Source organism: Gossypium arboreum, chromosome 10 (genome assembly GCF_025698485.1).
Source record: "Gossypium arboreum isolate Shixiya-1 chromosome 10, ASM2569848v2, whole genome shotgun sequence".
NCBI lineage: Eukaryota > Viridiplantae > Streptophyta > Magnoliopsida > Malvales > Malvaceae > Gossypium > Gossypium arboreum.
In genome coordinates this window covers 1,111,131-1,163,761 of record NC_069079.1, presented here as the reverse complement: position 1 = coordinate 1,163,761, position 52,631 = coordinate 1,111,131, and the positions used below count along the sequence as shown (strand labels likewise).

The 52,631-nt window shown below is 34.4% G+C and overlaps 6 protein-coding genes, 1 non-coding gene and 1 pseudogene across 10 annotated transcripts; 5 read left to right on the top strand and 3 right to left on the bottom strand.

Annotated features, from left to right (window-relative positions):
• Positions 1-4,228: 4,228 nt before the first annotated feature.
• Positions 4,229-10,650, top strand: LOC108487159 (phospholipase A I-like). The gene is made up of 18 exons (XM_053019915.1): positions 4,229-4,930; positions 5,078-5,225; positions 5,353-5,431; positions 5,522-5,675; positions 5,773-5,985; positions 6,084-6,329; positions 6,393-6,555; positions 6,644-6,904; positions 6,985-7,103; positions 7,366-7,527; positions 7,691-7,868; positions 7,959-8,095; positions 8,349-8,487; positions 8,657-8,863; positions 8,952-9,429; positions 9,513-9,729; positions 9,811-9,900; positions 10,053-10,650. The coding sequence occupies exons 1-18, from the start codon at positions 4,439-4,441 to the stop codon at positions 10,518-10,520; spliced, it is 3,951 nt and encodes a 1,316-aa protein (XP_052875875.1). The 5' UTR covers positions 4,229-4,438; the 3' UTR covers positions 10,521-10,650.
• A 2,438-nt stretch (positions 10,651-13,088) lies between these two features.
• Positions 13,089-16,118, bottom strand: LOC108487160 (probable serine/threonine-protein kinase PBL23). Its single transcript, XM_017791424.2, has 5 exons — positions 15,638-16,118; positions 14,646-14,824; positions 14,338-14,527; positions 13,866-14,257; positions 13,089-13,773 (listed from the first exon to the last, which is right to left on the bottom strand). Exons 1-5 carry the CDS (start codon positions 15,756-15,758, stop codon positions 13,489-13,491), a joined length of 1,167 nt encoding a protein of 388 aa, XP_017646913.1. The 5' UTR covers positions 15,759-16,118; the 3' UTR covers positions 13,089-13,488.
• Positions 16,119-17,947: 1,829 nt separating this feature from the next.
• LOC108489544 (pentatricopeptide repeat-containing protein At1g61870, mitochondrial-like) lies at positions 17,948-19,698 on the bottom strand. The gene has a single exon (XM_017794170.2). It carries the CDS (start codon positions 19,459-19,461, stop codon positions 18,271-18,273), a length of 1,191 nt encoding a protein of 396 aa, XP_017649659.1. The 5' UTR covers positions 19,462-19,698; the 3' UTR covers positions 17,948-18,270.
• TRNAW-CCA (transfer RNA tryptophan (anticodon CCA)) lies at positions 19,627-19,698 on the bottom strand. The gene has a single exon. It is a non-coding gene; the product is annotated as a tRNA-Trp (tRNA).
• A 928-nt stretch (positions 19,699-20,626) lies between these two features.
• LOC108489545 (tobamovirus multiplication protein 1-like) lies at positions 20,627-24,528 on the top strand. 2 transcript variants are annotated; one of them, XM_017794172.2, is made up of 11 exons: positions 20,627-21,425; positions 21,718-21,808; positions 21,903-21,955; positions 22,139-22,231; positions 22,359-22,430; positions 22,521-22,593; positions 22,708-22,753; positions 22,847-22,910; positions 23,001-23,054; positions 23,619-23,723; positions 24,071-24,528. In XM_017794172.2, exons 1-10 carry the CDS (start codon positions 21,267-21,269, stop codon positions 23,703-23,705), a joined length of 792 nt encoding a protein of 263 aa, XP_017649661.1. In that variant the 5' UTR covers positions 20,627-21,266; the 3' UTR covers positions 23,706-23,723; positions 24,071-24,528. The 2 variants fall into 2 exon arrangements, with proteins under 2 accessions (XP_017649661.1, XP_017649660.1); XM_017794171.2 differs by having other exon boundaries at positions 20,631-21,425; positions 23,619-23,696.
• Positions 24,529-26,292: 1,764 nt separating this feature from the next.
• Positions 26,293-34,526, top strand: LOC108488165 (cytochrome P450 716B2-like; annotated as a pseudogene).
• Positions 34,527-36,143: 1,617 nt separating this feature from the next.
• LOC108487076 (uncharacterized) lies at positions 36,144-47,884 on the top strand. 2 transcript variants are annotated; one of them, XM_017791304.2, is made up of 24 exons: positions 36,144-36,906; positions 37,259-37,730; positions 37,834-37,919; positions 38,098-38,211; positions 38,321-38,509; positions 38,611-38,676; positions 38,892-38,948; positions 39,115-39,231; positions 39,315-39,431; positions 39,656-39,763; positions 39,852-39,987; positions 40,359-40,496; positions 41,570-41,746; positions 41,838-42,826; positions 43,033-43,210; positions 43,326-43,567; positions 43,697-43,874; positions 43,984-44,225; positions 44,404-44,581; positions 44,696-44,937; positions 45,831-46,020; positions 46,314-46,539; positions 46,635-46,790; positions 47,479-47,884. In XM_017791304.2, exons 1-24 carry the CDS (start codon positions 36,301-36,303, stop codon positions 47,600-47,602), a joined length of 5,328 nt encoding a protein of 1,775 aa, XP_017646793.1. In that variant the 5' UTR covers positions 36,144-36,300; the 3' UTR covers positions 47,603-47,884. The 2 variants fall into 2 exon arrangements, with proteins under 2 accessions (XP_017646793.1, XP_017646792.1); XM_017791303.2 differs by having other exon boundaries at positions 41,835-42,826.
• Positions 47,885-48,576: 692 nt separating this feature from the next.
• On the top strand, positions 48,577-52,065 carry LOC108489299 (polyadenylate-binding protein RBP45-like). Of its 2 annotated transcripts, XM_017793740.2 has the most exons (6): positions 48,577-49,072; positions 49,503-49,974; positions 51,189-51,235; positions 51,313-51,443; positions 51,531-51,627; positions 51,718-52,065. In XM_017793740.2, exons 1-6 carry the CDS (start codon positions 48,755-48,757, stop codon positions 51,883-51,885), a joined length of 1,233 nt encoding a protein of 410 aa, XP_017649229.1. In that variant the 5' UTR covers positions 48,577-48,754; the 3' UTR covers positions 51,886-52,065. The 2 variants fall into 2 exon arrangements, with proteins under 2 accessions (XP_017649229.1, XP_017649230.1); XM_017793741.2 differs by lacking the exons at positions 51,531-51,627; positions 51,718-52,065 and having other exon boundaries at positions 48,628-49,072; positions 51,313-51,447.
• Positions 52,066-52,631: the final 566 nt, after the last annotated feature.

The following is a 52,631-nucleotide window of genomic DNA, read 5'->3' as shown; positions in this document are numbered from 1 at the left end:
ACTAAATTAATATTTTTAAATGGAAGAATAAAATATAATTTCACTTCTAATATAATATTTTCCATTATAATGCCTTGGAATGCGGGAAAGGGTGAACCTTTTAGCCTTAGCATTGCTGTTACAGTGTCATTGGTTCATTGCACCTAATTGATGGGAAGTTTATTATTGTGATTATACCACACACCGATCTCGCCATGTTTCTCATTACATAAACAAAAGGGAAAGGAGTTTATATGTTTCGTTCAATTTGGAACTTTAAAGACAGCGCCCACCTGTTTCAGGGCCAATAAAATCGCTACCAAGCAACTTCACTTTCTCTTAAATGCTAGTAGTAGGTGAACATTTATGGCATCGTGGGCAAACTGGCCGAGATTTATTGGCCATAACACAACGATTTTGCTTCACTAAATGATGCAAGTCATCCATCATGTGTATGTGTATTCTTTGTATGAATAATTTATTCTATGCACAGGTATTTCACAAGTGCTGTTATGCAGCAGCCTGTTTTAGTATTATGTTTTGGGTAATTAAAGTTTTAACAGGTTTAATGATTTTAAAAAAAAAAAAAAGTATCTAACTAAAATTTTCAAAAATTTAAAAGCTAAAAAACTTTTGGAGGGCTTAAGTGGAATGTTCAAAAATTTCAAATGATCTGATGAAAACATTCAGAACCATTAATATTGTTTTGGATAAACTATACCTGGAGTCATTAAATTATTAAAAAGTTTATATTTTTATCATTCAACTTTAAAAAGTTATAAACTAATGATTGAACTATTTGAAAGTTTTCGTCATTTAAGTCATTGTGTTTTTTTTAAATCCGGCTAGCGAGTTCTAAGTGAGAATTCGACGACCGGTATGGTAGATCAATATCGATAAACGAGTAGAAGGATATACCTTAAATGAGGCTCGACTCTAAAATTGTTTGAGAGTGTAGCCGCCTAGGGCCCAAGGCTGAAAGGCGCCCAAACTTTTTTTTCAGCTTTTAATGCGGAAAAATATAGCAGACTAAAATAAATTAATTAAATGCTCAAGTCTTTCAATTTTTTACCATAAATGCTATATCTCTTATGGTTTCAGAAACTTTTTAGCTTTTATTACATTATATTTTATAATTTTTTTTAAAAGCAACCTAATTTATTATTTTTCTTAGGGCCCAAAAATGTCAAGAACAGACCTACTTTAAATCCAAGTTAATTTGGGAGAATGTGTTGAAGATCAGATAATAAAGTTATTTAGATTTTTGTTCGTAGAGTTGTTTCATAAAAAAATAAATTGTAGAATAGTAGGAAAATGAGAGCTTTTGGTTAATTCAAGTAGTACAAACAAATTAAGTCATACAATAATAATTTAACAATTTAATGATTTAAATAAAAACTTTCAAATAATATAATGACTATTTTTAAATTTTTAAAATTAAATTACTAAAATATAAATTTAATATTAATTTAGTTGTAATTTATCCATTCCTTTTCTGAAATGATGCGGGTAGATGTTGGCAATAATGTTGGCACAGAATCCGACACAAAAATGTGACAATTACAAGTCTACCTATCAATGAATGCCATTGTAAAATTCAACAGCCAACTGTTAACCTCCAGCTGGTCTGTTCCAGCCACTAAATCATAGCAAATATGTACATTGTTTCTTGACCAAGAGTGGAGCTTCACATTTCCTGTTTTTGCAGTGTCTAAAGCTCAGTCCAACTAGCTTAAAACATGTGATATTAAACTTTTTTTAATGTAAAATTTAATTCGAATATTTTAAGGGTAAACTAAAAAATCTTAAGTTATTTAACTTTAAAAATTATAAAATAATTATTCGATTTATATTTTTATTTTTAAGTTTTAAAATTATTAAATACTTAACAGTTGGTTGATGTGACTGTTAAAATAATGATTTTTTAATATTTATTTTAATACACATCATTTTCATCATTTTAAATTTTTAAAATTGGGTGACCTAATAAGAAAATTTTTAATAATCAGATGATCATTTATTCAGTTTACCCATATTTTAATATAAAAAGTAAAATTTGAATCATGCTTAACTTTGTATATTTTAAAGTCATAAATTTAGCCGTAAAAGTATTATAGAGATCTTTGTATTAGGAGTTAAATTATATTTTATCCACTTACCTAAAAAATAAGCAAATTAATATTTGTTAGATTAAAGAGTAAACTGGTTATTTCTGTTAAAAATATCATCCATTTCTATTATTAAAAACTAGCATGGCTAACAAAATAACTAAAAAGTTACATGTGGCGTACCACGTGTACCTTATATTGATATATAATTACAAATTTTTAACAGTAAAAATGAATGAAATTTTTAACAGGACCAATTTGCTCATTGATCTAACGTACAATGACTAATTTGCCTATTTTTTAAGTAGATGGAGTAAAATGCAATCTAACTCTTACTATAAGGACCTCCATGGTACTTTACCTTAATTTAGCCTTTTATGTTTACATTCTTTTTGAATTTGGCTCTTATTCTTTTCTTGAGTTAAATTTGTTATCAACTTTTTAAAAAGGATTAAATTTAACAATCAACCTTTTAAAAAGAGTTGAATTTATTTTTTGTAATGAAAATAATGATTAAAGCTTTAAAATTTTAAATATGGTAGCGCCTACATAGTAATTCACATGTATTTCATGCTTATCTTTTTTAATTTTTATATTTTTTATAATATTTTTGAATTTTGAATTTTAAATATTTTTATAACTTTTAAATTATTTATTGATGTAACATGTAAGAAAAATAATATTATATTAGTATGAAGTGCATGTGAATTGCAACATGAATTTGCACTCAAGTATCATTAAAAATTAATATTTTAATCAATATTTCCATTTGAAAAACGATTTAATTTTTTTGAAAGGTTCATAACAAAATTTAGCTAGAAAATGATCAAATTAACGTTGCCCATTTTTAAGAGAAATTATTTTATAAAACCATGCTTATCACATCATCCATGGTCCCTACCAATTAAAAATAAACGCATTATATTTTTTCAACATCTTATGTACAGTTGACAACAAGAAATCATGAATGATGTGAAAAATATAATATATTTGTTTTTAATTACTGGTAACCATAAATAATATGATAAATCCATTTTTAAAGCAGGTGTGAGCCTCTAAAGTATAGGGCTTTTTTTTTTTTTTTCTTGCTGGCCATATCTAAAATTCTTGCCCCACTAGTTCATGTTATGGTTGGTTTGGAGACACTATTTTGGGCCTTTGGCATGTCAATACTATTTTATTTTCACTCTCTTTTGAACTCGAAAATTCAATTTTACTATAATTTGAATTCATTTAAAATAAATTCAAATTAATTATATTTTAAATGCACTCAAATTTAAATGATTCAAACTTAAAATTATCTTAAATGAAATAAGCTCAAAGTGATTAAAACTCGAAGTGATTCAAAACTTATAATAATCTAACCAAAAAATCTAAACATTAAATCCGAAATAATAGAATTGGCTTCAACTAAAATAAACCCTAAAATTTAAAAGTCGAATTGATCTTAATTGACAAATGTGTACCTTACAATTAGGGGTGAATATTCGATCGAGTCAAAAAAATTCGAGTTAGTAGAATTGATGAATCCTATTTTAGCAACCAAACTCAATTTGAATTTTTTTTGAATTGAGTCGAGTCAAAAAATTTCGAGTCAAGTCAAGTCGAGTCGAGTTAACAAATCATATTATTTATACTCAATGTTGCGTTTATATTGATCGATTATTTAACTAGTAGACGAAGTACAAGAACTACATAAACAATACAATTGTTTTACCTTTTAACTTAATGAGTAAACATTTATCAAAACGACGTAATTTTGTCATTTCTTATTTAGATTTTTGGATAACTCGAATTGTGTAATTCATATTCGAGTTTAACCAAAAAAACTTAGTTTTTTATTCGAATTGATTCGAATAACTTGATTAACTCAAATAACTCGAACTAGGTAATTCAAAATTTAAAATTTTTATTAAATTTTTCGAATTGAACCAGATTTTGTTTACATCTAATTATAATCACCATTGTCACTCACCATTGAAAAGAAAACTAAGCTTTGAAACGGGGTCGTTGCATCCAAATTCCAACGAACCAACCTAATTGAGCTGCGTTTCGAATTGTTCAACCAAGTAAAACGACGTCGTTCGGTATATCTCCCTTAACTATAATAACGACCCGGACAGCGGGAAATAAACAAAATGAAAAAAAAAAAAATGTCAGAGACAGAGTTCGTAGATTTCACATAATCATTATATGATAATCAGATTGTATTCCAGCTGCTATATGATAATGGGATTGAATCTCGATTAAATTTTTGAGGGAAGAAAATCAAATGTAAAATATAATAGTATTATCAACCGTTGAATCGTGATAAACAACCTTCTCCCGCGCATTTTAACCGTCGGGTCACTATGTCTTGGGGATTAGGATGGAAACGACCGTCGGAAATCTTCCGTTTATCGCTATATTATGGGTACGAAGAATCCGGGGAAGATCTTGACCGTACATCATCGCAATTGATAGGTTCATGTTCTTCCTCGTCGGCATCGTTAACTCCTCCACAAGATCAGCAAGAACCGGGGTTTAAGATTGATCTGGATTGGGTATCGGGAGATGACGTGGACCAGGTAGCGCTCCGGCTTCAATATCAGTTAATGTTGGCGCTCCCTTCGTCACAGGATACGGTGGCGATTGAATTGAAAGAGACGGAAGAGAATGTGGTGGGGGTGGAGATGTATGTTGAGAAGAGGAGGGAACCGTTACGGGCGGTTACGGTGGTTAAGGCAACCGGGTCGAGTCAGCAGAGTGATGGAGTCGGAGTTTTGCTTCGGTTGTTACGGTCGAATTTGGATGATCATTGGAAAGGCATCACTTCGCTTAGCCTTTGCGGTTGCGGTTTAACGGTAAGGCTTAGCTTAACCTAATTTTTAACCAGTAACTGATTTTTTTTTTTTAGTTAGAGAATGAAAATTTTCAAAATAAATGTTTTGAATTTCTGAACTGAGCTCAATGAAGAAACTTAGGCACTTGTAGTTTACATTTTGATACAGACACTGCCTGTTGAGTTAACTCAGTTGCCAATTCTTGAGAAATTATACCTTGATTACAACAAGCTATCACAGTTACCACCTGAGCTTGGTGATGTAAAAAACTTAAAAGTACTTAGGGCTGATTGCAACATGCTTGTTTCAGTGCCTGGTAAGAATGATCTTGTTTTTTACATCTAAATTTATGTACATATGTCGAGTGATTTTGAAGGTCAGATCATTGATGTTACTTCCCATTTGCCTATTGACTGCATTTTTTGTTGGTAATTTATGAGCAGTGGAACTGAAACAGTGTATTGGGTTGGTGGAATTATCATTAGAGCATAATAAACTTGTTCGGCTTCTTCTCGACTTCAGGTCACTTTATTGACAATGAAATCAATGTTTAAGCTTGAAAATGTATGGTACTTTTCTCCTGCCTAATGTTTTTCTCCAGTTGGATGGCAGGGCTACGATTGAGTTAGAAATTCTTAGATTGTTTGGTAATCCACTTGAATTCCTTCCTGAGATCTTGCCTTTACGCAAGCTAAGTCAGTTGTCCCTTGCAAATATCAGGATTGTGGCTGATGAAAATCTAAGATCGGTGACCGTGCAAATAGAGGTACAGGTCGACAGCTATTAGCTGTTTGTATGCTCATGCTCATGAGTTTACATGAGCATCTATGAATGAAATTGTTTTCACTTTGTTGATTTTACAGATGGAGAACAGTTCTTATTTTGGTACATCTAAACACAAGCTGAGTGCCTTTTTCTCTCTAATATTCCGTTTTTCCTCTTGTCATCACCCGTTGATAGCGTCTGCACTGACGAAGATAATAATGCAAGACCAAGGGAACTGTGCACTTATTGGTAAAGATGAGAATGCATTGCGGCAGCTCATTAGCATGATAAGTAGTGACAACCGCCATGTGGTACACTGGATACACTTTCCTTTTTATGCTGTGACATCAGACATGTTGTTTTTTTAGTTCCCCTTCCTATCGTGCACTATTGTTCTGGTTTGTGTCAGGTCAGCCAAGCCTGCTCTGCTCTATCAACTCTTGCTGGAGATGTTTCTGTGGCCATGGAATTGATGAAATGTGACATCATGCAACCCATTGAGTTTGTTATGAAGTCTATTGCCCCAGAAGAACAGGTTTCTGTGCTACAAGTTGTGGGCACTTTGGCCTTTGGATCTGATATTGTAGCTCAGAAGATGCTATCAAGGGATGTTTTGAGATCATTAAAAATACTGTGCGCCCATAAAAATCCAGAGGTAACTTTCTGATTTTAAATTATTCTTATATTGAACTGTATTTAAACCCTTATATATAATTAGGTGCAAAGGCTTGCTTTGCTAGCTGTTGGAAATTTGGCCTTCTGTCTGGAGAATCGCCGCATTCTTGTCACCTCTGAAAGCTTGAGGGAACTTCTCATGCGGCTGACTTTTACATCTGAACCACGTGTGAATAAAGCTGCAGCTCGTGCTTTGGCAATTCTTGGTATATTTCTCCCATTTGATCCTTTTAACTTTCTTTAAGAACTTTTGGAATTTGGATCATAGAGTCATCTGATAATGTTCTTTCATAGGAGAGAATGAGAACCTTCGACGTGCTATTAGAGGGAGACAGGTACCAAAACGAGGCCTACGCATACTCTCAATGGATGGAGGTGGCATGAAAGGTCTTGCAACTGTGCAAATGCTTAAAGAAATTGAGAAGGGAACTGGAAAGCGAATACATGAGTTATTTGACCTTGTATGCGGAACATCAACCGGTGGCATGCTTGCTGTTGCCCTTGGCATTAAGTTGATGACCTTGGATCAATGTGAAGAAATATACAAAAAACTTGGTCAGTATGCTGCACAAAGATTCTGTTTGACAACACTTGTAGTCCAATTTGTTTATTCTTGCTCTATATTGGCTTTGTAGGAAAACTTGTTTTCACTGAACCTGTGCCAAAGGATGAAGCTGCAACATGGAGAGAAAAGTTTGATCAGCTTTATAAAAGTTCATCACAGAGTATCAGAGTTGCTGTACATGGATCTAAAGTATGGATTTCTCTTGTATGTAGATGAATTTGTGTTTCATTCTTCATTGCTTCTAAAATTGCTTTCTCTTGTTTTCCTTGAAAATGTGTCTATGAATTTGCATGAATTTCTCTTACTTTCCTTGAATGCATGTCTTGAATGCATGAAGAGGCGTTGAACATCGTGAAAGCATAACTCGAACTAAGAAGAACCTTTTTGTGGTTCTAAAGGATATTTCCAGAGTTTTGCTTTCAACAAGACACAATAACATGTAGTGTTGCAGCACAGTGCAGATCAGTTTGAAAGGTTGCTAAAGGAAATGTGTGCTGATGAGGATGGTGACCTACTAATCGATTCTGCTGTAAGAAACATTCCAAAAGTTTTTGTTGTGTCGACATTGGTGAGCGTTATGCCAGCTCAGCCTTTTTTATTCCGCAATTATCAGGTTTGAGGTCAAGAGTTTCTTTTTCTATAATGTAATCTGAACTCTAATTGGATTTAAGTGTTACGTTGTTCATATAGATATATGTGGACTGTTTTATTATCCATTATGGTAATTTCTTTGCACCTCAATGAGTTTGTTTATAAATCTATTTCTTAATGTGCAGTACCCTGTTGGAACACCAGAGGTGCCTCTTGCAATACTTGAAGGTTCAGTAACCACTGTTCAAGGTGCTCAATTTGGCTACAAGCGAAATGCTTTTATTGGAAGTTGTAAACACCATGTATGGAAAGCTATAAGAGCATCTTCTGCTGCCCCATATTATCTTGATGACTTCTCAGATGGTATTTTTCTTCAGCTTGCTTAAATTAAGTCTTTCTTAAAGGATGTTTAAACTTCTTAACCTTTATTATATTTTATTTTACCTTATATAGATGTAAACCGCTGGCAAGATGGTGCTATAGTGGCAAATAATCCAACTTTATTTTCCATACGAGAAGCACAACTTTTATGGCCTGATACAAAAATTGACTGTTTAGTTTCAATTGGCAGTGGTTCTGTGCCTACGAAGGTAACTGCTTTGTTTTTGTGTAGTTGCAATCACCCTTTTATAAGGATATTCATGCAGAATAACAGGAAACTACATATATGTGCTTTTATTTATATTCCAAAATACCGTTTTAAGCAGTTTTGATATTTTGACTGATTGGAGAATAAAAAATCAAGAGATTTAAATCTCTATCTACCTTTTCGTTACTGATCATATTGAGATTTAATATTCATCACTTCATTCCCTGCATTCATGTGCATCTCTTTGGTTCTAGGCACGAAAAGGAGGTTGGCGTTACCTGGATACTGGACAAGTGCTGATTGAGAGTTCATGCTCTGTGGAGCGAGCTGAGGAAGCATTGAGTGCAATGTTAACCATGCTCCCTGAGATCCAATACTTTCGGTTTAATCCAGGTACTTCTTGGTTCCTTGTGGCTATCGTAGATGAGAGTTTTATGTCCTTTTTACCTTGGCTGATGTCTCCATAACTAGCATCCAACCAGTTTTTATTTTGATATCCAAATTTAATCCTTGTGCAGTAGCTGCTTAGCAAAATAACTCAATTTATATGGTTGCCTTGCAGTTGATGAACGTTGTGACATGGAGCTAGATGAGACTGATCCAACAGTTTGGCTCAAGTTGGAAGCTTCTGTAAAGGACTACATCCAAAACAATTCAGATGCCTTCAAGAATGCATGTGAAAGACTTCTTGTACCCTTTGCACATGATGAGAAGTGGACAGAAAAATTGAAATCTCAACATTTTGCTAGGGCTAAAGCATCAAATGCAGGTATTTGACCCTCGTTTTTTATAGTTTTCATAAGTTATAACTTTCAGGATGCTCTGCTGAACCTTTTATATTCTTTTCTCTTGTGTAGTACTAGATGAGAATACCCCTTCATTAGGTTGGAGGCGAAATGTACTACTTGTTGAAGCTTTGTCTAGTCCTGATTCAGGAAGAATAGTGCACCATGCTCGGGCACTCGAGTCATTTTGTGTACAAAATGGAATCAGATTAACTCTTTTGCATGACATATCTGGAGTTTCAAAGACAGTACCGACAACAACATTTCCGACACCATTTACCTCTCCTCTGCCCGCTGGAAGTTTCCCCTCAAACTCTCTTTCCTTCATTCCTGATGACCTGCAAAGGCTTGGCCAAATTGACATGATCTCACCTTTTAGCTTAGATGGATTACTATCTGGAAAGAAGACAACATCTCAGCCAAAGTCTCCTACTGGACGCAGGGAACTATCTTTACCTGTACAGTCATTACATGAAAAGTTACAGAATCTACCACAAGTTGGCATTATACATTTAGCCCTTCAAAATGACTCAGTTGGCTCAATATTAAGGTACAAAATCCTTGCTTTTCGAGGCATTACTTTTATCGTAGCTTTGCCCCAATCCTTAAATGCTAACTGCTTATTTTCTCTAGTTGGCAAAACGAGGTTTTTATTGTAGCTGAACCTGGAGAACTGGCTGATAGGTTTCTACAAAGTGTCAAGGTTAGCATGTTGTCAATGATGCGGAGCCAGGACCGTAAGGGTGCATCACCTTTTGCACAAGTAACAACTATTGCTGATTTGATTCGTTGTAGACCATACTTCCAAGTCGGAAACATTGGCCATAGATATATTGGACGCCAAACCCAAGTGTGCATGCTTTTCAAATGATTTCATTCTTTTAAAATTGTTAGTCTAATGTTATCAAAACTAATGAACTTTTTCTTGAAGGTTACGGAAGATGATCAAGAGATCGGGGCATACATGTTCCGCCGCACGGTCCCTTCTTTGCACATTACACCTGATGATGTTCGTTGGATGGTAAGCATATTACTCTCATTTGATTTTTTTTCCCATCAATGCTCAGTATACCTGATGCTGTAATCCAATGATTCGTGTTCTCCATAGATCATGAACTGCGGTGCCCCGAATTTAGCATTTAATGTGTCTGATACTTTGTTGAACAATGCTAGGTTGGAGCTTGGAGGGACAGGATCATAATCTTCACTGGAACTTATGGCCCCTCTGCAAATTTAATTAAAGCCTTCCTAGACTCTGGTGCTAAAGCTGTTTTATGCCCCACAGCTGAGCCTCAGGATGTGTTGATCAATGACTTAGGAGAGTACAACGTTTTGGGAAAGGGAAGGTTCGAGATCGGTGAGGAAGATCCAGAAGACGAAGACTCCGAAACCGAAACCGAAACTGAATCCGAACTAGAAACTATCAGTCCGTCAAGCGACTGGGATGATCATGACATGGAGAAGAACACAGACCATGGTACCAGCTTTTGGGATAAAGAAGAAGAGGAACTATCAAGGTTTGTCTGTAAATTATATGACTCAATATTTCGTGAAGGTGCAACAGTGGATGTTGCCCTAAAAAATTCTCTTGCTTGCCATAGGAAGCTGAGGTATACATGTCATCTTCCCTATCTTAAATAGCTAGTAAAATATATTAAGTGCATGAATAAGAGGCAGCATTCATTTTTGTAGCTTTATAAGTAAATATTTGTTTCCAATCATTCATTTTTTAGCTTTATAAGTAAATATATGGGAATTTAAAATTTTATAATAGTTTTTATATTATGGAACAAAAAGTGCTTTTTCCCATCTTTCAAGCTCAGTACATCATAATTTGTTTCATGATCCGATCTGTCAAGTCATGTGTCAGATCTCGAGATTATCCTTTTTATTTGAACTCAGAATGCACTCTTTTCTATATGAGGTTGTGAGTTCAATTACATAGATTAATGCACTCCTTTCTGTATGAGGTTGTGAGTTCAATTACATAGATTACTAACATTCGATTTGAAAGGTGAGGTAGAGACAGTTTAGGTAAGCTTTTGCATTTTTCTTTTTTATATAATGTAGGTCTTACTACTGCCTATAATCTTCAAAACCCTTTACATACAAAAATAATAGGTACTTAAGTCAATAATGCTTAAATTGAATTGGATTGAATTGATTAGGAGAATGACATTAAATCAGTTAAAATATCAATCTAAAGAATGACATTGAATCAACAAATTGGTGGCTAGACCTGTTCAATGTTTTGGTGTTTCTATTAGACTATAAAACCCCTTTACCCAAGCAAGGAATACTACATTTCTAGACAAATACTTTATTCTAGAACCAAATTTATTATTCAAGTTCTTCTCAACTTTTATACCTTTTTAAAGTCATTTTAGATTTTATAGACAATTTCTAGGTTTTCTTTATAGTTTTATTGCATTCAGGATTCATTCAGGACTCTTTTGGATAAATAAGAACAAGACAAAGGAAATAGAGCTAGTGTCGCTATATCATGGGGCTAGTATTGCAACACTAGATTCTCTAATGCTCATGTTGCCACATCTTATGGCTACTGTCACAACCCTAAGTCCTCTTTCCATGAAGACTAAAATTACTAGTAAATACCGTCTTTCTATTATTTAGCTGAATAATTCGAGTGATTGGTCAAAAACTAAAATTAACTAAATTAATTATTAACAAACATGACAAAGAACAAAATAGGAAAATAACCAATTAACATAATAGGAAAATTAACTAAATTAACCCTTCTCCATTAAAAATATTTATCTTTCAAGACAGATTCATATAATATTTTTGTTTGCTTCTCTTTAAAATGGACTTATTAAACTTTTAAACATATAAATTTCATCTCTTGACTATATATATATATTTTTAATTTTAATAATTATTCAAAGTCGAATAGGGAAAGCTGAAACCAATTTGTCCTTATCTCACTTAGATTTATTTAGCTTATGATCTATAATTCTATTGCTTACAACTTTTTTATTATACAAAACTAGACTATTAAATTTAATTCCATATTGGTTCAACCTCTAACTCAATTTCTACAATTGTTGGTTAATTTTCAAAGTTAAACTATTGTTACGATCTAAAAACTGTTTTAGTGTTTTTCAAAAAGGAAAATAAAAAAGTATTGTTTTAGTGAAAATATTTACTTTTCCATGATTCTTTGCATTAATTTTCAATTGGATGTATAGAGTTATTATACTTTTGATTATTATTCAATTTAGTCATATAAATTCATATGTTAGAAGCATATTCATTTTCTTTACCTTAACGATTCTCATGATACAAATCATCCATCTTTTTTTCCATAAAACGTAATATCTTTATATATCATTCATTCTAAAAGTACTTCCTAATTCTACTATTTTGATTAAATTAACATATATCATACATTTCAATCACAACATATTTAACTCAATTCTTTGAAATACAAATTAATATGAAAACTTAAATCTTTTATCAATAATTTCCTCCCATTTGCTTCTCTTCCCTTTTCTTCTTCAACTTTATGACTATCAATCTATCCTCGTCTTTTCTTCTAATTTTCTTCACTTCTATCTATACTTTTAAATTGATGAACATACTTTAGAGTCTCTACTTCATTTTTTTTTCCTTTGGTGCCTATGAAAATTTTTAAGAAATTTGGAAGAAATAGTAGTATTACATGATAATGGACTAAATTGTAAGAAAAATAAAGTATTCTTTGGCGGTGATGTTTGGATAAAGAAGCATGAAGAAAATCCGTCATTTTTCTATAAAACATCTTTATTAATTAAATAATAAAATAATAAAATATTCTAACCAATCATATTTTGACACTATTTTCACTAATTATTATCGTTATTTTTATCTTCATTGAGAAATAATCATATTTCTCTTATAATTTTTGTCTTGACCTATGATTTTTGAATATTTACACTAAAATCATAACACTTTTCACATTTTTATAATTTAGTTCCTACCCTAAATGACTCCGCCATGTCATATTTCTTGATTCAACTCACTTTGGTCTCCAACAACCTTCAATTTTATAGATCTTATATCTTATTCCACTAAAAATCTATCGCACATTATTTACAACCAACAATGTTTTTGGATGTTACATAGACTTCTCTCCATAAAATCACAATCCATTGTGTTTTTTTCTTAATAGACACATTCATGTTGAACAGTGACATACAACCATGAAGATTTTCCTCACAAGGTTTCATTGTGTGTTAAATCTGAGTAGCACAATCTATAAAATTTACATGCTTACATACCAAATCTCAAATATTACAATTTAGTTCTATGTTTGACACCATTGTCTCTCCCATTTATTTGAACACGCTTATAACAATATGATCATCCAAAATATATGAAAACCTTAAAAAATATTATGCATACTTATATTTAAACACATACTTGTATTTGACACTTAGAGATAAACTACTTAAACAATTACACACATAAAAGAACTCAATTATCTTCACAAACAACATGCTAACATAGTTTGAGCAACTTATAGCTTGAAAACCAAGTACCAGTTTCAGTTGGTTTTCAGTTCTGAAATTTCTTCAAGTTTCAAGATTGTTAACCTCAGCTACAGTAGCTACAAATCACGGCCTCGTTTCAAACTTCGTTCTTTCACGGACTTACCATGGAAGCTGCTGTTTCTTTGTAACTCAGCTGTAACTTTTCCGTCAACCTTTGGCCTAGCAAGAAACTCAACCGCAGTTACAACATCACCGATCAATGGCCGGCTATTAGCATCCTCTTGAAGACACATTGCTGCTATAGCAAGAGCTTGATAAAGACCCTTTACGGGGTAATTCTCTTCGAGCAACGGATCTATGATCTTCATGAACTTCTGCCTGTCTTTAAGTAATGGCTCTGCCTGCAATATGTGGACGATAATCGATGATAAACTTAAATTTACAAACTTAAAACAGAGCTTAAAACAAGTGATTTTGAATTCCATGAACATACCCAAAGAACCAGATTCTGTTCTTCAGCCGGTCTTTCGAGATCAATAGCTCTCCTCCCCGAGATAAGCTCCAGAAACACTACACCGAAGCTGTAAACATCGGATTTTGTCGTCAGCTGTCCTGTCATTGCATATTCAGGAGCACAATAACCATAGGTCCCCATGACCCTAGTTGATACATGGTCTTTCCCTTCAGTAGGACCTAACTTTGCAAGTCCGAAATCCGAGAGTTTGGGATTGAAGTTCTCATCTAGTAATATGTTTGAAGCTTTAAAGTCGCGATAAATTATCGGCAGATCAGCAAAATCGTGTAAATATTCTAGTCCTTTAGCCGCTCCTTCAGCTACTTTCATCCTGGTATTCCAATCCAATGGCTCCTTACCAGGGGGCAAATCTAAATAAACATCAAACAAAATGAATTAGTAGTATATAAATTGGTACTAAACAAGTTTCAATGTGTCATTTTTAACATACCAAGAAGATGATGTTCCAAAGATCCATTTGCCATGTATTCATAAACTAAAATCCTTTGATCCCCATCTGCACAATAGCCGATTAGATTCACGAGGTTCTGATGGTTAACCAGACTTAGCATCAATACCTCTGAGAAGAATTCTCGAGTTCCTTGAGTTCCATTCCGATCAAGCCGCTTTACGGCCACAATCTAAGGTAAACCAAGCACAAAAGTTATCAACTTTCAGGGTCATACAAGTTACATGCATGAAACAATTCTAGAGAAAAAAGATATATATCTGTATGTATGTAAATATATTTATATATACTTGATCAAGGTTCTCAATGTATCCTTTATAGACCCTGCCAAAGCCACCTTCACCTATCAGACAATCAGGATTGAAGTTGTCTGTAGCAACTACTAGTTCTCTAAATGTGAAAATATGAGCTGAAACTTTTACTTTGCCAACTTTTTGTATTTCTTCAGCTATTTTTTGCTTGTTGGCACCTGCACATTGATTCAAATGGTCAAATAAAAGGTACCCAGAATTAGGAACATAAGTTTCGTTTATAGATCGGATTGAGAGATGTTCTTCAAGGAAGGTGAAATCAACTCGGATGCTTGCTTACGACTTTAAGCCATTTTTTCTCCATTACAATGATGTTGTATGTATTGGAAAACGTATCAAAGCACAAGTTTTATCTACCCCTGTTGAGGGGAGGTCGGTCTCGGACCCTCAAACAGTGGAGTTATTGTACTCGAGACATCAATATTTAATTTTAGCTTCGAGTTTTGTCTACATATTCACGAAGTTCGAGGAGAAGTGTTAAAAATTTTTACCTTTGTAAGATTCAAACCCATGCCTTTAGTGGGGTTCTTACCCACTAATGCCATATAAAAAACATGGATTCAAACTCCACCAACGTTAAATGCTCATATTTATTTAGTTGTGAGGTACTCCCCAAACTCAGTAAACTCATTGGGCTTTTCTCGGAATCAAGAAACAAAACCTAGAACTAAAACTAGACTTGGACGCTCTGATCAAAATTTCTCCACCATTTGACGATCCGAGACCGAACTCCCCTCAAAAACGCCTAAGCTTCTGTTCTTCTTATAAAAACTCGAAATTATCCAAACCCATTTCACCTTTCTCGAAAAATATCAACCAATAAAGAAAAAAAAAAAGAAGAAGGATATATATGGTCTTTTCATTTACCTCTGGAACAAGCCCCAACGAGGCATTTTAACATAGACAAGCACTACACTTCCAATCTTTTATCTGAATTTCATTTACATAAAAAATAAACAAAAGATTAATACCTGCTTTGCCTGACAAATTATTCACCAAAGACCTCAATGATTTGCCATTGTTGTTGCTATTGCCACCAAGGCCACCAGTACGGTGCTGCACCTCCACTCCACAACAAGAGAAGCAGCTCATTTTTTGAAAAATGGGGAGCAAAGAAACAATGGGTGTGTTTTGAAATATTAGAAAAAATAACTAAAAACTTCGTCTTTTATTCATTAAAAGAAAGGATTAACTATAAAGTTAACTCCATTTATGTTAGCTTGAGTCAGTATTATTAATTTTCTAAATATAGGAGCTTTTCAATTAGATTATGGATGGAAAGAAGATGAGATTAACACTGAGAAACTATAAAGAAGAGAAAAAATGAGTTAAAATCGTTTGAATAAAGTTTGGTAGAACAGAAGAACGAAACGCGTTTCACTTTAAATTCCATTTAAACAAATTTGAATAAGTTTCCCAACAACTTTTCTTTTTTTCCCATTATGTAACTTGGGTATTCATGGCATGCAGTACATAGGAAGATGATGATACCTGTTTATATAAAGTAACCTTATTCCAATTCACAGGGAAGTTAAATTTTTATATAAAACATAAAATTAGTTAAAATTTTTATATAAAACATAAAATTTTAGAGGTCAAAATTATCGTTACAATGCTTAAATTACATTATTAGTATTTTAAAACAACTAAAATTAAAAATTTTCTTTTATTCAAAAACTAAAATACTTGAATGATTTATATTTCAAGAGAAGTTAAAAGACGGAAAATTTATCTTTTGATACAATATCTAAAATTATACACTCAATCTTTTATAATGACAATAATACCAATACCAATCGAACTAAAACTCAATCGACATTTTTATAATATTATTAATAGGTCTTAGCTGATAAAAATTAATTCAAGCCATTAAAGTTATTATAACATGTAAATTCATTATTGGTTGTAAATTATTAATTGGATATTCATGTGATTTTAACCATATTTGATTAATAGTAGATAAAACCAAGTCACCACTTTAATATTATTATAACTTGAATAAACTAATAACTTGATAAAAGGAGATGAATCAAATTATGTAAAATCAAAATAAAAAGACTAAATCCAAAATTTCAACATAATAGAGGGACTAAAATCCAAATTTTAGATTTATTGGTTTTTGCAGTGATTAATTAAGTTAAATGAAAGATGAAAGGTGATTGTAAATAAAATGTATGGTTTTGCATTTCTGGGATTGTGTATATCTGGTGCTGGGTATGGATGACATTGTAAGACTAGTTTAACTTTCAAATTGAAAAGTGTTGTGAAAAAATTTAAATTGAGCTCAATCATGGTTTTTGGAACCAAATCGATAGTCGAGCCGATCAAATCGTCGGTTTTCAGTTTGATTATCAATCTGGTTTCAATTAAAAAAATATTAAAAATATTAAAAATATAAAATCCGGTTCAATCTGTTTGTATCAGTTCATGAGTCAACCAGTTCTTTCCCTTACTCCGTAGTCCGTACCATGTACCAGCCGGTTCTTGAACCAATCGGCTAGTCCTGTCCAGTTTCAACATCATTGAACTCAATTTATGGCATTCCATTGGCAAAAGACATCTACAGAATGCAAAAAGATCCCAAATGCTGCAGCTTGGAAAGGCTGCAGAGTACAAACTGGATGTAGAATCAAAGAAGCATATTGGTTGCTTGGTGAATTCCCTGTACCCATCTTCTAACAAAACTTTATAACCTTTGTTTTTAAGAAATTCTTTTGATTTATGTCATGTCTCTCAATCTAGCAATGTTTTGAACACTTATTGCCAAGAGTGACTTCAAACTGAAATCCATAACTTTCGGTTCCAATAATCAAGTCTAGAAACAAAGGTTCATTCATATCAGGAGATATATCATTCACAAAGCATCACCTAATTGGATAAAAACTTAATTCATACGAGATTTCTAACCTCATTGCCTTAGTAAATCAAAGCACAACCTGAACAGGCAAGAATTTTCAGTTGGGACTTAGGGCTACAATAGGCAAAAAGCATGCGGCACTCAGTTCGTTTATAAACCTTTAAGGTTATGTACCGGTATATGCACCACAATTTTACCTAATAGCATGAGAATGTGAGGTAACACATGGGTGTTTAGCTAATTCTACAAATATACATAACTGAATACAATAGATTAGCTTACGAGGCATGACACAAAAGTTCGATATTTTGTCTCAAATCAACCTTACCTGTATACTGCATAGGATATCCAATGAACTGAACTGCTTCCCACCTCACTGACCTCAAAAATGAAAAACTTTCACTAGACTGAAATCAATGTAAAGTTTTATCAGTAAGCAGAGCCGAACCAGCAGCTTCAATTCTATTATAAATATCAACTTGATAACAGGATTTCATTCAGAAAGACATTACTGTTTAAAAGTGGTGGATTCCACTGCTAAATAACCCAAGCAAAGCATCATTTTAGTATTCAGAAAAGACAAGCTTTTCACTAATGAACAAACAGAAGGAAAAAAGATCCGTCCCGATAATGAAAAACTGTCCAATTCATTTTCATTTCCATATAAAATGGCTATGACCAGACCTAACTAGCTCTAATAGTTCATAATCATTATTTAAAGAACAGTCTATGCCATTGTCACCCTAGTTACAACAAACCCTTCTCGATTTCATCCCACAAATCCGCATTTTTTGAGAACTTCTTCTTAACATTCTTGATAAGTTCTTTAGCTTCCTCAACCTTAGATATGCTAACAAGTCCATTCACGAGAGATTTCATAGTCGAAAATTTCGGAACCCATTTTTTCTCCATACTGTCCTTACAAATTTTCAAAGCAGCCTCAAAATCCCCACCTTGACACAAGAAATGAACCATATTGAAAAAACAATTACTATCAGGCTCCAAGCCTCTATTCACCATGCTATTAAACAAGCTCTTAGCTTCCTCCAAATTCCCTTCCTTACAGAACCCATGAATCAAATGGTTATAAGTAACCGAGTTCGGGTTTATCCCTTTCGATAGCATCCCATGAAGTAAGGTTTTGGCCTCATTAGATTTCTTCAATATACACAAGGTTTGAATCCTTATGTTATATGTATTGACCCCAACAGGAATCCCATATTCCTTCATCAAATTCAACACTTTCCCAACATCTTCATACTTTTCTTCTACATAAAACCCAGCTAACAAAGTCCCAAACGTTGTCGCATTGGGTTTAACCCCTCCTTTTTTCATATCAACCAAAATTGAATACACTGAATTCGAAGACCCAGATTCACAAAAAGCTTTAATAGCATTATTATAAGTTTCTAAATCGGGATCAATCTTATACCTTTGTGGAAACTCAATGAAAATTCTCTTCACTTCTACATAATCCTTGGCTATCAACCCTGCAACGAGCAAAGCGTTTAATGATTTCGTCGAACGGAAAAACCCCTCGTTATAGAATTCGTCAAAGACCGTCACGGCGCGGTTTAGCATCTTGGCTTGACCGTAGAGGATTAAAGAATGGGAGGCGAAACGATTATTTTGTAAGTCGGGACGGGAACGGAGTTCTTGGAGGAAAGTGTCGATGGATTGGAAATGATTGCCTTCGCAGAGTTTGGAGATGGCGACGGATAAAGCGATTCGGCCGATATGGGAGGATGGGGTGAGGCGGGCGGCGCGGCAGATTTCGAGGATGCAATCAGGGTCTTGCTCGGATTTTAGGCGGGAGAGGGCGGCGCGTGATTTTCTGTGGGTGGTGAGAGAGGTGGAGGAGTTTGGGGAGACGGTTGAAAAGTGGCGGAAGCGGAAAGCTGTGGTGGCAGGTGTACGGATGCGGGAGAATAAGGCCATTTTTTTTTCGGAGAGTAGATTAGTGATCACTGAGAAAGGAGTGTTATTTTACTGAAAAAATAAAAAAGCGATGGAAGGAAGCATAAAAATTATAGGGACTAAATTCCGAATTTTCAAAAAGTACATGGATATGAACCAAAAATGGATCCAATTGGACCGGGATTTTGAACCCGACGTGAATCGAACACGCAACCTTCTGATCTGGAGTCAGACGCGCTACCATTGCGCCACGGATCCGTTGGTGATATTGAATCTAAAGAAAAGTTCTAAAAAACCTAAGAATGTGGAAAAGTGGAGGGATGAAAAGAAAATGAAAAGATGGAAATAAATTAATTTTTAATACGCAGAAAGAAAATTTATATTTTTCATCCTACCATTTTCTTCCCACTGTTCCACGGCGTAAAAGTTTACATTCATGTAGAAGCAAACTTATATTCGAAATGATAAGAATTTGAAAATAATTCAAATCCATAATGAGTTAACTAAAAAAAATCGAATTCAAAATGATTCAAAATCGAAATAGAACAAATACTAAATTATATAAGTTCATTTTTTATTCAAACCTGAAAATCAAGCTTCTTTAACTTGAAATTATTTTAAAATTTTAAACTTTCATTTATCTTATTCAAAGTAATCAAATCTAATCCAAAACTAACTCGATTCATCTAATTCTTTTGCTAACATTACTCCACTTTTACGTGGCCCGATGCAAACAATCCCATAAAGTCCTCTTCTAGGGGTGAGTTCGGTTAGATAAACTAATTATTATAATTCAATTCAGATCTTGAATTTTTCATATTAAATTTAAAATTTAAATTTTTGAACTTATTTTAACAATATAAATTTTATTTTGTGTTTTTAAATATTATTTGTTAAAGTTTCCAAATTTTTTAATAAACATTTCTAAAAATTATTTTTATATAAATAAATAATAAATAATATTTTATTACGAAACTTTAAAATAATTTAATTGTATAATTTAAATTACATTTTAATCACAAAATTTTAAAATTTACAGTATAATCACTAATACTGCTGATTTATGAGGTTATTATCACTAAATCATTACCATAGTCAACGGTGTGACATTAATGTAAGGTGATTATAAAAATATAAAATTACCGTGAGGTGTACGCATGGATTACACATATAATTCGATTACTCTATTTAATTAAAAAAAACCAAACTTGTAATGACTGAAATCTTAATTTCAAATCGAAATGATCTTAGGAAAGAAAGAGTGAAAATTGACAGCAGTTGTGGTGGTAGCCATCGTAACAGTTGCATCTGCTTCTGCTACTGCTACTTCATCATTTCATGGCCGGAACAGAGAATCCATATGGAAGACAAAAAATTTTGTTTGCATTTTTGAGTTGGAAAATGGGGACAAAAAACACTTAAACATTAGATAAGGATTAAAAAGAATGATTGAATTGATTGACTGGAGAAACTGATATTTCCTACAATTAATGACACCAAACAAAATCTAAAATTAAAAAAAAATCCTTACTTTTGACACATTCTATAATCAAAACAACGTTGCAAATTGCAACCAACCACCACATTTCATCGCTGAACTCTGTTGAAGCTTAGGTTGGACTTTAGTGAACCCAACATAAGGAAAAGCGCATAATAAAGGCTTCATCACTTCATCATCATCCCTTTCGGCTTGGACCAATTGTTATACTTAAATACAAAATTCTTTCTTCTTTTTTTTCTCTTTCCAAGTTGTATTCTTTCTGGGTGTTCTGTTTGGGTTCTGGGGATTTTGACTTTCCCGGGAAAGTTCGGGAAAAATAAGAGAGATGGTTAGAATAAGGAAAATACCACTGGACTTAACGCTTACTGAGTTTCCAGCTCTGGTTTCTAGCTGGTGGGACGAAGTCAATGAATCGACTCACTGGCAAGATGGCATATTTTACACACTTTGCGCCGCTTATGCCTTAGTTTCCTCCATTGCTCTGGTCAATTTTCTCAAATTTTCCACTGTTTGTGCGTTTTTATTTCATTCACTCGACTGTTTTATTTCGTTTTGCTCGGATCAGTGTTGTTATTTATTTTCATTTTAATGATTTCCAGTAGTTTAGGAATCCAACTGATTTGGTTTGCTTATTTACCGAGTTATATTAGAACGATTGAAGTATAAACGTCTGTGTGAAATTAAAGCTTTAAACTGTCAATATCATTGTTAATGATTTCAATTTCCAGAAGCTATACTAGTTTGCTTGTAATAATTAGGGGTTAATGATTTTGCAGATACAATTAATAAGGATCGAATTGAGAGTACCCGAATACGGTTGGACTACGCAAAAGGTTTTCCATCTTATGAATGTCATTGTGAATGGAGGTGATATATGATATCCTATGTCCTGTATTGCATTGTAATGAGGATTGAGGATGTAACTTTCAGTATCTGAATACGAGTTTTCTCGTTGTTGCAGTGCGCGCCGTCGTGTTCGGGTTTCACAAACAAGTATTTTTATTGCATCCCAAGGTTAGTCTGCTATGTAATTCGGAGATATCTGTTCGGTTTCGTATACGAAAAGTTCTGAAGTTTGCATTGGCTTATGTATGCAATACGTTCTTCAAGAACACTTTTCAATTGCAGCAACAATACTAAAACTAGCCTTAACAACAAGGGTTTTATATTGACACGAGCCGTTTCTTCTTTAACTAGGTACTTATATTCGTACTCTTGGATCTTCCAAGCCTTCTGTTTTTCTCCACGTATACGTTACTAGCCCTGTTTTGGGCAGAGATTTATCACCAGGCAAGTGATTTCTCGTTCCGTTAAACGATGTATGCCTTATCCTTGATCTATAAACCGAGTTAGAAACTTGTGCACTCGGTTCTTTCTCCTAATGTTGCGAGAAACTTTACCTTGCCATTATGAACAGGCAAGAAGCTTACCAACGGATAAACTCAGAATTTCTTATGCGGCAATCAATGGTGTTATTTACGTCATACAGGTGAGCCGTTTACTGAGTTTCCTACTACAACTAGCTTTGATACATGATACTGAAGTGAAGTTAAAATGAAGTTTTGACATTTGACTTCAGGTCTGCATTTGGTTGTATCTTTGGATAGACGACAACAGCGTGGTGGAATTCATCGGAAATGCATTTATTGCCGGTAAGCATAATAATGATCCATCAAAACTAGTTATTTATCTCGGGATATTATGCACGTTAAATGTTGCTTCTTCTGTTTAACTGTGCCGCGTATTTTCCATATTCTTTTCTCCAGCGGTCTCGTTTATAGCTGCATTAGGATTCTTGTTGTATGGAGGAAGGTAATCGTTGTTTGTTAACGCGATTTTAATGGCTATTGTGCTTAGAGTTAAAATTTCTAATGATACCAATTCCACAAACTCAAATCCTCTCAGATTATTTTTCATGCTAAAACGTTTCCCCATCGAGTCAAAAGGAAGAAGGAAGAAGCTTAATGAGGTATTTTCGTCCCTATATAGTTCACCTAGCTACACTGCATAGTTAATCATTCTTGGCGTGACTATTTCATACTTGATGTCCTTCTTGTAGGTTGGATCAGTTACTGCCATTTGTTTCACCTGCTTCCTTATTAGATGCTCTGTGGTAAGTTTTTCTTTTTCCGACCAAACCCGAGTGTATCTTCTTTCGAGTCCTCTTCCTAGGTTGGGTTTAAGATTATCTTCGCAAAGACAATTTGGTTAAGATTATCCGGGGCTTATAAAATGGTAAAAGTATCACAAAAGCCCTTATACTAAGAATTAGATTGCATTTTACTCTTGTACTTAAAAAATAAGAAAGTTTCCTGTATATTAGATCAAAGAGCAAACTGATCATTCTATTAAAAATTTTATCTATCTTTGCTGTTAAAAATTAATTCTGTCTTGGAATGAGGCATTTGTGGCAAGCCACGTGTAATTGTTTAGTTATTGTCAACTGCGCTAGTTTCTAAGAGTAGAAATGAATAAAAGTTTTAATAGAAATAATTAGTTTACTTTTTGATCTTAAGTAAACGAATAAATTGCTATTTTTTAGTAAAAGAGGCAAATGACTCTTAGTACAAGGACTTCTATAGTACTTTTACCCTCATAAAATTCGTTATAACAATCATACTTTTTGATGCTGCTTTCTTCATTTGGTTGCGAAATCTTCCGATTTCTCGATGTGCAGGTAGTTTTATCGGCCTTTGATTCAGATGCATCGCTTGATGTTTTAGACCATCCAGTTTTGAACTTGATCTATTACATGGTATTTTAAGAACCCCTTTTTTAATAGGTAAACTACAACTAAGGTCATTAACCTGCTGATAAATTTATGTTTTCGTCACTCAATTTTAAAAAGTTACAAAATAGTCATTGAATTATTCAAAATTTTTTATTTAAGTCACTACACTGTTAAGGGTTTTTTTTTTTTAAGTATGTCTAGCGAGCTTCAAACGAATGACTTAAATGAAAACTTTCAAATAATTCAATGACTATTTTATAACTTTTTCAAGTTGACTGATCAAATGTGAATTTACTAATAATTTAGTGACTTTTGGTGTGTTTTACTTCTTTTTTATTTGCAGCATCCTATTTATATGTTCCTAAGCATGTAAATTTCTATATTTCATCAAATTACAGCTTGTTGAGATCTTACCTTCAGCTCTAGTGTTGTACATCCTTCGTAAGTTGCCTCCGAAGAGAATATCCGCTCAATATCACCCGATCCGTTAGTCGGGATGCGTCTTTGTTCATTGGATTGTTCCAGTCGAATGAGGGAAGCAAACCTCGAAAACCATCCAGACGTAGAACTCGACCTAGTCAAGATGCCGAAAAAACCTTTTAAGGGAAACCATTGTTGATTTCTTCATCGGTTACGTGATCGAATAGTCGGTTTATCGACACTCTCCTCATTATTGGTCGACAACAAGTAGAAGGAAAATATCTTCCTTGTAGATTCAATTTTGTACTTGTTTGCATCAGTTTGTTCTTGCAAATACTTGGTCCAACTGATATCAGTTTTCTTAACCCATGCATTTGATAATATTACTAAGGGATAATTTCGCTAAACTCATTAAGTTATTGTTTATATTCTTAAATTGGTCCTTCAAGTAGACTTCAAAACATTATAATTGAACCTTTAAAGTATTAGTATTTTATCTATTAGGTTCTTCCATCAATGTAATTATCAATCTAGACGTTAAATGGGGTTTAGATTTTATGTAGAGTGTATTTAAAACGCGGGCATTAAATTATAAAAATGTGTGTGCTTACAATATGTATGTATATGTTTACATATAAAACGTGTTTTAAATATAATTCACTTTCCATTTGAGATGGCATTTAATACTATTGTAAATTCAAACTAGTTCAATATTACCAAAAAAAAAACTCAGGTTTTCTTTCTGTTTTCCGACATGTTATACTTAATCACCTTGTATGGTATAATAGCATAATGAGAACTCTCATGTGCTCACATCAGAGTTCACTTGGAGACTTTTCTTATCATATTTTTCTTTCTAATATTTTATTTTGATTCTATAAATCATAATTAGATCACATCTTATTACATTTAAGTAAAACACTCGACAAAACTACCATCCAAAAAGACTTTTGTAAAGCTCACAACTTTACCCCAAATATGCTCACAACTTTCTAGACTCTTTTAATTAACACTAAATCTTATATCAACGACAAAAAGACTACCTCGTAAGAAAGTTTTAATATGAATTTCATTACATTTACTTTTCTGCTAGGAAAGAATCTTCTGGTATTAATCTTTGTATTTTTGGAATGGTGTTCTTCATAAATGTTTAGCTATCAAATACTATGTAGCTTTTGGAGCTATTAATTTGACTTTTTTATAAAATTCAATTAGCAAGAGCCTCTAATTTGACGATATAAAATAAACTTATATGTAGCTTGAAGCAACTTATCGAAAACGCATAAAAGAAAAATGGCATTCACTAATGTTCATGTTGGAAAGGCACCCAAATGCAAAAGGACAATAAACAGTAGGTTTAAAACAAGAAATAGAACAACACCACTCAGAAAAATTAATTATAAAAACTCTATTTTTAGAGTTTAATTGCAGTTTTAGTCCTTTTACTTTGTTAAAATTAGATATTCAATTTTTTAATTTAATTTATTATAATTTAATCATTCTACTTTTATAATAAACCTAGACTAATAACACTGTTAATGTTTTTCCTTTTAAGAATATAAAACTTACATGTTAAAAGAACTAAATCTCAAATTCCAACAAAAACGGACCAATTGTCAAATCACTCAGACGAATTCAATTAAAAAAATTAAAAACCCAATTTAACTGGTTCATTTCGGTTTTTGACTTAACCATTTCAAAATTATTCTCTAAACTAATACTCAATCAGTTCTTGACCCGACCGGTTGGTCTGATCTGATTCAAATAACATTGCGAATAACTATCAATCATATATATATAGTGACTAACAAAAAGGGATAAAGTAACATTTAGTCCTTGATTTTGATAACTTTTCCCACACTAGTCTCCAAACTTTTTATTCGTTTATATTAGTCTTGAACTTGTATCTCATTAAGATAGTCATCACATAAATTATTTTAAACAATAAAGAAATTATAAAAAAAAATTCAAGTGATGACGTGCCACAATCTTAAAATATCATGTTATCATATCTTATCTAAATTTGAATACCAATGGGAAAAACTAGTTGTCAAGTTTCGGAATGTAGACTAATAAAAAGTTTAGGGATTAGGGACTCAATATTAATTTATTCTTGACAAAAATACCACAACTTTTTCCTACAAATAGAACAACCATCTTCAATCCCCTCATATCACACTTTCGGTTTCAACTTTCAACAATGGATCTTACAAACTGTTTCATCTTCTTCCTTTTACTCACTTCTCTTTACTTTGCCTTAACAAGAAAAACACCAACCAAAAAGCATCCACCAGGTTCCATGGGGTTTCCCCTCATAGGCCAAACCCTTAGTTTCCTACATGCAATGCGAACCAACAGCATCGAGCAATGGCTTCTACAAAGAACAAGCAAATACGGTCCCGTTTCTAAACTCAGCCTCTTCGGTACCCCGACGGTTTTCGTACACGGGCAGAATGCTAACAAGTTCATCTTCACTTGCGACGGTATTGGAACCCACCATTCTTTGAAAAGTCAAATGGGGTGGGCACCGAAAGTAGAAAGTAATATTGGTTGGCAAGTTAGGTTAAAAGTTGGCATGGGATAATTGCAATTTTGGTCCCTAATTGTATAGGGACATTGCAAGTTGATCCTTGAACCTCAACTATAAATAGGCCTAACCATTTCTTACTTTCTTCATCCCATAATTGCCATTCTCTACTTAAGGCATTATTCTCTCTCTCTATTTGTAAATTTCACTTGTAATTTTTGGAGTGAAATATATTTGGTAGTGCCAGGGGCGTAGGCAAAATTCTTTGAACCTCGTTAAAATTCGGTGTTCTTTATTATTTGTTTTGCATATTTTGTGAATGTGATTGTAGTGATTTATTGTGCTATTAAATTACGATAGAGGATATTCGGCTAGGAAAGACTTGGTATTTAAGTGATCTTCGTGATCTACCTTTCTTTCACGGAATTGAACTTGGTGTGATTTTTCAAGACAATAATTTTACTCTTTCACACGCTTCAGCGCAACAATTGGTACCGAGCAGATTCGTACTTGGGGAATCGACCGTTTACGGTACTATTCACGTATCTGACTATTCACGTATACAATACTATTCACGTATACGGTACTATTTCTGAATACTGATCTTGTTCACGTATCTGATGAGTTGGGATTGAGGAGAAAATGGCGTGACATCGTCATCGACAAGGACTCTTGTGACAAATGCAAAATTTGAAGTAGAAATTTGGCGGTACCAATAATTTTGGTATGTGGCAATGTGAGATCTGGATGTCTTATGTCGCAAAGAGCTAGATATAGCCCTTGAAGAAAAACGACAAAATGGATGACAAGGTGGGCCAAGATCAATAGACAGCGTGTGGTACAATCCGCCTATGTTTGGCCAAAGAGCGAAGTACTCTGTCATGAGGGAGACATCGTGAAGAAGTTATGGGATACACTGGAAGAAAAGTTTCTAACGAAAAGTCTTGAAAATAGGCTTTATATGAAAAAGAAACTTTATCGATTCACGTATGCACCGGTATGTCGATGAATGACCATGTGAACTCATTCAATAAAATTTTAGCAGACTTGCTAAATTTGGATGAGAAATTTGAAGATGAAGACAAGGCATTATTGTTGTTGAATTCCTTCCGATGAATATGATCATCTTACCACCACATTGCTTCATGGGAAGGACACGATCACATTTGATGCGATCAGTAGTCGTTGTATAGATCCGAGACTCGAAAGAAAGATAAAAGAGATCACGGAGATACAACCAGAAGTCTTAACGATGAAGAGGTCGTTCATACAATGACAAATCTGGTAGAAGGGAAAGTCAAAGGAGACCCGCCAAAGATGAATGTGCCTTTTGCCGTGAAAAAGGGCATTGGAAAAAGAATTGTCCTAAGCTACAAAGGGCAAGGCTATTTCTAATGCATGTGTAGCGAACATGATGAGAGTCGGACTTTAGCTTGGTTGGCATGGCAATGGCATGTCAAGCGGATGAGTGGATTTTGGATTCGGGATGTACTTACCATATGTGTCCTAATAAGGACTAGTTTTCTAGTCTTAAAGAGCTAGAAGGTGGAATTGTTCTTATGGGCAATGATAGTGCTTGTAAGACAATGGGAGTGGGTGCAGTCCAATTGAAGAATCACGACGGCTCAATCCAAGTCTTGACAGATGTTCGCTAAGTACCTAGCACGAAGAAAATCTCATCTCATTAGGGGTCCTAGAATCTAAAGGGCTCACAATCACTTTGAGAGATGGATTACTAAAAGTAGTAGTGGGCAATTGGCGGTGATGAAAGGCACAAGAAGAAATAACTTGTACTTTTTAAATGGAAATGCAGTTATTAGATCAACATCAACAATTTCTACAAAAAATGTAGATTCGAGGCTACAGATTATGGCATATGCGATTGGGACATCTTTGGTGAAAAGTTTTGCAGACATTGGCGAAGCAAGGCTTGTTGAAATGTGCAAATTCTTGCAAAATGGAATTACTGTGAACATTGTGTTCGGGCAAGCGAAGAGGGTAAAATTTGGTCCGACAATTCACAATCTGAAAGGAATTCTGGACTACGTTCACAGTGATGTGTGGGGACCTACCAAAGTAGCTTCTTTGGGAGGTATGCACTATTTTGTTACTTTTGTTGATGATTATTCAAGAAAAGTATGGGTGTATCTAATGAAAAGAAAAAGTGAAGTTTTGGATGCATTTCTGAAATGGAAGAAGATGGTGGAGACTCAGACTGGTCGAAAGGTCAAACGACTTCGATCAGATAATGGTCTTGAGTACAAAACGATCCATTTCTACAAGTATACCAAGATGAGGGCATTGTGCGACACTTCACGTTCGGGATACACCACATGAGAATGGGGTGGCGAACGCATGAATCGAACTATCTTGGAGAAAGTTCGATGTATGTTGTCCAATCTTTGGATTGGACAAAGAATTTTGGGTGAGGCGATTACATATCGTGCCATCTAATTAACCGTTTGCCATCACCGCAATAAATGGAAAAACTCCTATGGAGATGTGGATGGTAAATCACATCGATTATGATTCTTTACATGTATTTGGTTCCACTGCATATTATCATGTAAAGAATCTAAGTTAGACCAAGAGCAAAGAAAGCATTATTCTTGGGTATAAGCGATGGAGTAAAAGGATACCGTCTCTGGTGTCCTAATACAAGGAAAATTGTTTTCGATGAGATGTGACTTTTGATGAATCAACCATGTTGAAGTACAAGGATTCACAAAGGATGACAAAACCAGAGTACTTTGCGCGGTGGAGCTTGAAAAGGTTAACGATGATCCGGCTAATATTGGAGGGACAAATGATGAAGAGGTTCCTACCCAAGAACCTCTACAACAACAAGATTCAATTGCATATAGAAGGCCAAGAAGAGATTCGTAAGCACCTTCGCTTTGATGATATAGTGGCCTATGCACTTCCAATTGCAGATGATGATGTTCCTTCTACTTACGAAGCGATAAGTAACCACGATGGTGTAAAGTGGAAGCAAGCAATGAATGAAGAAATGCGTCTCTTCATAAAAATAAGACACAGGAGTTGGTGACACTACCCAAGGAAAGAAGGCAATTGGATGCAAATGGGTATATGCAAAGAAGGAAGGATTTCTGATAAAATTGAAATTGATACAATGCTAGATTGGTAGCAAAGGGTTACGCCGTAAAGAAGGAATAGATTACAATGAAGTGTTTTCTCCGGTTGTGAAGCATTCGTCTATTCGGATTTTGCTAGCCTTGGTTGCGCAATATGATCTTGAACTAGTTGACTTGATGTGAAGACCGCGTTTTTACGGTGATTTGGAAGAAGAAATCTATATGACTCACCAGATGGATTCAAGGTTCTTTGGGAAAGAAAATTGGGTTTGCAAACCGACAAAGTCGCTTTATGGATTGAAGCAATCTCCGAAGCGATGGTACAAGCGATTTGATCAGTTCATGAAAGGGCAAAGGTACACAAGAAGTAAATTTGATCATTGCGTGTATTTTCGAAGCTACAAGAAGAAACTTTCATATACTTGCTCTTATATGTTGATGATATGCTAATAGCATCTAAGAGCAAAGTTGAGATTGAAAGATTGAAGACTCAACTCAATCTCGAGTTTGAGATGAAAGATCTAGGAGAAGCTAAAAGATTCTCGGCATGGAAATATGGAGAGATAGAGCTCATAATAGAGTTAGCTTGTCTCGAGCGATATTTGAAAAAGGTACTACGCGGTTTGGCATGAACGCAAGCGAGACAAAACACTGTAAGTACCCGTTGGCTTCTCATTTCAAGCTTTCGCACAACTATCTCATTCGACGAATACGGAACGAGAATACATGTTGCAAGTTCCGTATTCTAATGCGATGGGTAGCTTGATGTATGCAATGGTGTGTACAAGACCCGACATTTCACGAGCGATTAGTATAGTGGCGGTATATGCATAATCACGAAAAGGACATTGGCAAGTCGTGAAATGGATTCTACGGTATATTCGAGAAGACCGTGGATGTTGGATTCTTGTTCAGCGAGGATAATACACTTGGTAAAGGTGTTATTGGATACGTTGATTCGACTATGCGGTGATTTGGACAAGCGAAGATCAACCACCGGTTATGTGTTTACACTTGCTGGAGGACCAATAAGTTGGAAGTCTACACTACGATCTCTGATTGCATTGTCAACCACGAAGCCGAGTACATGGTATATAAGAGGTCGTAAAGGAGGCTATTTGGTTACAAGGTATGGCTAAAACCTTGGGGTTGGTTCAGGAGCATATTAACGTGTATTGTGATAGTCAAAGCGCTATTCATTTAGCAAAGAATCAAGTTTATCATGCACGTACAAAACATATCGACGTCTGATTCCATTTTGTGCGGGAAATTATTGAAGAGGGAAAATTTGTCTTGAAGATCAAGACTGCAGATAATCCCCAGATATGATGACCAAGGTGGTATGACAACCAAGTTCAAACATTGTTTGAACTTGATTAATATCTGCAAGTTTAACAGTTGAAGAAGGCACTATCAAGTATTGTTGTCAAAAGCGAGAAAGAATTGTGTGAAGATAAGATTATCCTAATCAAATCTTCAAGGTGGAGATTATTGGAACCCACCATTCTTTGAAAAGTCAAATGGAATTGGGCACAGAAAGTAGAAAGTAATATTGGTTGGCAAGTTGGGTTAAAAGTTGGCATGGGATAATTGCAATTTTGGTCCCTAATTGTATAGGGACATTGCAAGTTGATCATTGAACCTCAACTATAAATAGGCCTAACCATTTCTTACTTTCTTCATCCCATAATTGCCATTCTCTACTTAAGGCATTATTCTCTCTCTATTTGTAAATTTCACTTGTAATTTTGGAGTGAAATATATTTGGTAGTGCTTGAGGGGCGTAGGCAAAATTTTTGAACCTCGTTAAAATTCGTGTTCTTTATTATTTGTTTTGCATATTTTGTGAATGTGATTGTAGTGATTTATTGTGCTATTAAATTACGATAGAGGGATATTCTGGCTAGGAAAGACTTGGTATTTAAGTGATCTTCGTGATCTACCTCTCTTTCCTGGGAATTGAACTTGGTGTGATTTTTCAGTACAATAATTTTACTCTTTCACACGCTTCCGCGCAACAGACGGTAACGTACTCGGAAACCACCAACCGCCGTCGTTTAAAAGGATCTGTGGAGAGAGAAATATGACCGCGTTGATCGGCGATGATCACAAGCGTGTGAGGGGAGCCCTTGTTTCGTTTTTGAAGCCTGAAATGTTGAAACAATATGTTGGGAACATGGATGAAGAAGTTAGAAATCATGTAGAGATGCATTGGCATGGGAATCAAAAGGTTATGGTAAGTTCTGATACAATTGGTCAAATTTTAGTTTTTCTCCTTAAATTTGAACTTTAATTTATTGAGGTAGATTTCGACTCATGATGCTGATATGGGTTATTTTTTTCTCTGTGTGTGTTGGGATGGGTATTATTAATAGATTTATATCGATATTTTAATCGAAATAATTAATGGTATTGATTATGTAAGTTAATTAACGGCATATAGGAGGATACTACGCTTCAACGCACTCGAACTTGCGTCCTTCTATACCGCAGCAATGTCAATGTCAATCGAGCTTAGATTCAATTGGCAACCGTCTTATCAATTTAAATTTACTGATCATTATAAAAGTAAAGGGATCAAAATATTCAAAATGAAATTAGGGAGATTAAATTCAAAATTTTAGCAATGTAGAGAGACTAAATCCATAGACATTTTTTCCCTTTCTTATAACTACCTACGTAAAGGGGCATAGATAAAAGGGTAGGTAATGGCTTGACCCTCAAAATTGATAATTCTATGATTTAATCCTTTTAGAATTTATGGAATTACAAATTAGTATAACAGTAGAATTTCACTTTGCCTTCCAAAAGATTTATAATTCATCTTTTGCTCCCTTAAAGCAATTTTGTGACTCGGTGTTCCTGATAGGTAATGCCATTGATGAAGACTCTCACTTTCAACATAATGAGCTCACTCATATTTGGCATTGAAAAAGGAGAAACAAGAAACAATCTTATAGAGCTTCTTCAACATATGATGAACGGCTTAATGTCGTTACCAATAAACCTTCCCTTCACACGGTTCAACCGTGGCCTTAAAGCTAGTGCACAACTCAGAGCATTCATCAAGAATCTTATTAGTGAAAGGAAGGCTGCATTGGAGCAAAGGGTTGCTGATACTCGAAAAGATCTCATCGCTTGCTTGTTCGGTATCGGAAAAACTGAGCCTTCGATCCGTATGTCCAATGAAGAAATCGTGGACAACGTAATAGGTGTGATGATAGCGGGGTATGATACATCCTCCGTTCTCATTACTTTCTTGGTCAGGCTTTTGGGTATGGATCGATCCGTTTATGATAAAATCGTGCAAGGTAAGCGAATGATTCAAGTTCCAAACATGTTTGATTACAGGAAGATGGGAAAATGTTGATTTTGGTCCTTCTACTATGCTCAAATTTGGGATTTGGTATGGTTCTTATATTTTTACTATATAATTAGCTAATCTAAATAATTAACACCATTTTCAACCACTATGTAAAATGGATTTTCTTTTTTGTGGGAAGGATGCTTTTTAAGAAAAATTCACAGGATTAGTTAATGGTGTTAATTATTTGAGTTAACTAATGACATTATAAAAATAGTGAGATTAACTTATGCAAAAAATTACAAGTATTAATCCTAGAATTGAGCATAGTAGAGGGACCAAATTAAAGAAATTGTGATCGAATTTGTTAGAACACTAATCCCTGGTTCAACCATTGTAAAAAAAATCAAAAATTTCTAAAAAAAATCATTAAAAATAGAAAAAAACACAAATAAATAATGCTAGAAACATAAACATCATTATATAAATTTTAAAAAATTAAATATTTAAATTAACTTAAATATGATTCAAACAGTTTTAAATTGATTTTAATCTGATTCGATTAATTTTTCACCAATTTAATTTTCTTTCAATTCGATTGAATTGATTGTATCATCCATTTTTAATTCAAACAGCTGATTCTATTAACCATGCTTGTAGTATTTCTAATTAAGCTTGAAATTATAGAACAAGAAGAGATAGCCAAGACCAAAACTTCGGAGCTTTTAACGTGGGATGACCTTGCCAAGATGAAATACACATGGAGAGTAGCAATGGAGACTTTAAGGATGAACCCTCCATTGTTAGGTTCTTTGAGGAAAGTCCTCAAAGACTTTGAATATGAAGGATACACTATCCCCGAAGGATGGCAAGTAAGAATTTATATCGTTTAATACAGTAGTTGCACGTAGCATTAAGTTCTAGTAACTTAATTAAAATTTTTAAAAATTTTAAACGATTTAATTAAAATTTTTTTGAAAAAAAAAAAGAAAAATTGATAAAGTTTTAGAGGGTTTAATTACAAATTTTAAAACTTTTTGTAGAGCTCGATTAGAATTTTAAAAAAAATTGGAGAAATTTTAAGTAAAAAATTCAAAAACTTTGGAGGCTAAAGGCCCTTTGGCTCCCTTTTATGTTCGTCCTTAGTTTAATAATTTGGTTTCTTTTAGGTAGCTTTAGTATCATAATTATCTCTAAACCGAATATGCAAACTTTTGAGAATTTTAGGTGATTTGGGCTGCAAACATGACACATATGATCCAGCGCGGTTCGAGAAACAACCGTCGATCCCGCCATATTGCTTTGTGGCATTTGGAGGTGGAGCGACGATTTGCCCCGGGAACGAGTTTGCGAGGATCGAAACGTTGGTTACAATTCATTACTTGGTGACTCGATTTAAATGGAAGCTTTGTTGCTTGGACAATTCATTTTCGAGAAACCCTTTTCCAGTTTTCAGTGATGGAATGCTGATAGAAATTGAGCCTAAGGACTCAGTTAGAATCCATTAAAACTTAAAGCACCTTGTAGCATTATAGTGTAATTGTGTTGCTGAATAATTGATGTACAATATCTCTAATCTCTTTTGACCTTTAAATTGGATGAAATACGGACCTAATCATACTCGAACTTATTTATTTTTGATTGTTGCAATAACAACTATTTTAACCTAGTTAAGTCAGAAAATTTTGTTATAATTACATTATTAATTGTGGCCCATATGTGTTCGTAGAATTAAAGCCAGGGACGAATCAAAAATTTTTTGGGGCGGAATTAAATAATAAATTTTTGAGAGATCAAAAGATAATTTTATAATGTATTAATTTATTATTTCATCATTTTTGAAGAGATTAAACATGTTTTCTTCATTTTTTAGAGTCAATGTATAATTTTACCATAAAATAATTTTTAATTTAATTATTTTATAAGGGACTTAAATAGTAATTTTTCATTTAAGGACCAGTTGCACGGTGTGGCAACTCTGATGCTAACTAAAACATTCATTAACTTGGAAAAGGAGAAAATGAAGGAGTTGATAGGCATGGGTAAAACCTAAAATCAGTGGTGCTGGAAGCAAGGTAGTTAGTATTGTATCGATGGATGTATCAATTTTTTACTGGTATTAATACATAACGGTATCGATCCATTTCGGTGTACTATTTTGGGTTTATTGCTATTTTTGAAAAACATTTGATATATGTATATAAAATTATTTATAAATATCAAACAATGAAATTAAATAAATATCAAATATAAAATACTTATAAAAATAAAGTTTTTGTTGAAGTGGTAAGGAAAATATTTTAAAATGTTGATGATATAAGTTCAAATCTCACCGCATGTAAATTTTAAGATATAAAAAAACTCATCAATTATATAAATTTATTCTTTAATAAACTATACGAATATAATCTATCATTAAATAAACTCAAAATAAACAATCAAAAATATTATTTAATAAATTAAATAATAAGATCATCTCATACTATGCATATAACAATTTATAATTCAATAAATTTAAAATAAATAATTAAAATATATATATAGTATTGAATTATGAATTTAATTTTTTTGTTACTAATACCATATTCTGACTGATACAAGTGAAAACAACCAATATGTATCGATACGATCACTACTGATCAAAATTTGCATTGAAACGTAACTTAAGGTTTATTGTTTCAATTTACTACTATAATATCAATACAAGCGATACTAGAATGGAACCGACTACCATGGCTAGAAGAAGATGTGGCTCAAGCGACTTTGTATTTAACTACTACGTCATGAAAGGAAGAGGGGGTTTAGATGTGATGAACAAATGTGAAAAGAGTGAAAAAAGATGCATAAGTCCAACTATAGAGAAGTAATAAGGAATGTTACGAATCTTTTAGTGGAAAATGAATTACTGTACCGAGAGTGATTAGTCTGAGCAATTAGTTCAATAGGGTGATTAAATTGAGAAAAAATAAATCCCAACTATTTTAGAATGTAATTTCTTTTTAATTTTTTTTTAAAGACATGTAAACACGTGTGAAATCTTTTATCAGACTCCATCACGTGCCTGAGCACCCGGCTTCATCATATCAATAGTATCACTTCGCGCTCCAAATTTCAAATTCAAATCAAGAAGTACTAAATTTCCCCTTCTTCTCCCTCTCAATTAACTTTATTCTATAACTAGCTCAAAAAAAAAAAAAAAAGAAAACTCCATCAAAAATACCAGCACCAGCTGAACTGTATGTAAGTCACCGATCAAATTAAACAAAAAAAAAAAGGAAAAAAATGGAGGAAGAAGAGCGTTTCCCTCCATTATCTTCTTCTTTCGTTCTTAAAGACATCTCCAATCTCAAAACCCCAAAACGCATTACCAAGAATCCTCAATTCTTCACCGCTTGTAATGAAACTCCGAGGTCATCCTCGTCATTTCGTTACCGTTCTCGGCCTTCCCTTGTCCCTTCCTCTTCCCGCTCCAAAGCCAAAGCCAAGCTCAAAGCCTTCCAGTTGGAGCGATCTCAGTCCGCTTGCAAAGAGCAACTCAAGGAGGACCGATCGCTAAAGTCTTTGGCTAAATCTCTCACCGCTTGGCTCAATTTCCTCTTTCAGAATCCGGAGTTTTGCGGCTGTGATTTGTCAATTAATGGATGCAATGAGAGTAATGTTGTGCGAGTGGACAGTGCCTGGAGAAGTCCAAAAAGGATGAGAGCGTTGTGGTGGAGAGGGGAGGAATCTGAAAATGTTGTTGCGGATGTTTCAAGTTTGAAGTACTCGAGTTTGAGGTCTTCGTTGAAGGACGTATGTAGTTTCGATGAATTGAAGCAGCGGATGCAGGTTTATTTGAGTTTGGTGAGCTGCAAAGAGGTTTTCAATGTCATGACTCAAGTAGCTAAGGTTGAATTCTCTAAATTTTTGTGAACGTGAATTGATTTCATTTGCTGTATAAATTATGAGATTGAAATGCGTGGTTTGTGAAATTCATAAATTCCGAAGGAATTTCAAATTCAATAATAAGTACGCATCCAAAAAAAAATTATGGATTTGAGAAATAATTACGAGTATCATATTTGTATGTATTTTTAAAATTCAAATCCAAAATCTGAAATTCAAGTACCCAAACACTACCTTTTTAACTTTTTGTCTGTAGGAATGATGGCTTTTGCTACAGATTTTAAGTATTCTTGTTGGTTATAATTTGTTAATGGTATAACATTGAAGTTTATTTTTGTTTCTGATTAATTGGCAGAATATAGATGGAGGGAGGTTAACGATGAAAGCAAATTGTCCTATAGTTACAGATGTTGGAATTAAGGAAAAGGCTACTAAAATTCTAATGTCCTACAACCCAATTTGGCTTCGAATTGGGTTGTATATTATTTTTGGTGGTGATTCCCTGATATCACCCGAGGGAGATCTTAGTTCTGTGAAAGATATTTCATTTTTGAAGATGATAATAGAAAAACAATTCTTCTCGCACACTGGACTTGCAAAGGCTTATGCCTATAACAAGAAGGTGGAAGGTTTGTACAGGCCGGGATTCTACGAGAATCTGGGGAATATTATATTGAAGAGAACTTTATTGCTTGTTCTTATCCTTGACCGAGCTAAATCTCAGACCAGTCTTCCTCTTAATTACGGTATTGATGGAGTCGATGGAGGTTCTCCTCTTCTGTTCACAGTTTCGTCTGGTATAAAATCAAGTCGTCAAGTCCTTAATAGTAATTCTCCGACTTCTTACTTCAATGTTTTTATTCCTTAGTTTTATCCTACAAGTGCTATGTTTGTATGGGCTAACGTTATCTTTTTATGATATGAAACTAGATTTCTTATCATCTGATGTTATGCATGGAGAAGGTGACCTTCTTGCACATCTAGTGACTGTAGGGTATAAAGTTTCTCATCAGCAGGTATGTTGGTTACATTTTAATCCATGTACAGTGCTTAACACTAATCTTATACTCTAGCAACTTAATTTTTAGGCATTGTTCCTATGGTTATACATCAATTTTATTTACCTTCCCTGAAGTATGAAATTTTAATTTTAATTTTTCTTCTTTTTACCGTCCAAATATTTACTTGGTACAGTCTGCCCTTGTGGAGTTTGATTTCCAAGTATCAGATTTATTCTTGGATCTTCAAGATGGTGTGCGGCTCTGTAGAGTTATTCAGCTTTTGCGACATGATTCCTCTATCCTCATGGTTGCTATTTTTCTCTTATCGTCTTGAAGTTTACACAACAGGATCAACTGATAACAATTAAGCAGTGCATGGAATGTAGTTTTAACTTAATAGCTTGTTGCATGAGCAGAAAATAGTAGTTCCTTCAGACACCCATAAAAAGAATTTGGCCAATTGTGGTGTTGCCCTGCAATATTTGAGAGAGGCTGGTGTCATGCTATGTGATGAAGATGGATTGAAGATTACAAGAGATGATGTTGCTGACAGAGATACGGAACTCACTCTATCCTTGCTCTGGAATATATTTGTTCGTTTACAGGTCTGCTAATCTCGTCTTTGTTTGAATTTTTCAGATGTTTATAAGAGTTCTTTCCATTGTTAGTCCTTTAGCTGTGACTCATGATTTCATTGATCTTGCAGTTGCCACTTCTGATTGACAGAACAACCATTGCTAGTGAAATATCCAAAATACGTGGCTTTAATATGGTATGCTTCATATTTTCCTCGAGTTCTGGTGAACGATGGATAAATGTTTAGTTTTTCTATTCTTTACAGAATAAAGAAGTGCATGAAGTTTTAGCAACCAGTTATATATTTAAATACTAGAAAACTTAGCTAAGTTCTTTTTATATTCCTTTCTGTTGTTTATTAAGATTTCCTGGTGTTCGTAAATTATTTTTCATTTTTTCCAATTATGACAGGATAAGTTGAATGTAATAAATTCCACGAATTTGGGAATGCTTTTAAACTGGATCCAGGTATTCTGTTATATCATCACCACCCTAGTTTTTCCTCTTCTCCACTTTTAGATAACTTTTGTCGGGTATATTTGTTTGTGTTTTTCTTTCATTTTATGCATGTTCACTCTTAAATTTGCATCTTTATGATTTTACTGCTGTTAATAAGTTGAATGAATATTTGTAGGCAATTTGTGAAAATTATGGTCTTAAGGTTGACAGCTTTTCTTCACTGGTTAATAGAAAAGCCATATGGTGCTTGCTTGATTATTACTTCCGCAGAGAGCTTTCTTGTTCTAACAAGGTGGTACACATTTTTTCCTGTCCCAATGTTTTTCTTCTTTTTCTGTTGTGATTTGTGTTAATCTCTTATTGTTGTCTTAACAGGACTCTCATGAAACAAGAGATGAGAAATCAATCATGTCCACTACTGATTACACAGATGCAGTTCACAATTTTGTATTATCACAGAAACTAACAGCAATATTGGGAAAGTTTCCTGAGGTAATGTTTAGTTTAATGCTCATTGATTGGATATGTGCTATAAACAGTGAGGTTTGAGAGAAGCTGCTAATTTTATAAAAGCTTATGGGGGTTTTGAGGTACAACGGTGTTCACAATACATTGTGGTTATGATTGTCATAATTGAAAAGTGAAGTTTTAACATATCTTTATTTCTCAATACAATATTATTGTATGTCTTACTCTTTGCCTATTTTGTTGTATAGGTTCTGCAAATAAGTGACTTACTTGAGCATAATGGTGCAGTTAGTGAGAAGAGTGTGGTAGTTTTGCTGACTTTCATTCTGTCCCAGCTTATCGTCAAGAAAAATGTGGTAATGCCTGATAGCGGAATTATTTTTGAACCACTTGATTGTGCCACAGTTATGCAACTACTTCAAGAACTCTTCTAACTTTTGCCAGGATCAGTTGAATTTCCATAAAATGTTGGGTTGTAATTGTCAAACCCTAGAGAGGAGGAGACATTCATTAACTCGAAGGCGGTCAGCAAGTACTGAAGCAATTGTGCGAACGGACAGAGACTTAGATATCACTGAAGGTCCTTCTTTATTTAGTGATAATCCTCATTTTAGTGAGTTATGTATGTTGCATGTGTCTTTTCTCATGCAGCTAAATGTTGTTGACAGTGCACTTTAAGTTCTGAAAATAATCACATGATACGTAAATGCATGAAATTGGGACTGCATATGAATTGCTCTCATCGAACCTAGTTTCCTGGGGTTAAAAAGCCAGCAAATAAGTTGGTAGTGGCTGGCAGAGAACAATTTAATAGACCTGGGTCTTTGATACCATGTTAAGTGTCCAACCTAAAACCAATTGGCATTTTCTAGTTTACCGTATGTTCAAGCCCTTAGATTGAGCACTAAAATCTAATCTTTGTTTGCTCCCTCTTCCATTTCATTTATGCAGATGCTACTAAAAAGTTTAAGATCATTCAGGCTTGGTGGCGAGATATGACAGAACGAAACTACAAAAGTGTTGTAAGACCTGCTGCTTCTACTTCATCTTGCTTTCCAGCTCGGAAGACAAGCATTGACATTTTAAGAGGTTATTGTGAACCTTCTCTAGTTAGCTTTTTGTAATAGTTTTCCTTTTATTTTTCTTTGTTCTTTGTCTGTTTTGTTATAATTTGATGCATTTTCAACACTGACTAGGAGTTCTATACCTTTTGCTCTAAAGTTTCTCCTTATTAATTAGTTGATGTTTCTTCTTAAGAAATTTATTTTTGATATTTTTGGTTTTATTGATACAAGAAATAAATAAGGGAAGATAAAGTGGTGGGGTTAGAATAGTTCACCTTTGTATGGCGGAGAGCCATCAATGATGGAAAAATGATGGAAATGAGATGGAGAAGCAATGGAGAGTCTAGGGGTGTAAATGAGACACTGATGCTTGCAAATTGCTTGAGTTCGACTCGAAAAAATTCGAATTTGATTTGGTAATCGAGTTGAATTTGAGTATAGTAATACTTGGCTTGAACGGCTTGCGAGTCTTATCGAGCTTTTCATATTTTTATATTATTAAATTATGTTATTACCCTTAATATATATTATTAACCCTAAGATTAATTATTGAGTTGAGCTTGAGTACAAAAATGACGAAATGAGCATAATTGAGCTTAAGTAGCTCGATTATATCTTGAGCTGAGTATCGAGCTCTGAATTTCGAGTCAAGCTTGAGCTTGGCAGTATTCAGACTTGGCTCAATTTTACATTCAACTCCTTTTCGATCTCAATCTTGGGAACTTGTGTTTCCGTGCTTCTAAGTGCATGTTTGTAATGACGGTAAATGTTGAGCAATACCATATAACAAAAGTACAATGATAGTTATTATCTCATTCTAGAGTATTGGTACATTGAATAAAGCACCGGATTGGTACCCCACTTATTCCACCAACCCAATAATTTACCATATATTTTCAGAGTTAGTTAAATCGTGCTGGTGAATCACACTTTATCTAAATTTAAGATCATATTGGAATTGGAAAATTCAGTTGACAAATTATACATTCCCTCTAAGGTTGTATGGGTTTTTGGCTTTCTCACTTTTAGCTTAATATGGCACCTTTATGCTAAGTAATTTTTTTCTTCTAACCTTGCACTCCCTGCATAATGCTTCAGAAAAGGCCGCAATAGTCATACAGTCTCATTTCAGGCGATTCATAGAGCGTCATAATTTTCTTAAGATGACAAAAGCTATTGGCTTAATCCAAACTGTTACGCGTGCATGGTTGACTGTGAAGAAAAATTCAGAGCTCAATAAATTCAGATTTGCCGGAGTTCCGGAAGTTCCATCTGGTGTTTACTCTTATCTGAGTATTTTGGCTATACGCATATTTCATATTACCTGTTTCTCACTTCACTTTTTTGATCTTTGCTTCACAAGAAGTTGGGAGACTTGTCAAGTTTATCGGTGAGAGACACAGTTTTGTTAATTTAAGAAGATCAGTGTTTCTCATACAGCATGTTGCAAGAATTTGGGTAGCTCAAAGACGTGATGCATCCTGTCCAATCCTCATCAAAGCTGCCATTGTAATTCAGAAATGTTTTCGTGGTTGGGTGGTAAGATCACTTCACATGATTGAGAATGCTTCTCGTAAATGGCAGCAGAAGGGTCTAAGTAATAGTGAAATAGAAGCAGCAACCGGGATTCAGATTGCATGGAAGAATTTTGTTAGCAGATCTCTGCACAAACACACTTTTGCTGCAACAAAAATTCAGAGTCATTTCCGTGGCTGGCAGTTAAAAAGGAATTTTATGAAGCAGAAGCAAGCAATAATCACAATTCAAAGTAATTTTCGACAGTTCAAATGTTCGAGTACTTTTCAACAATATAAAGCTGCTCGTATTGAGAATGCTTCGTTCAAGTACGAAGAGAAGAGTCTAAGTATTGGTGAAACAGAAGCAGCAAGCAGGATTCAGATTGCATGGAAGAACTTTGTTTGCAGATATCTACAAAAACAGACTTATGCTGCAACTAAAATTCAGAGCCATTACCGAGCTTGGCAATTAAGGAGAAGTTTTATAAAGCAGAAGCAAGAAATAATAAAAATTCAAAGTAATTTTCGACGGCTGAAGTGTTGGTGGGCCTTTCAGATTGCTCAGAAGGAATTTGTCTGTAGATCTCTTCAAAATCAGACATTTGCTGCAACAAAAATTCAAAGTCATTTCCGTGGTTGGCAGTTAAGGAGGAGTTTTGTCAAGCAGAAGCAAGCAATAATAGCAATTCAAAGCAAATTACGACAGCTAAAATGTTCAAATGCTTTTCAGCAATATAAGATGGCTGCCAGATCAGCAATCATCATTCAATCTTGTGTTCGTAGATGGATAGCTCAGAGAAGAGCTTTGAGATGTAGGTATCTTACTGTTGCAATCCAAGTAAGTTGTCTCTTCCATTGCTGATTAGATCATAGTGCTTCCTTATGTTTTCTTCATTGCCATGATATCATGGTCCATTTGATATCTTGACATTTTAGATAATAATCACCTCTATTTCAAATCTATTTCCATTCTTTAGCATATATTCTTATTAGATGTTTACTTTCAGCAATACATAACCACCTATCTTTTTCCTTAAAAATCAGAGACATTGCCGCGGTTGGCTTGCAAGGAAGGATCTTTTGAAGCAAAGGAATGCTGTAATAAAGATCCAAAGAGCAATACGGTGTGTAATATGTCAGAAGGCGTTTCATCTTCAGAAATTGGCTGCTATTGAGATTCAAAGGGCTATCAGAGGGCAAATTTCTCGAAAAAAGCTTTTAGGTACTTAGTTTTCTCCTGAAAATTCACTTACTTGATTACAAAAAGTTCTCATTTGTATGCTTCAGTTGCGGTTCCATCTGAGAATTTACAAAGAATATGGTTTGAGAAATTGCAGGAGCATCTTCCTTTTGTGCGGCTAGTGCTTCCAGTTACGGTTGTAATATGTCAAAGGGCTTCTTCCAGAGTTTTGAACTAAAATTAGTGATTACTTCAGTTTTGAAACTGCAAAGGTGGTGGAGAAGTGTTCTGTTACTTAAATTAAGAACGAAATCAGCAATCATTATTCAGAGTCATTCACGGGGATGGATTGCTAAGCAAAAAGCATATATAGAGAGGCATTGTATTGTTTTAATACAAGTAAGATATTTCCATATTGAGCTACGCTTTATATAGTTGGATTAAATAATGCAACGACTAAACGTGCATAAGGTGTCCACGTGCTGCAATACATAAATCACTGATTTTTTTTTTTTTTTTACATGTCAGAGACATTGCCGTGGTTGGCTTGTAAGGAAGGATTTTTCGTTGAAAAGGGATTCTGTAATAAAGATCCAAAGAGCGATACGGTGCCTAATATGTCAGAAGGCATTCCATTTACATAAACTGGCAGCTATTGATATTCAAAGGGTTATCAGGGGTCAACTGTCTCGAAGTAGGCTTTTAGGTACTTGGTTCTTTCCTCGATATCCACTTATTTGTTTACTAGCAGTTCCCATTTGTATGCTTAAGTCGTGGTTCCTTCTCAAAATAGCATATGGTTTGAGCAATTGCAGGAGCATCTTCCTTTCATGTAGCTACTGCTGGCAGTTACAATTGTAAGATGTCAAAAGGCTTCTTCCAGAGTTTTGAACTAAAATTAGTGATTACTTCAGTTCTGAAACTGCAAAGGTGGTGGAGAGGTGTTATGTTACTTAAATTAAGAACAAAATCAGCAATAATTATTCAGAGTCATGCACGGGGATGGATTGCTAAGCGAGAAACTTGCAGACAGAAGCATTGTATTGTTGTAATACAAGTAAGATAATCTCCATATTGAGCTATGCTTTATATAGTTGCATTAAATGATGCCTTTCTGATTCTTAATATTCACTTAGCCTTATTAGTCATACCCGTTGGCATTCTTCAGCATATATTTCCATAAGGTGTTTACTTGAAGCAATACATAGATCATTGACCCTTTTTTCTTACAACAGAGACAGAGCCGTGGTTGGCTTGTAAGGAAGGATGTTTTGTTGAGAAGGGATTCTGTAATAAAGATCCAAAGAGCAATAAGGAGCCTAATATGTCAGAAGGCCTTTCATTTACAGAAACTGGCAGCTATAGATATTCAGAGTGTTATCAGGGGCCAAATTGCTCGAAGTAGGCTTTTAGGTACTTACTTTTCCCTTGAATATCCACTTATTTTATTTCTAGAAGTTATTTGTTTGCTTCAGTTGTGGTTCCATCTGAGAATTTACAAAAATATATGGCTTTGAGCAATTGCAGGGGCAACTTCTGTTCAGGCAGCTGGTGGTGGTGCCTGCAATTGTAACATGGCAGGAGGCTTCTTCCGGAGTTTTGAATTAACATTAGTGATTATTTCAGTTCTGAAACTGCAAAGGTGGTGGAGAGGTGTTCTGTTACTTAAATCAAGAGCAAGGTCAGTTATCATTATCCAGACTCACGCACGGGGCTGGATTGCTAGGCAAAAAGTGTATAGAAAGAGGACTTGTATTGTTGTAATACAAGTAAGATGTCTCCACATTGAGCTATGCTTTATATAATTGCATTATTTTTGTTCAATTTACATGATTGCATTTGATGATGCCTTTTACAAACATCTAGAGTTACAATTTTTTTGCTTCATAGAATCTGCTTACACTAATATCAACTTAATTTTGAATTGGAATCATGACTGTTGAGGGTCCAAAATCCTCAATAAAGCTAGCTCAAATGGTAGTAGTTTTACCCATTAATGTCCTATAAGTTACTGAGCACTGGTTTAAGTCTAACGATGCATAACAAGCATGGTGCCGTTCTCAGGCACCTGATGAGATGCTCCCACTTTGAACCCTTCACCTTCTGACTTTTAGAACTCATAATGCCAATAGCTTATAGGGCTAGGGCATTAGTGGGTGAGCTACCACTTGAGCTAGCAGTTTTTTTATTGAGGATTTCTAACTCTCAACGACCCCAGTGAGCATCTAAAGACGCTACAAGTTCAGAGTTAGAGTGCTTTGTCAGGTGACTGAACAGGAAAACCATGCGCATTGTTGGACTTGAACTCATTTAATGAGTGAGAATGCTATCGCTTGGGCTAGCGCTATAAGCTATAGGGCATCACGGATTCTAGTTGCGCATGGTTCACCTTCTCATGCACTTGACGAGATACTCCCGTTATGTGAACTAGTTGTCTCTTCAGACATTTGAACTCTTAGGAGACAAAAACCCTAGTGAAGATAATACCTGAAGTGTTGAGCGTCCGACCCATGCCACATTTGGTTAATATTGCTCACTGATCAGTCCTCATCCTTTTGCTAGTTGTCTTAATACATATTTTGAATGATGAACTTGACTATCCAACCCAATTTTAAATTCTAAGTATGTTCTCCTAATTTCCTTTTTCTTATGGATTTGGTAGTCATATTGGAAAGGTTATGTTGCTCGGAAAGAATCAAGAGAGCAGCTATTGAATTTGCGCTTGAGAATGCAAAAGTCTGCTATGAATGTTGATGATAGCAGACGTCTTATTAACCGCCTTTTGTCAGCACTTTCGGAACTACTGAGCATGAAAAGCATCCGTGGCATTCTTCACAACTGTGAGACCTTAGGTGAGCATGCTATGTTCTACATCAGCCATACTTTCTTCGTATTCTCATGCCTCAGAAAAAGTGACCCTTGCTTTATTTATTTCTAATTTTATATTTTCTGATTTTCTTTTGCCTGTCTATTTAGTTAATGAAATTAAAATGTTTGGATAACCTTACCTGCGTTAGGGAATAGTGCATTGGCATAATATGGTCCCCATAAAAAGGAAACCTAAGTACTGAGCATAGTCTAATTTGATGAGCTAAAATGACAATGAATCTACATTACAAGCTTGTAAAAAACACTTCGATTGCAGATATGGCTACAGCTCATTCTCTGAAATGCTGCGAAGAACTTGTGGCTGCCGGTGCAATCACCATTCTACTAAAGCTGATTCGTGCCGCCAGTCGTAGCATACCCGATCAACAGGTTCTAAAGCATGCACTCTCAACACTTCGAAACCTCGCACGTTATCCGCATTTGACACAAGTGTTAATCGACACTCCTGCATCTGTAGAGACAATCTTATGGGAGTTGCACAGGTTTTAACATTTTCTGCTGTATTACAAGTCAAGATAAATGGCACATCATATGTTATTTATTACTTGTTTCATATTTTGTCAATAACTCATTCCAGGAACAAGGAAGAAGGATATTTTATTGCTTCACAAATCCTGAAGAAGATATGTTCAAATGAGAATGGTGTGATAACTGTACACAAGTTTCCCGCTCTTTTGAAGAGACTATACAATCTTGTTGAAGAACTCACAAGGAAAGCATACAATGAAAAAAGGTTAGGCTTCGGTTACTAAATCTCGGGGAGACCAATCGGTCGGTTCGGTTGGTGCAATTAAAAAATATTTAAAGAAAATCAATTTAACTGACCAATTTCATAATTTAATCAACTAATAGGTTAAGGTAGGCCTTAATTGATTTAACCGAAAGGATTTAACATTTGTCATTAAATGAGTACATATTGAATTGGGTAGGATTTGGGATTTGGTTAAAAATTATATTATAAATTTCTTATAACAATATAATTTTTAGTCTTCAAACTGACAATTAGGTTTTTTATTATCTATATATATTAGTTTATTTTAGTACTGAATTTAGTAATTAAGTCTATTTTAGCCTTTAAACTTGACAAATGTAAAAGTTTGATGACGTGGTATAATTTCATAATTTCATACAATGTAAACTAACTTCAAGAATTAAAATGAATTTAATTGTCAAGCTTAGATACCAAAATGGACAAAAAAATAATAAAAATATTAAAAGTCAATTAATTTGATGCATTTAATAATAAAATTTATAAGCGATAAATAAAGCAGATAACCTAATTTTAATCCTTACAAAACCACTCTAATCACTCACAACTGATTTGACTGAACTAAAAATCAACTGTTAAATAAATTTTAATTGACTTTTACTCACTCTCATCATCGTAATTTTGTTACCCCACAAATTATGTTACCTTTCAGGAATCCCCGTGCTGTTGCTGTAAGAGACAACACAGATAGAAGATTGAAGGAGGCCGTGGAACTTCTTAAACTAATAACAAATGGTTACAAATCCAGCAAATTGCCAATCGCTTTTGCGATGTGAAAGAAATTTTATTTACACTTTAGTTAGGATCTAAATAACTCTCCAGATTTTCCATATATAGTGTGCCAGACTGCCATTGATGTGCTTAAATTGGTGGTGCATGATCCGTGCTCAATTGTGCATGTTTTAACATAGGCAATTTAGTTTGATCTTTTTAGTTTAAGCAACTGTAGAGATGAAAATGTAATGTCAATCTGTAGTTGAATATTAGAAACAGAAATCATTTAACTATCCCCAACTTGGAAGATAGAAGGTTAAAACTAATTTGACTCGGTTGAAAAATATTACTCTATTTTGTAAAGGTCAAATTATGGTTTTAGTCCCTTAGTTTGCTCAAATTTGAAATTTAGGTTTTATATTTTAATTTGAGATAAGTTTTTGATACAATGATGATTCAAACTTAGGTTATTCCTAAAGAGTAATACCATTATTATTAAATTTAAATAGTTAATATCTTTAATTATTTAAGTTAAAATGTCAATGTAATTTTTTATAAAACACTCCTAATACAAAAATATATATATCATGTTAGTATTATAAGTGTTAGGTTGGGTTGGTATTACTTAACAATTGGATCTCAACTCCATTAAGAAATTATAACAAAAAAAATTATCTTTTATAAAGTAACAAATATTATTATGTGTATGTTATTAACTTATTGTTTTTTATATATTTTATATAAAATCTAAATATATATATACTCGTGATAGAATTTGGATTTAAAGTAATATAATTTAATATTTTAATTGTACAAAAGTTTTTAACCATAAATCAAATTATACAAAAGTGAGGGACTAAATCTAAATATTAACATAATAAACAGACCAAAACCATAATTTAACATTTTATAAAATATATTTGTTTTTTTCCATGAAATTTTGAAACTCTTTTTGTCCAAAACCGAATTAACTCTTTTTTTAGCTCGACAAAATCATCAAAATATCCCTTACCTTTACTCGTTCAAACAGCTAAGAGAGAAGCCCATTTTAGTCATTTCAACAAACCAGCTTTCAAGCCCATTGCTTTAAGAGCTTTTCCTTTTCCCAACAATCGCTTCCCCTCTTTCACATTTCCCAAACCTTACCTTATCTAGGGTTAGGGTTTTGCTCCTTCTGAGTTTCTCTCAGTACCAAAAATATCCCCAAATTGAAGATGATGCAACAACCAGCACAAGCTATGGTACCACCACCAATGGCTCCACAGACCCAACAGTACCAATATCAGCAACCACCTCCGGCTCCGGTTCCTCAGGCACAACAACCTTACATGATGATGAACATGATGCAGCCGCCTCAGAGTCATCCTCCACCTATGTGGCCCCCACAACAAGGTTCGGCTGGGGTACCTGCTCAACAACAGCCAGCTGGTCAACCGGCTAACGCAGATGAGGTTCGGACTTTGTGGATCGGAGATTTGCAGTATTATATGGATGAGAATTATCTCTTGAGCTGTTTTGCCCAAACTGGAGAGGTATTCAACGGTTTTAATTTGATATTATTTTAAGATTTTTTATGCAATGTTTTATTTGGCGGGGTTTATTTGGATGTAATGATTTAATCTCTGATTGCTTTTTTGTTTTGTTTTTTCAGATTGATATATTGTATGCATAAAAAATAAGATTTTGGTAGTGGATTTGCTTTTCTTACAAGGTTTTTTTTTTATGTTTTTTTTTATGTTTTGATGTAGATGTGATATGTTCTGGGTCTAAGATGTCAAGTTCTGTTTTTTATTGCGTAGAAGGGCTTAATTACAGCACTGTCCTGTGCTTAGACTAGCAAGCATTGTGATTTGAGATGTGTCATTGTTACTAAAGCTTTTAATTTGTTTATGTTAGAGGATGTGTAAATTTCATCTCTTTTTGATGTATGTGTGAGAGATTCAATTGTTGGTTATCTTACAGGTTGCTTCTGTAAAAGTTATCCGCAACAAGCAAACCGGTCAAGTGGAGGGCTATGGATTTATTGAGTTTGTTTCAAGAGTTGCTGCTGAGAGAGTTTTACAAACATACAATGGTACACCTATGCCAAATGGTGAGAGCAACTATAGGTTGAACTGGGCATCCTTTAGTTCAGGCGATAGGCGAGATGAGACCCCTGAGTTCACAATCTTTGTTGGAGACTTGGCTGCTGATGTTACAGATTACATGCTTCAAGAGACCTTCAGGGCACACTTTCCTTCTGTTAAGGGTGCAAAGGTTGTGATTGATAGGATCACTGGGCGCACAAAAGGTTATGGGTTTGTCAGGTTTGGCGATGAAACTGAATATAATCGTGCCATGACTGAGATGAATGGTGCTTTTTGTTCAACTAGGCCTATGCGCATAGGGCCGGCTACTAACAAGAAGACTGGTGCTGCACAGCAATATCCAGCAGGTATGTTTGCTGATGGTTGTTTGTTTTACCCAAGTCCTTCGGGATACTTTGATTCATCTTAGCTGCATATTTGAATTTGACTACATTGTATCTTCTGGTGCTCTTTGATGTCTGTTTTTCATTTCTTTCAGTGCATGTAATGTGAATGTTGGTGTCCTTCAAAATTGATAGTTATATTTTTTATTTCCCTTTTTGAAGGGTAAGGCAGGTTAGGCAAGTTTCCAATTATTACTTGCTGTGAAGTGCTTAATATCATTTTAAAGTTCCGTTTCTTTCAGTTAATTCTAGAAGTTGAGCAGCAGTTTCCACTAGTCATTTCCTGCCTGTACTTTCCTTTAACATTTGGGCACCGTAATTCTAATCAAATCTTGAAACTTGCAAAAACTTATGAACTCCTGTTGTATCAGAGCAGGGCGTCAGGAGGCTCTATCATCTTGGGGCCTGGAACTGATTTCAGCTGAAATGGTTACCCCCTTAGTCCGTGCCCTCGCTTAGGTCAGTTTTGTGTTTATGTCGGTCAGCTTACTACATTTACGAAGTTCATTTCAATTCTATTGATTGAGCTGTCAGTCAACTTACTCTTCTCTGGTTAGTAAGCGCTTTCAGTCGGGTTATATTTCAGTTTACCATTAGAGCCTTCATTTCAGTTTTACATAATGACATTGGTGATTTGTTATGTGCTTTTTTCCTTTTGCCTTTTACTTTTCATCTTGATGTTATTGCTTAGTCCTGCTGCTCTTGATGTCTATTTCTGGTCACTGTCCCTAGAGTTTTAGGTCATGGTTCTTCAAGATTTCAGTCAAGTGAGAGCTCAGAGTGTGTGCTGTAGCTCCGTCAAAAGCATGAATATCAATATTTATTTTACTTTCGTTGTTTGTGCTTGCTCGGCACTTTGTATCTTTTTTTTCTTGTCTTGTTTCCTTTTACCCCATGGGAGTTATTGATCTTACATTGGTTTTGTGCTTTATGTGCTTCTCCAATCATATTTCTGTGAATCGAGGGACCTTGGTCTTTTACATATTATTCGAACAGATCACACTTTTTCCAGGCTATATATTTCTTAACATTCAAGTGACAGCCCCTGGAGGTGTGAAGTAAAAGTTCCATGGAAAGAATCTTGTCTATGCATTGTCCATGTTTTCTAATTGTTTCTTTATGGAAATGCTATTTCCTTCTCATTTTCCTTTTGTTACACATTTATTTTTTGTATGCAGCTTCATCGCAAGGGACTCAGAACGAGAATGATCCAAATAATACGACTGTGGGTACTTTGTCACTTTAACTGAGAAACATGGTGGTTTCTTGTTATTTGTTTTTGATTCACATATTTCCATGCAGATATTTGTTGGTAATTTGGATTCTAACGTGACTGAAGACCATTTGAGAGAGGTCTTCAGCCCATATGGTCAGTTGGTGCATGTGAAGATTCCACAAAACAAGCGTTGTGGATTTGTTCAATTTGCTGATAGGTAAAGATACATTGCTCAGTGAATAGATCTATTTAAGAGGGATATATTTCATGTTAATTTTTCTGTTGTGCTTGTGCAATGTATCAGGAGTTGTGCTGAAGAAGCACTCCGAATACTGAACGGGACTCAGTTGGGTGGACAAAGTATTCGGCTTTCATGGGGTCGTAGCACATCAAACAAGCAGGTTAGTTAGGATTTCGGTGACAAACAGGTTGCTTTTTCTTGGTATTCAACATATAGACTCTGAAAGCCTTTGGCATGTCTTGCATTTCAGGCCCAAGCAGATCCAAACCAGTGGAACGCTGGATATTATGGATACAGCCAAGGATATGGTTACGGCTATGGCGCTGCCCCACAAGACCCCAACATGTACTATGGAGGGTATCCTGGGTATGGAAATTATCAACAGCCACAGCAACAGCAACAAGTCGGATATAGCTAAGTGCTGATATTAACGATCTTTCGTGGCTGCTGTTCTCTCTTTACTAGTATTATGAACTTATGCTACTTGATTTCTCCTTTGTTTCGCTATAGGGGGATATAAACTTAAGGCTGTGTTATTCACTTGTTAAATAGCATATGCACTGTATAAACCTCCTTTTATTACAAAAATTTTGTACTATTCTTGGTGTTCAGATTTTATCATATGGTTTGCCTTTTGTGATGCATGCAAATGATGAAATCATAATGCGCCTATAGACTCAGGTGTAAAAACTTGGACCTTGTAATCCAATGGCAATCCTGGATGGTTCGGGCCGGGCCAATTGTCGAAGGACTCGTATCCAGGTCAAGGGATTTTGGACCTTTGGTTTTTCTTTTATTTTATCTGCACTGTGGCTCTCTTTTGTGTTTTGTTTTAACAGTTGGTGATTTAGTATAAAAATAAAATATGTGTATTCATAATAATATTTTTTAGGTATAATTATTAATTTAATCTTTACTAAAATTGAAAAGATGGTACTTTTATGAAATTGTTTAATATTTTTCGATTAAGTCCAAAATATAATTTAGTTATCAGCTAAAGAGTACAATATATAACTACTTTTTAAAACAAAAACCACCTGTCACTTGTTTTAGTGTTTTTATTGTTTTTATTCCATTGTCACGTTAGTCTCTTGACCGTTTTCGTTTCCTTTTAATAAAAAAATCCTGCGTTTATGCCCCCTTATATTAGAGTGTAATTATCAT

Excerpts from the sequence above, each read along its gene's own strand:
- LOC108487159 (XM_053019915.1), top strand. The coding sequence starts at position 4,439 with ATGTCTTGGGGATTAGGATGGAAACGACCGTCGGAAATCTTCCGTTTA. Across the intron at positions 7,528-7,690 it reads TTTTATTCCGCAATTATCAG|TACCCTGTTGGAACACCAGA; the intron begins GTTTGAGGTCAA and ends CTTAATGTGCAG. Across the intron at positions 8,096-8,348 it reads GTGGTTCTGTGCCTACGAAG|GCACGAAAAGGAGGTTGGCG; the intron begins GTAACTGCTTTG and ends CTTTGGTTCTAG.
- LOC108487160 (XM_017791424.2), bottom strand. The coding sequence starts at position 15,758 with ATGAGCTGCTTCTCTTGTTGTGGAGTGGAGGTGCAGCACCGTACTGGT. Across the intron at positions 14,825-15,637 it reads TAATTTGTCAGGCAAAGCAG|GTGCCAACAAGCAAAAAATA; the intron begins GTATTAATCTTT and ends ATCAATGTGCAG. Across the intron at positions 14,528-14,645 it reads ACATTGAGAACCTTGATCAA|ATTGTGGCCGTAAAGCGGCT; the intron begins GTATATATAAAT and ends GGTTTACCTTAG.
- LOC108489544 (XM_017794170.2), bottom strand. The coding sequence starts at position 19,461 with ATGGCCTTATTCTCCCGCATCCGTACACCTGCCACCACAGCTTTCCGC.
- LOC108489545 (XM_017794171.2), top strand. The coding sequence starts at position 21,267 with ATGGTTAGAATAAGGAAAATACCACTGGACTTAACGCTTACTGAGTTT. Across the intron at positions 22,431-22,520 it reads GTGTTATTTACGTCATACAG|GTCTGCATTTGGTTGTATCT; the intron begins GTGAGCCGTTTA and ends ATTTGACTTCAG. Across the intron at positions 23,055-23,618 it reads TCCTTATTAGATGCTCTGTG|GTAGTTTTATCGGCCTTTGA; the intron begins GTAAGTTTTTCT and ends CTCGATGTGCAG.
- LOC108487076 (XM_017791303.2), top strand. The coding sequence starts at position 36,301 with ATGGAGGAAGAAGAGCGTTTCCCTCCATTATCTTCTTCTTTCGTTCTT. Across the intron at positions 38,510-38,610 it reads ATATATTTGTTCGTTTACAG|TTGCCACTTCTGATTGACAG; the intron begins GTCTGCTAATCT and ends TTGATCTTGCAG. Across the intron at positions 43,568-43,696 it reads ATTGTATTGTTTTAATACAA|AGACATTGCCGTGGTTGGCT; the intron begins GTAAGATATTTC and ends TTTACATGTCAG.
- LOC108489299 (XM_017793740.2), top strand. The coding sequence starts at position 48,755 with ATGATGCAACAACCAGCACAAGCTATGGTACCACCACCAATGGCTCCA. Across the intron at positions 49,975-51,188 it reads TGCACAGCAATATCCAGCAG|CTTCATCGCAAGGGACTCAG; the intron begins GTATGTTTGCTG and ends TTTTGTATGCAG. Across the intron at positions 51,628-51,717 it reads GTAGCACATCAAACAAGCAG|GCCCAAGCAGATCCAAACCA; the intron begins GTTAGTTAGGAT and ends CTTGCATTTCAG.